At 40.5% G+C, this 72089-nt stretch overlaps 1 protein-coding gene across 1 annotated transcript; it reads left to right on the forward strand.

Annotated features, from left to right (window-relative positions):
* The first annotated feature begins 40038 nt into the window (after positions 1-40038).
* Positions 40039-42570, forward strand: LOC147605376 (leucine-rich repeat protein 2-like). The gene is made up of 7 exons (XM_086793003.1): positions 40039-40429; positions 40600-40732; positions 41318-41389; positions 41481-41624; positions 41908-41979; positions 42066-42137; positions 42236-42570. The coding sequence occupies exons 1-7, from the start codon at positions 40315-40317 to the stop codon at positions 42306-42308; spliced, it is 681 nt and encodes a 226-aa protein (XP_086649129.1). The 5' UTR covers positions 40039-40314; the 3' UTR covers positions 42309-42570.
* Positions 42571-72089: the final 29519 nt, after the last annotated feature.

Consider the following 72089-nt stretch of genomic DNA (forward strand, 5'->3'; position numbering starts at 1 on the left):
AGGTCCATATCTATTCATCTACCATTTCACACTATAGCTACATGATATTGGATTGGAGTTATACCTCTTGATGGTATGGGACATCAAGGTAGAGGTATGATGTATTTCATTATTATTCATGTGTGCATCCCTTGGGCTCGGGGGTGGTTGGGTGGTTGAGTTTATGTGCCTGATTTATGCATGTTTATGCTGCATAACAATTATCTAGAGAGATCTTAGGGTTTTAACATTGAGGAGCATCACCTTTCTAAAGGAACACCCGCCGATGATGTAGGAAGATTTTACAATGCAGGAGTCATACTTTCGGGTCTCCATCCTTCAGCCCTTCAGGGACGTAGGGAGGAGTTTGTATTTCTTTCAGTGTGAGTAGCTTTTATTGGCAGTGATAGGCTCAAGAGTCATAGTTCCAGGGGAAGCATAGTGGGTTACCATTTTGATTGGAGAGGATAGTGTTGGCTTCCTCAATGTATATGCCCCAAACTCCACAACAGGTAGAGCCCTCTTTTGGAGCACAATCCGGAAGGCCCTTCCCCAAGCTGACTATTGGTGCATGGGTGGTGACTTCAACATGATTGATGCATTAGAGGACAAACGTGGAGGAGGCACAGCCACAATCTCAGGAGAAAAGTACTCTGCCTGGGAGGAGATGATATTGGTACTTAGGGGATATGACCCTTGGCATCTTCCAGAGTTTGGGTGCAGCCCTAGGAGCCTTAGCTTCTCGTAATAGGATAGGAGAAGCACCAACCCCAACCTCTCTAGACTTGATAGGTTTTATCTTGATGAGTGGGCTTGAAACCATAAGGGAATGATTGGTATCTTGGCAGGAAATACTAGATGATTCCTCGATTATTCTATCCCTAGAGGACCCCTGAAGGCATGACAGGCATGCAAGCTCTAGGATTCTAGATAGCCTCATTTAGGACCCCGAGATCTAAAACAAAGGATAGAGAAGATATGGACAGGACTTGAATTTATCTCATGCTCTACTACATGCACATTGGATGTGGGCCTCTAAAGGAGATCAGTGTTTTCTTCCATGAAGCAGCCCAGAGAAGATTGAAGGGATTTCAAGAGTAGGAGAGGAGTCTAAGGAGGGGTCTAGCCTCTTTACAGTGGCTTCAAGAGAGTTCCCTAGATAGCCCATGGATTGAGAGTCAGCTTGTTGCTTAGATCCATAAAGGAGAGGAGGGTGGAGTATAGGTACCATACCAAAGATTCATTTTGGACTTAGGCTGGTGACAGAGTCATAGGGGATTTCTTTGAGATAGCCATCCCCCATAGGAGGAGAGATGGTACTCGTAGGTTGTGTGGCCAGGATGGAGCTATTGTTTCTAATCCCCCCGTGTGAGAGCCATCGCCCCTAGTTTCTTTTGATCTCTTCTCACTGGTGTCCCATGATCCCCACAGGTGATAGATGCATGCGAGAGGGCTTGGCGACACATGAGAGAGGTGGTTTCCTCCTCTCTTCTTCCTATTGACTTAATTAACTGGCGGAGAAGTTGGCAGAGGCATTGATGGCATTACCTAGGGGAAAATGCCCGAGGGTGGATGAGCTTCTAGTCTCTTTCTTTCTTAGTTCATCATCGAGACCTCATGGAAGGTAAATTTTAAGCTGCCTTTAATGATATTATGCTCATAGGTGCCTTGCTAGAGTGGCTTTAAAGGGATTTATACATTTGATTCCTAAGGAGGGTGGTGACAAGTTGGAGATCCGACAATGGAGACCCATCACTCTTCTACGGACCGCCATAAGATCTTGGCCAAGGCCATCAACATGAGACTTCATCCTTTCCTTTGTGATTTGATTCATTACACTCAGACTAGATTTGTCCCTACCCAATGAATCCTAAGTACGCAAAGATTGTACAAGAGGAAATTGAAAAGCTGGTAAAATGTGGATTCATATACCCAATTGAGCACTCAGAATGGGTTTCTCCGATAGTCATCGTGCCAAAGAAGAATGGGAAACTCAGAGTGTGCGTTGATCTCAAAAAGGTTAATGCAGCCACCAGAAGGGATCATTACCCCTTGCCATATTCTGAACATGTGCTTGAAAGAGTGGCAGGCAAGGAGGCATATAGCTTTTTAGATGGGTACTCGGGTTACAATCAGATCACAATTGCAGTTGAGGACCAGGCTAAAACAACATTTATCACGAAGTTTGGAGTGTTTGCCTTTCACGTCATGGCCTTTGGCTTGACCAATGCACCTGCAACATTCCAACGATTGATAAACACGGCCTTTAAGGAATATCTAAGGGACTTCTGTGAAGCTTTCTTAGACGATCTTTGTGTTCATTCCTCTTGGGATGAGCACTTGATGTGTTTACGAAAAATACTTGAAAGGTGTAGATTATATCGCATCTCCTTGAATCCTTTCAAATGCCAATTCTGGGTTAAACACGGAGTTATCTTAGGGCATATAGTGTCCAAAAATGGGATTTCCACTGACGAGAGTAAAATCAAGGTCATTCTAGAATTACCCCCACCCACCAACTATAAGGGAGTCCAACGCTTTATGGGCCACGTTGGTTATTATCGAAGGTTTATTCTCTTCTTCGCCGAGATAGCTCGACCATTGTATAAGCTTCTCATCGAGTTTATTTGGACCGAAGAATGTGACCGTGCCTATGAGCTATTAAAGAAGGCCTTGGCGAGTGCTCCAATCTTGAGAATGCCTAACTGGGATTTACTCTTCCATGTGCATATTGATGCATCAAACTTTGCTATTGGGTGTGTGTTAACTCAACCTGGAGAACACAAACTAGACTACCCCATTAGCTTTGCCAGTCGCCAGTTGAACGATGCTGAGATGAACTACACCACTACGGAGCGAGAAGGGTTGGCAATGATATATGCAGTAAGAAAATTTCGTTATTACCTCCTTGCCACCAAGTTTGTTTTCTATGTGGATCATCAAGCATTGTTGTATCTGGTAAACAAACCATGCTCCACAGGAAGAATCACACGATGGCTATTGATTCTTCTTAAGTTTGATTTCACTGTTGTTGTGAGACCTGGCAAAAAACATGTTATGGCTGATCATTTGTCTCGCATACCTAATGGTGAGGCTCCTACGGGGGTTGATGATGACTTATCGGACACTTCCCTGTTCATGGTGGAGACAATGCCTGAATGGAGTGAGAAGATTGTTAACTTTTTGGTTAATGGCTTCCCACCCAAGGAGCTTCGTAAAGATCTAGCTCAAAAGCTAATCAAAGAATGCGAACCCTATTGCCTGATAGCCGAGACTCTTTATAAAAGAGGAAAGGATGACGTTCTTAGGCGTTGTGCCCGAGAGGATGAGTATCTATACATTTTGCAAGAGGCACAGGTGGTCACTTCTCAGGAGACTTAACTGCGCGAAAGATCTTACAATCAGGGTATTGGTGGCCCACTATGTTCCAGGATGCATCACTCTTTGTGAAGGGTTGCGATGAATGCCAACGATATAAGAAACCCCAACGGAAAGATCAGATGCCCCTACATCCAATCAAAGTAAACCAACCATTTGAAAAGTGGGGTTTAGACTTTGTAGGTCCAATTAGCCCAGCGGCACGCAACACACAATCTCGCTATATTATTGTGGCCACTGACTATATGACCAAATGGGCTGAACGAAAGCGACACGTAAGGCAGATGCAAGGACAACAGCCAAGTTCCTCTTTGAAAATATAATCACACGATTCGGTTGTTCTTTTGAACTTGTGAGCGACAATGGGACGCATTTTATAAATGAATTGATTAAGGAGCTCACAACAAATTTCATGATATCCCATCATAAATCTACTCCTTACTATCCGCAAGCGAATGGCCAAGCCGAGAGTACCAACAAGACCTTAATCTCTGTTTTGACAAAGACAGTGGAAGCTCATCGCACGGATTGGGATCTAAAGCTTACGACAGCTTTATGGGCCTATCGTACTGCGTACAAAGTGGCTATTAATTGCACACCATTCAAAATGGTATATGGCCAAGAAGCAGTCATGCCGTGGGAATTTGTCATTCCTAGTCTTCGTGTTGCTACTCAAGAGGGTTGGGATGGTAATCCCTTAGTAGAGCGTCTATATATCCTTGAGCGGCTAAATGAAGAAAGACAATTGGCTGTATACAATGCCCTGTGGAGAAGGATAGGAGGAAAAAATGGTTTGATCGCCATCTAAAGGACAAGGACATCAAGGTTGGGGATAAAGTCCTAATGTATGGAGTGCGAAACGAAAAGAAGAAGCTCAAATATACTGGTAAGGGACCATATAGAGTATGTGAAATTACCCCGCAAGGTACCATCAGAGTGGAGACTCTCGACGGAGTTGAAACCATTGGATTCCTTAATGGGAGTAAATTCAAACGATACTATGACCCCAGGCTGAGCCAGGAGGAGTTACATGCAATCCATCAAAAGAAGGCAGCTAAAGAACAAGCTGAACTTAAAAAGATACAAGCGAGAGTCGAAGCCAAAGAACGTCAACAGCGTGCTAGGAGACAACGAGAAGCCAACTTGGGAATTACGCAAGTATTTTTTGAGGAAGCAGAAGAGGATGCACTGGAATCTGACACACCTCTAAGATACCCGATTGAGTTACGGAGTCCTTACGGAGAGGTGCTGTATAATGCATTATTGGATACAGGAGCTCAACACAATTTGCTATCATATGGCGTGTGGTGTCAACTGGGAAAACCACCTCTATCCAAGAGTTCTATCCAAGTTCAAGGAATCAACAAGAAGAAAACCCCTGTCTCAGGAATTCTGCACACTCCGGTTGCCTATGAACCATAATTCAAAGCTTTTTGGTTATGCCTGCTGGTACCATGGAAGGGACTGTAATCTTAGGGCGCAAATGGATGATGGCCACCAAGTGCAATATCGATTGGGCAACCAGACAAGTCACAACGCAAGAACCAACACTAGGTCTGACCGCTCAAAATCCCGCACCTAAGTCATCCACTCAAATATTAGATAATGAAAAATCACAAAGTCCAGTGGCAAAACCATCTTCGATTGTAGGCCACCCCTCTAACGCTTCAACGCCAAGAGTGGAAACAGGCAAGGTGGTCCCTAAAGCTTCGCTTACTATGCCAAAGAGTACATACAAATGGGTCCCTAAAGGTTCGTTAACAGCTACTTCCCCTGCTCAATCTCGTTCAGCCACCAAGAAGCCTCGTAAAAGGAAAGCAGCTACCCACCCGAGAAAGGGCAATGTAACATCGCGATGGATCCCTAAAAAATTATTAGTAGCCCAAGGGTACTACGAGGGAAATGACCGGATTTGGGTCCCTTAACATAAGCTGAATCCCTCTACATCACCTGTAAAACCTTGCAAACCAATTGTTGCCACCCCAACGATAATTCAAGATTGTGGTAAGGGAAAGGTAACAGAGTGCTCCACACCACTTCTTCCAGAGCTCGTTTGGATTCCCAAATGATATCGATCATTACCACCTAGCTCAGGAAGGGGGGAGCCACATGAAGCTTCTAGCTCCTCATGCCAGGCACACGCTGATATAGAAGTTTCTACATGCTCTACACCTACTCTTGTCAACACCCAACAAAAAACCGATGAGTCTACGTCTCCCCTTGTAATAGTATCATCGAAAACCATTTCCTCCATTCGTCAATGGGAGCGCGCACTACCATCTCTGCAATTGGATGTGGCCACAAGGGTCATAAAAAGCTATCTGCCCACATCACAACCTATGACCCGCTGGACAAATTGGTTCCAAGAGGCTGCAACATCATTGCAAATAATATGATCTACCCAAGGAAAGGGGGAGCATGTACTCACGCTCGACATTCTAATGCTTCCTCCTTATAACCTTCTCCCCTGACTATGTAATTGCCAAATTCAAGGGGATGTATATATATAGCTTCATACATTTAAAAAAAAAACAAAGAAAAGAAAAACAAAAAATAGTAAAAAGAGCAAGAGCACAAAAACAAGAGAAATATCCGTATACAATCAAGAACTAGATTGTCGTGTCATAAACCTACTGATGCTATATCTGTGTTTGCAGATATGGCAGATGCCCGATCATCATACACTTCATCCACTCCTACCTTTGGTGAGAGGTATCATCTGTACCTTTCTCAGATATTCCACATGTGCTATCCTGTAATTGAAACTGAATGGGATCATATAGATGTACTAGCCAGAGAGAAAAATATTGAGGAATTAGAATGGCTAATTCGCCTATTGACCATGACTGACCCCTACTCCGTAGGACATATCCCCGATAGCCCAATGCTTTCCTTTTCCACAAGATGACTATCCTCGCATGGTTACATTTTTTATGAGTTTATGTGGATGGGAAAATGAAAAGGAAATATCTGACAATGATGAATGGACGGATGAAACTCATGGCACTACTGAGGTTGACTTTATTTGTTTGGATGATGCGGATAGAGGCTTAGCCTTAGGGCTAGAGCCAGGACTTTACAACATCCTCTTACCGTATCCTCAGTAATAGTGTGGTGACTGGTAGGTAGGTTAGCGTTTTAAAGTTTTTTCTAGTTTAGATTCCTTAAACAAGTCTTGAAATTTTCACACTGATGTGCCTCTCGAGGTATAGTGCTTGTTAGTTGATTGTATAGGTTGAAAAGTTTGAGGTGGGTTCGCTTTCAAGTCCTGAGACTGCCGCAACGTTCATTAAAATATATCTACATCAAATTGCAAGCTGTCTCGTCAAATCAAGGAGATCTCCAATTACAGGTGTAATTCTTCCATACCCACTCTCTTTCGTTTTTACTGTTCAATCAATTGCATAAACTATAATGCATGACCACATGGAAATTGTCAATGTACTACTTAGTTTTTGAAGTTGCTTGCATGCTAGTGTAAATCATTAATGAGCTTAACTTTATTGGAAATATTCCTAGGCAGCATGACGTCTTTAGTTAACCTTGGAATACGATTGTCTTAGGTCTAGGGTCAAACCATCTTAATGTTTGACACCTGGCCATGTGTGTGTTGACCTCTAGGACATAGCTATTACCCCTTTGTCGAAAGGATGCAAGACAAATTATAGTTCAGGAGCGAAGATCAAAAGAAATAGATTATTAAAAAAAAAAGCCTACAATAAATGGCAATACAAGTCTATGATGTGCTTTAATGTTGGCCTATCGCCTTATTGATACTTGGTAGGCGAGGAGTATTCTACTCCAGACCGATGCCTTGGTTGGTAGGGGGTAGCCTTGCCTAAAGTGAGCTAATAGATTCCTGGATAATGCCTTGTGTTAAACATGGTACCAGGATCGATGTTAGTTTTGCCTTAGGAAGGTCGCCATTGTGTGTAAAAATTGTCACGTGCAAAAAAAAAAAAAAAAAAAGAAGGAAAAAGCTCCTGTAACTCTGATGTTTCTTGTGTCCCTAGACGCGTGGTATTAACTTGTTCTTAGAGTAGACACAGTGTGGTCATCTGTTTATTTATTAAGCTTGGTTATTTTCCTTGACTTAGGTCAGTTATAAACCTTGATTAACCTTTGACACCTTGCTAACTCTTGAATTCCTTTCAATAATTTTAAACTCCTATTATTTTGCTACACTAGCTCACTCATGTGACCCTTAAACTAAGTTCTCATAGCAACATCCATTGTGGTCTCACATGCTTGAATTTATACACTTTATATCTTTTGAATTCCAGCATACCTTCACTCTACTTCCCTGTTTTGCAGACGGTCTACCACAACAACCCTCTCGAGCTTACCATACCATAGCTTCCGAGGACGGAATCTACATCAGGAAGGGGGGCATGTTAACCCATGGGCGGACATGGCGACGTACTATATTTTACGTCATTAATTTAAATATTCTGAGTCATGGGCCGGGCTTGTCGGCACCATATGTTAAGGATGAAGGGATTGGGTGATCGCCGATGAGAGGCGCACCTTGGATATCAGTAGGATAAGGGTTAGGGTCGGCCGGCCATGTATAGGCGCCCAAGTGTGAACGGCCAAGTCACCTATATGAGTCAAATGTAACCCTAAAATCCTCATTCTCATGTGTTGTGAATACAAGAGTGCTCTTGCCTTATCTCCTTGGTTTCCTTCTCCTGCGTGTGTGTGAGAGAGAGAGAGAGTGAGTGAGAGAGCGATCGAGCACTGTGTAGCGGCACGGCGGTGCGGAGAGGCGGTAGAGCGGCGACGGCGGCTCCTCCTTCACGGCTGCGACGCGGGAATCCTTCAAGGCGGCAGTTAAGCGGTGAGTGACACACCTTTTGCATTCTGTTTTGAGCTTGCCTTCGTGGTTGTATGCTTGCAGCCATTCGTGGCTCGCATACGGTGTTCGGCAAGTCCCCAGCTACGACTTGTGCGGCAAAAGTGCATAATTCCAAACTTTTAAAAAAAAACAAAAAGCAAAAGACCAAGAAGATAACCATCGCTATGTAGATACTTGGTAGGCCCTTTGGACACCCATTGGGAGATGGTGCCTTGGGACCGCAGCCTAGGTTTTCATGGGGTGGGACCTTGTGTCTAAAAATGCTAAAAGGGCTATAAAAGCCAAAGAAAAATAAACAAAAAAAAAGTGAAAAAATATGGTTGACAATAAAACATTTCCCTACCACATAACAGCTTCACATATAGAAAGATATGTTACCTAGAAAATAATATAGAGAATAAGGTCATAATCGTAAGCATGCTCTTAAATCTTGTTTAAGTTTTGATAGATTAGTCATATTCCATAACCTAGCCCGAGCAACAACAATGATTCATTTTAGAAACAAACTTAAGAGATGAAGATCAGTTGTATTTGTGGCATGTGCATGTGCAATCATAATTGCTATGTTAATGTTCATGTTTATGTGGCTACTTCAATAACATTTCATTGTTGGTCTTCTTGTCTTGTAGATCTAATGAAGGCTAGTTAACACAACTTTCTCCATATGGCATCAACCTATATTTACCAAGATTTGAAGGATGGAATCTGTGTTAAGAAAGGGGGTATGTTAACCACCTTGGTTAACATGGTTTCGGACACCACGTGGCAATGACAAACATGCATTATGCTCATCTACATAAAGTTTGATTGTCTAATCCAATGTCACCCTGAACATCTGTCGATGGCCGCTGTCTATGGCCGCAAGAGCTTCCCAAGGATAAAGAATGAAGAATGTATTCTGAGAAGTGTATTTGTATATTATGTAAGGCAAATTATGAGCCAAGAATTGCATATTGCATTGGGCATCTTGAGTGGGCACACTTTGAGTGAGTGTGAATACTATTGCCTTGTATGTACATCAAATTTATATCATAATTGAGGACTCTCCCCATTTTACTCTATTAGTTGTGTTGAAGAGCCTTTTGTGATTAGCTAATTAGTAAGCTTGTAATTATCTAATTAGTGAGCGTGAGAGGTGAGGGAGAGTGATTACCTCAAGACTACCCTTTTACTGAGATGACGAGGAGAGGAGAAGGATGTTATGGCTCACCCTAACCCTCCTTGAAACATATCCAAAAAGAGATTACCTGGTGAACCACAAACTCTCGTGTTAAGGATCTTTCCAATGGCCGAGCTTGTAACCCTTGAGGTCTCCAAGCTCTACAACTCCTTGAGAAGCAATTCCATCGTGTCTCGCGAGCGTTATCACAACCTCGCATTGCACTACGGGTCCTCGTCCCTCCTCTCACCTCACTTCACTCACACACACTCACTAGCATGCATTAGGGAGAGAGATTAGCAAGAGCAAGACTCAATTGCACAATGGGAGAGTATGTTGTATTATGAGAGAAATTCACTTATATACATGGCCATAAGTGTTCACACCCACTTAAATTGTGGCCAGCTTGGCATTTTAGGCTCATAAGAGGCCTGATGCTATTACAATGACTACTCTCATAATATATCCATAAACTACATCACTTAGGACTTCATCCTAACTTGCTACCACATGCTCTTGAAGCGGGAATCACCATAAATACTCTGTCACACCATTACGGGCACCTCTCCTTCTGTTCTTGTAATTAATCCCCTCTCTGAAATAAAAGAAAGATCTTGTTTTACCCTATTTTGGCCTAGAGAGAGATAATCCAAAATTGAGATATCTTTCGATATAAAAATCCTCCTAGTGTTTGAAATGGTTTCCCCTGAAATAGAAGTTCAAAATAAATTCTCCAAAGTGCATTAGGAATCAATTAAAAATGATTTAAAAGACCTTAGCCTAAGGGTGAAGATTTTCTGAAAATTTTAGATTATGGTCTAATTAAGGTTTCTATGGGCCAATAAGATTAATCCAAGTGTTTGGATGAGATAAATCCAAAGAATAAAAGAAAATACCCAAAAATGAGTAAATGCTCACATAAGATGAAGAGTTGACTGGAGTACAAGGTTTATTAGTTAAAAACTATGAGATATTACTAAAAAAATGAGATATTTTAGAATAATGATACATTTTTGACACTTTGGTAAGGAGGGGGAGACTTTAAGGTAGGCACCTATTTCACACATGCGGATGAGTTTTTAAATCAAAACTTTGGTAAGGAGGGGGGAGACTTTAAGGTAGGCACCTATTTCACACATGCGGATGAGTTTTTAAATCAAAAAAATTACGATATTTTTATCTCTTCTCTCTCTTGGATCAAACTGGATCAAAATGAGAGCTAAACTGGTCCAAATCTTGTCCAAATCCAGCAAACCTGAAGCTGAAAAATTCTAGAACTTAGTTGGACTTAGTTATTGGCCTCCCTCACTTATAGATAGACCCTCATTCTTTTGTATTCTCATCTGTGAACTAGACCATGCCAGTATTACATTAAAATAAGCATATTTTCTATAATCCCTTAAAAATCCTCTACATTTTGGAGAGATTGGAGCTTTTCTCTCTCTTCAACCATCCTTGGAGTTTTCCTCTCAACACACTAACCAATTGATTGGTTGGGGGCTTCCTTCTATGATAAAGAAGCAAGCAAAATCAAGAGGTAAGATGTAATTTCATGGTTTTTCTCTACTATTCTCAATGTTTTCACTTCTCAACCCCTCTCAAGCTTGAGAAGTTTCTAATTAAGTGTTTATAATACAAATCAAGCTTTTCTTAAGAGTTATAATGAATAATTAAGAAAAGTTTATCTTTATTAATTTAGGATGTTCTTTATGTATATCTCTCTCTCCCCAAAAGAATGGTCATTCCTATGACCAATTCTCTATTCAAATGATGCTTCTCATTGATAAATTCTCAATTCAAAAATCAAACTCTATGCTAATCAAGCTAGAGGTTAAAGAAATGGTTTTTTAATGCTTATATGCTAATAGAATTATGATAAACTTATGATCTAATTTCATAAATTGGATTTAGGTCTAAATGATAGTTATTCTATCATAATAGTATTACAAAGTCTTATTCTTTCAAAATTTATTAAAAATTATCATTAATAGCAGTAGCAGCAGAGCGGAGCTATGGTAAAAATTTTAGAAATTAATAAAAAAATCATTTTTATGCATAATGTGAAAAGAGGACTTCCTACCATATTCTAGGATTGGTCATCCTATGCTAAAAAGAATGATTTTCATCACATTCATGGAAAACTAATTTTTAGTGTTTATGCATAAATAAGTAATTAAGAAAAAAGATAATTTTACTAATTTTATTTTTATGCAAAAAGAGGAATTTCCATGATAATGGAGATCCATGTAATTAAATGAAAAAAGAAAAAATTTGATATATTAAAATAATGAATATTTTTAGAAGAATTTTAGATAAATTTATTTTATGCATGAGAAATTTTAAATGATAAAAGAGGAATTCCCATGACATTTGGAATTCAATCATTTAAATAGTAAAATTGGAATTCTTGGCATATTTGAATTAATAGATATTTTTTATTTGAAGAGGAATTTTAGATCATTTTAATTTACGCATGAGAAAAATTTAAATGATAAAAGAGGAATTCCCATGACATTTGGAATTCAATCATTTATATGGTAAAAGTGGAATTCTTGGTAAAATTGGATTAATGGATATTTTATTAAAGAAAAGAGAATTTTAGATAAATTTATTTTATGATAAAAGAGGAATTCCCATGACATTTGGAATTCAATCATTTAAATGTAAAAATAGTAATTCCCATGATAATTGAGATCCAAGAAATTAAATGAAAAAAAAAGAATTTTTAGCATAATTCAAATTATGAGTAGTTATCAAAAGTGGAATTTTGAGCATTATTGGGGGAAATATGGGTAGAATTGATTTTTGTAAAGCCCATGAATCTCTTACTCAAAAAGAAGAATATTGAATATATTTCACTTGAGAAAATTGAGAAAGAATATGAAAATATCCGTTGAGAAAAAGAACCTTTACCTAGGCCTAGCGATTGGCAAAAATTTAGAAAAGTCCCATCGGTATCAAAAATAGAAAATGTTACTAAATGTGAATAGATGTGAATAAGATGTGAATGTAAAGTGAATAAGATGTGAATGCGATGTGATAAGATGTGAGTGGATGTGATAAGATGTGGTGTGATGTAAATGAATGTGGATGGGATGTGAGGTGATGTAAATGCGATGTGATAAGATATGGTGTGATGTAAATGAATGTGGATGGGATGTGAGGTGATGTAAATGGATGTGGATGGGATGTGAGGTGATGTAAATGGATGTGGATATGTGAATGAAGAGATGAGAATGAGATGTGAGGATATGTGAAAGGATGTGATGGGATGTAAATGGATGGGGATATGGATGTGATAAGATGTGGTGTGATGTATGTGGATGTGGATGTGATAAGATGTGATGTAATGTAAATGGATGTGGATGTGGATGAAATGTGATGTGATGTGAATATATGTAGATGTGAATGAAGGAGATGTGATGTGATGTGATGTGAAATAGATGTGATGTGGATGGATGTGATGTGATGTGAATCATATAATGTGATTGGATGAGAAGAATGAAGGACGATGGGAATACATATGACTGGATGAAGGACGATGGGATGTAATATAATGTGATTGGATGAGAATAGATGAAGGACGATGGGAATACATATGATTGGATGTGGATTAAGCAAAGTGAATTGATTTAGAAGAATGTGGAATAACGGAAAATGATGTGGAACGATGTGAAAAGATGAGAGTTCATTAGAAACTGTATTTATGACCTGTTTTTAAATGATTGTTTTATGTAAAGAATGCTGGGGAAGCATTTTGACCATCTTGTATGAGGTCGTGGAGACATAAGTGATAAAGTTGCAACAACTGACGGAGAGTCAACAGAGGACGTCTCACATAGCAAGGTCCTAGCTTTTGACTAGCCTCGGTTCAATTTAAATGGTGAGCTTCCAGTACAGTGGATGAGGGACCAAGGAAGCAGCCTATGAGTGAAGCACTAGGTGACTTGCAAAGGATCCTAGAGGGTGCTGACCATACAGTGCTCGGGCTCTGGGTCACCGAAGATACCCACACGTGCGTTGAGGAAGAAAATGAAACAAGGGGTTAGAGTTGTTTTCTGAACTCGGGCATGAATCTAGTTGACTGACCTTGCTGGTCCTCAAGGGATGAGTCCATGGCTCTTTTATATGGATTTGTTGGTTGATCTTGCTGATCTTCAACAGAGAGTCCATTTGGATTTTTATAAGTGAATATACTTCTAGGTACTATGAGCTAGGAACTATTGAGTGGACAGGCGGTGAGCGTTCTGGTTGCCAATGATGCCATAGGTACACCGATGAAAGAATGATTGAAAATTAGAATTCAACCGAATATTTTGGAGGATTATGATTAGTGATATTATGGTTTCATTAAAACATTGTTTTAAAGACAGCTGAATCTGTGGAACAGGCAATTTCATATTGGGGTGTGTAAGTGGTGTGACTATCTTGAAGTTTGCATGAAGCGCCGGCTAGGGGGCCTGGGAACTCTTTTCCTAAATGGATCCTATCACTACAGCGGTTGGGTGGTCGGCTAACCCATGGGACTGGATGGGGTCAGGCTGGATTGATGGATCCCTAAAATGAGACTCAATTCTGTTAGATGAAGTAAATCCCGGATAGTCCTTGCTCTATGGAAAAGAATCAACGGCGGCTGTGCCTCTTGACGAGGAAAAAAGCATTGGTCTCTACTATGATCCAAGTGCAAGTCCTTTCCTTGATCTGACCATGTGACTTACGGGTTCGGTCGGATCAGTTTGGTTAGTTAAGGCTCTTGACTACGTTAGAATAAAAATATCCTGGAGGAATCGCCTGTGCCTTTTGGGCGAAGGAAGTTTTTTCGGGTTCGGTTTTGGAAGAACCAAGGGATTAGTCTCTTGTCCGGATATCCATGGGCAAGGCCCCGAGTGAGAGGCTCTACCCTGTGCAAGAAGTGCTACTTCCGCTGCGAGCACCCCCAAATTCGTTGCGCGGAGGGGGCAGGGATCTTTCACTATTGCTTTCATACATTCATATCATGAATGTATGACCCTATGGATGTGGATGTGGATGTGGATGTGTATGTGATGAAAATGGATGTGAATGTGTATGTGAACAATGGATAATAATCATGGTAGCTCTTGTTAATCCTAGAATTGGATTAACATTCCTCCCTTCCTGATGATGATCGCGTCCACGTGATCGCGTTGAAGATCGTTGTGTGGGGATAATGAACAAGTTTTGCCGATGGCTTTGATGTTGAATGACGTTCAATGGTCTTTGTTCCTCCGAAAGGAATAAGAAAAGTTAGTTAATGAATGAAGAGGTTAGTGGTGTATGTTGAGATATCGAGCTCGTCTAGTGAGGCGATGGACACTGAGCCTGGGGATAGGCCCCACACTTACACCACTGGCATGGTTGGTGAGATCATGGGTGATATGCGGCCAGTGGGATGACAGGCTGTGTGACAGCCATTCTAGAGACTGGCATAGCTATAGCGCCAGCTCATTTAGTTGGGTTCACACTATAGAGAACCTGTGTATGTATTGGCTGAGTACCTTTCATATTATGTGTACTCTTATCTTGTATATGGTGTGTTAAGTGTTGAGTAAAGAAGAAGAAGATTTTCAGCCTCTCACCTTGTGTGTTCTCTATTAGGGTTTTGTGAGTGTGTGTGTGCTTGCAAGAGCTCAAGCTCTCTTCCCCCCTGCATCTTTTCATGGTATCAGAGCCTGGTTCGTGCTAAGGGCTGAGCTGCAAGCAAGAGAACCACAGGAAGCGGTATGAGAGTAAGAGCTTCAACTACTCTTCCCTATTTGTGTTGGTGACTACACCCTTGTCGGGAGCTCTACGGGAGGCACCGGCAAACGATCTCTGATTGAGGAGCTTTCTTCGCGGCGGGAGTAAAGCTATAGGGCAACTATTCTGTCCTATCGGACAAAATTTTCTGGGCCGAAAACGCGTTTCAGGGCACGTCTGGACCTCCGTTTTTCAGAAAGCAGGCGATTTCGAGCACTGCGGGTAAGTCATCGATTCTCTGCAGAACTCTGTTTTAAGAACTACATGAAGACAGATTGACTGTGCAAACACTGTGGGTGCTGCAAAGAGGTCAACAGTTGCCATTGGGTATATGTATGCGCATTGAAGTCACTGGTTGTGACATTTGAGAGTATTACAGTACCAGTCTGCAAAAAATACAGCAGTTTGTGCAGGACAAACCAAAGTGCTGGTTCTGGTAAAATTGTGTGTTTGGCAAGATGTCAAATGATGGAATAACCCAGATTGTGGCTGAGAAGCTTGATAAGAATAACTTCCATGCTTGGAGGTTCAGGTTGACGAATTTCCTGATGGGAAAGGGCTATTGGGACTACATAGAAGGTGAGCATGAAGAGGCACCAGAGATACCGGCCGACTGCTGATGTGAAAGAGTTTAAAGACTGGAACCAAGGAGCCAGGAAAGTTATGTATTGGCTCTCCATTAGTATACATGACACCATGATTGGGCACATTCAGGATGCCAAGTCCCCCAAGGAGGCGTGGGACACCTTGCTTAAACTCTATGAAGCAAATACCAAGGCACGCAAGATACAGTTGAAGAATGAACTTCATACTGTGGAGAAAAAGAGCATGTCTGTGAATGACTATGCATTGAAGATAAAGGGTATTGTGGAATCCCTTGCATCTATTAGTGTGTCAGTAGATGATAATGATAAGGTGGAAGTCTGTCTACGTGGTCTCGAGCCACAATACAAGGCGTTCAAGACGTCTATTCAGACTCGGGAAAACATTCCCAACTTTACAGATTTGGTGTCTATGCTGATTATAGAAGAGAAGAGCTTGGGTGACGACCAACAGTCTTCACAAAACAAAAACAGTTCAGAGAGCAACAGGCCTTCTACACAAGTTCAGGTAGAGGACGAGGAAGAGGAGGCCGTGGACGCGGTTAAGGAGGTGGCCGAACAGGTAATCAGAATTATGGCCAGCAGTAGCAACAACAATAGTCCCAAAATACACAACAACAACATCAACAACACACAGGTGGAAGAGGCAAATTCAGAGGCAAGGGGAGTCAAAGAGGCCGTGAAAATTGGCAAAGGCAGTATAATGATGCACGTGAATGCTATTATTTAAGTAAGCCTGGACATGTGCAGGTAGAATGTTATAAGAAGCAGGCTGACATGCAAAATGGGAAAGTGCAACAAAACAACTATGCATCCTCAAGCAAAAATAATGAGGATAATGAAAGGTTGTTTGTTATGCAGCATGTCGTGAATGCCATGTCTGAAAATGTTGAAGCAGCACAAAAAGATGATGTGTGGTATGTAGATTCAGGTGCTTCGAACCACATAACAAGTCATGGGGAGTGGTTCAAAGAGATGAAAAACCCGAAAAGACTAGGTTTTGTGGAAACAAGGGATGACACTGCTCATCCAATTGCCCATGTTGGGAGATGTGCCATTGTCTATGCAGGATGGCAAAGTGAAGTACCTTGCAGATGTACTTCACGTTCCAAACATAACAAAGAATCTGGTTTCAGTTGGCCAGATGATTGAGCAGGGTTTGCAGGTCCGGTTTAACCCTGATGGTTGTTATGTTGAAGACTTTAAAAACAAGTGCAGGTTGGTTGCAAAAGGCAACAGAGTGGGCAGAATGTTCACATTGAATGTAGACATGCCTGAAATGAGTGCTGCGATGTTTGCAACAAATGGTTCCGGAATTGTTGCAGACACAGACATTTGGCATAAAAGAATTGGACATGTGAATGTGCAGCGAATGAAGTGTATGCAGACTAAAGGAATTGTGACAGGGCTACCAAAGTTTAAAGTGGAAGGTATGCAGAGAAGAATATGTGAAGCATGCCAATTTGGAAAGCAAACAAAGCATGTATTTCCACGTAATAGATATGTGAGCAAAAATGCACTAGATGTTGTGCATTCAGATGTATGGGGCCCGACGAAGACCATGTCTATGGGAGGCTGCAGATATTATGTGACATTTATTGATGACCACACAAGGAAAGTGTGGGTATATTTCATGAAGGAGAAGAGTGAGGTGTTTACTCACTTTCAAAATTTTAGAGTTTTGGTTGAAAAGCAAACAGGGAAATATGTAAAGTGCCTAAGGTCAGATGGAGGGAAAAGCAAACAGGGAAATATGTAAAGTGCCTAAGGTCAGATGGAGGGGGAGAGTACTTGTTTTTGTTGAAGAGAGTACTTCTCCAATGAAAAGCAAACAGGGAAATATGTAAAGTGCCTAAGGTCAGATGGAGGGGGAGAGTACTTCTCCAATGAGTTCTCTGAATTTTCGAAGAAGAATGGTATTCGGAGACAGTTTACATGGAGATACACCCTGCAGCAAAATGGAGTTGCTGAGCGGAAAAACAGGCACATTGCTGAGATTGCGCGAGCATTGATGGAAGAGAAAAATATGCCGCATAGCTATTGGGCTGAGGCTGTTTCTACAGCAGTATACATCATGAACAGGACTCCAACTGCAGCCATACATGATGTAACTCCAGAGGAGAGGTTTACTGGCAAAAAACCTGATTTGTCTCATCTGAAAGTTTTTGGATGCATTGCATATGTGCATGTGCCAGATGAGCTGAGAACTAAGCTGGATCCAAAAGCTAAAAAATGTGTGTTTATTGGCTATTCCCTTGAGCAAAAGGGATACAGGTGTTATAACCCTGCTACACGTGAGTTGAGGGTAAGCAGGGATACAGGTGTTATAACCCTGCTACACGTGAGTTGAGGGTAAGCAGGGATGTTGTTTTTGATGAGATGAGCAGTTGGTATGCTACTGAAAAAGAACCTGTTGGGGCTGATGTGAGTGGAAGTGTGGTTGCACAGAATGCAGGTCAGCAATCACAGTCTTTGAGTGGACCAGGAGAGTCCTCATCTAGTGGGTCTGTTGATAGACCATGGAGTGGCAGGCTGCGTCATAATACCAGTCCTGCAAATGTGATTAGTACATCACGTAAAGGAAAAGAGAAAGTGGTTGAGCCCCTTGGTATGCCTGACATTTCTGCAGGGCATTCTCATGTTGATGGAGAGTCTAGTGGCTCAGATATGAGCCTTGATGAGGAGCTTGGGATCCCAGCTATGAGAACACCTGGTGTAAAAAAGGCTATGGTAGCCATGAATGAAAAGCTACGAAGATCTGGGAGAGTGAAAAATCCTGTGCAGAGATTTACCTATGATGGTTATGTGGCACATCACTATGCATATATGGCAAAGGTTGTGCAGGTTGTTGAGCCCACATGCATTGATGAGGTTGTTGGAAATGTGTGTTGGGAGAAAGCTATGGATGAGGAGATGAATGCACTATATGGAAATGAAACTTGGAACTTAGTGCAATTGCCTGAAGGCAAGAAAGCCATTGGATGCAAGTGGGTGTACAAAGTAAAACATAACAGTGATGGAAGCATAAACAGGTACAAGGCTAGATTGGTAGCCAAAGGATATGCGCAGACATATGGCATTGATTATGAGGAAACTTTCAGTCCAGTTGCCAAGATGGCAACAGTGAGAGTTGTGATAGCAGTGGCTACGTCAAAGCAATGGTCTTTACAAAAATGGATGTAAAGAATGCATTCTTACATGGGGATTTGCAAGAAGAGGTGTATATGTTGCAGCCACCTGGTTATGAGGATGTGGGTCACCCCGAGCATGTTTGCAGGTTGAAGAAAGCCTTGTATGGCTTAAAGCAAGCACCAAGAGCATGGTCTGACAAGATTTCTGAATATCTTGTCACTATTGGCTTTCATGTAGCCAATGCAAATTTCTCGCTGTATGTGAGACATGGTGATAGAGGGGTTGTGCTTGTTGTCATCTATGTAGATGACTTGATCATTAGGAGGACCATGATGCAGAGATCTTTGATGTAAAGATCTTGCTTAGATAGAAGTTTGAGATGAAGGATCTGGGGGAGCTCAGATATTTCTTGGGCATTGAGGTGATTAGGTCACCACATGGTATTGGATTACTGCAGAGACAGTATGGCTTAGACATGTTGTCTAAGTATGGTATGACAGGCTGTAAGCCTATCTCAGTGCCATTGGATCAGAATGGCAAGTTGAGTGCAGATTCAGGAGAGATTCTGGAGGATCCTACTATGTATAGACGCATAGTAGGAAGCTTGATATACATGACGATCACTAGACCAGATTTGAGCTATGCTGTTGGGTTGGTGAGTCAGTTATGCAGGTTCCACAGAAACCGCATTTGGATGCATTGAGACGCATACTGAGGTATGTGAGGTCTACTTTGCATTGTGGACTATTCTATGAGACTGGGACAGAGATATGTGTACATGGGTACACAGATGCTGATTGGGCTGGTAGTATCTCAGATAGAAGATCTACCAGTGGATTCATGTTTTCTTTGGGGAGTGTTGCTGTGACTTGGAGCAACAAAAAGCAGCCTACGGTTGCTCTATCCAGTACAGAGACTGAGTACAGAGGAGCTGCTATGGCAGCATGTGAGGTAGCTTGGTTGAGAAAGCTACTTGCAGATTTGGGTCTATCAGTGGATAGACAAGTTGTCATTTTCTGTGACAACATTAGCAGTATACAGTTGGCCAGGAATCCAGTCTTTCATGCTCGTACGAAGCATATAGAGGTCCACTACCACTTCGTCAGAGAGAAGGTCTTGGCAGGAGACCTTGACCTTGTTTATGTCAGCACAGAGGATCAGGTAGCTGACATCTTCACCAAAGCATTGGGTACAGAGAAGCTCCGCAGATTCAGGGCTTCACTTGGTGTACATGAGATGGAGTTGAGCTCGAGGGGGAGTGTTGAGATATCGAGCTCGTCTAGTGAGGTGGTGGACACTGATGACCCCCCTAGGGGATAGGCCCCACACTTACACCACTGGCATGGTTGGTGAGATCATGGGTAATATGCGGCCAGTGGGATGACAGGCTATGTGTGACAGTCATTCTAGAGACTGGCATAGCTATAGCGCCAGCTCATTTAGTTGGGTTCACACTATAGAGAACCTGTGTATGTATTAGTTGAGTACCTTTCATATTATGTGTACTCTTATCTTGTATATGGTGTGTTGAGTGTTGAGTGAAGAAGAAGAAGATTTTCAGCCTCTCACCTTGTGTGTTCTCTATTAGGGTTTGTGAGTGTGTGTGTGCTTGCAAGAGCTCAAGCTCTCTTCCCCCCTGCATCTTTTCAGTGTATTGGGAATTCCTAATGGGGTGGGGGGTTTTTACCGAATGATTGTATTTTTATATTTGTGTGAGCCCTTTTTTTTTCTCTCTTTTTTTGACTCACTTTGTTTTTGGAAATCATCGGCAAGGTTAGATGTGATTTTTGTTAGTGGGGACACTAAGAGATGTTAATAATGGGAGAAAAGAGAGAGAAGGATCCGGAGGAACATAGACTTAATCATCAGATCGAGATGGTGATTCTCAGTTTCTCATTTAATTCATTGAAGCGACATTCATCCTTTGAAGTAATTAGCTTGTGATGATGTCCCTTTGTGTGGCAGGATTCTTGTCAAATGTTGTTGAGTAGGACTTGATCCTGTCTTCTTCTGCCCATGTGCTTTTTTTGTTTTTATGCATATTTAAGTGCTCTCAGAAGTAGATTTTCATGAAGTACAAGAATTGAGTCATATATACTCTTATTGAACTACTCTGTGTTGAAGTAGCCACTTGTTGGTGAGGATTGAAAGAATTATGTCGGTTTACGAGGCTAATATAGAGATCTTCACTAGGGATTGAAAATCATTGAGTTGTGAAGATTGTGACGCCAAAAATGTTATGGCTCACCCTAGCCCTCCTTGAGACACATCCAAAAAGAGATTACCTGGTGAACCGCAACTGTCATGTTGAGGATCTTTCCAATGGCCGAGCTCGTAACCCTTGAGGTCTCCAAGCTCTACAACTCCTTGAGAAGCAATTCCACCATGTCTTCCGAGAGCATTGTCACACCGCCGTCGCATTGCACTATGGGTCCTCGTCCCTCCTCTCACCTCACTTCACTCACACACACTCACTAGCATGCATTAGGGAGAGAGATTAGCAAGAGCAAGACTCAATTACACAATGGGAGAGTATGTTGTATTATGAGAGAAATTCACTTATATACATGGCCATAAGTGTTCACACTCACTTAAACTATGGCCAACCAGGTATTTTAGGCTCATAAGAGACCTAATGCTATTACAATGACTACTCTCATAATATATCCATGAAGTACATCACTTAGGACTTCATCCTAACTTGCTACCACATGCTTTTGAAGCGGAAATCACCATAAATACTCTGTCACACCATTACGGGCGCCCGTCCAAGTTGTAGCTTTGGACACTATTGCTTTATATCATGAATGTATGACCCTTTGGTGTATCTATCGTCACTCCTTGATGTAAGATAATGGAGGTATCTCGTTTTAGTCCTAGAATTAGATTAACATTGCTCCCTTCTTGATGACAAGCGTGTCCGTGTGATCGCATTAAAGACTTTTGTGTGGGGAGAATGAACAAGCTTTGTTGATGGCTTTGATATTGAATGACGTTCAATGGTCTTTGTTCCTCCCCGGAAGGAATAAGAAAAGCTAGTTAATGAATGAAGAGGTTATTGGTGTATTTCCTAATGGGGTGGGGAATTTTTGCGAATGATTGTATTTTTATATTTGTGTGAGTCCTTATTTTCTCTCTTTTTTTTGGCTCACTTTGTTTTTGGCAATCATCGGCAAGGTTACATGTGATTTTTGTTAGTGGGGACACTAAGAGATGTTAATAATGGGAGAGAAGAGAGAGAAGGATCTGGAGGAATGTAGACTTAATCATCAGATCGAGATGGTGCTTCTCAGTTCCTCATTTGATTCATTGAAGCGACATTCATCCTTTGAAGTAATTGGTTTGTGATGATGTCCCTTTGTGTGGCAGGATTCTTGTCAAATGTTGTTGAGTAGGACCTGATCCTGTCTTCTTCTGTCCATGTGCTTTTTATGTTTTTATGTATATTTAAGTGCTCTTAGAAGTAGATTTTCATGAAGTACAAGAATTGAGTCATATAAACTCTTATTGAACTGCTTTGTGTTGAAGTAGCCACTTGTTGGTGAGGATTGAAAGAATTATGTCGGTTTGTGAGGCTAATATAGAGATCTTCATTAGGAATTGAAAGTCATTGATTTGTGAAGATTGTGACATTGTTTGGAGAGGTTTGTAATTTGAAGGAAAATTCCAGGCGATGGGTTGTACCATTGACCACGCTTTCGCCCACCATGACCCCCCCATCCAGAGATGTACCTACAAGTTGTCGATGGTGAGGCTTTGGTGCAAATGTTCTCCAGTGCATGAGTATGGATATGTACTCATGGAGTAGCTACTACATTAATTTAGCCAAAAGAATAGTAAGCAATAAGCTTAACAAATATATAGTGGCTATTGCATGATATGGCTTAATCCGTAATTGGGCTTAAATCGTGAACGTGCAAGTTCTTAAGCCGTGAGATGGAACTCCATGAATTTTATTTTATTTTATTTTTTATTTTATTTTATGGGTCATCTAGGTCATGGTTTGCAAACAACAGCTTCTTGTGCGCTCATTTCTCACTTTGAGAGGGGTGACAAGAGCATTGTTATTTTGTTCTTGATGTTCTCCTAAGTCTCCGTGTATGGCTTCTTGAATTTGTTGCTGAAATGATGTCGAGGAAGTGGGGAAGACTTGTTTGCTTGAACAGACAAGCTCTTGTGTTGGTACTGAATGCACATGAGTGGTTGAATGATTTTCTTGCTTTTTCTTGGGCCTCCATTCTTGTCAAACTTTAGGTGAAGTTGTTGGGGTTGAAGTCAGTGGTGAGGTTTTCTTCACATTGTTCGATTTTGGCAACGATATGATGGAATTACCAATTAAGTATCCTTGTTGTTTAAGTACTTGCACAGGCACCCATCTTTGACGAACACTGTAATTTGGTGGCTGATGTGCTTGGTGTTGAGGCTCTTTTTTTTCAAGCTTAGGGGACTTTGTAATGCACTTGGGGACCCAAGCTTTGGTATTTCTTTGGTAGTACCCTTGTGCTTGGAGCAGTGTTTGTGGTACCCACACTTGTTGCATTGGTGGAGTTCTTTGAGGAACTCGCATAGGCTTTTGTGGACGGTGTTGTGGAGTATGTCTCTTCTTCTTCCTTGGCCTCTGAGTGCTGCATTGAGGAAGAGGTTTTGATTGTCGAGGCACCCAACTTTTATTGGCACCTTCATAGTAGCCTTGAGCTACAAGTAGTTGCTTCTCCACCCATATTTTGATACTATTAAGATATCGTGATTATGGGAGTCTTGGTGGAGTTTTCTTTTGATGTGGAAGGTTTGGGGTCCTCCTTGACTTTGGCTAGTGCTGAGGCTGCAGGTTTGAGACTCATGGTCATTGTTGATGATGATGAGGTTAGAGTCTCTTGTGGAGTGGCTATCGATGATGAGGCCTTTGAGCATGTGGTTGTCTCCTTTGATGAGGTTTGTCGATGAAGATGCATAGGATCTAGGGCCTTTCCTTTGAGTTTCTTGTTAGAGATAGACGGTTTGTTGGCTCTGGAAACTTCTTCAGGAATAGCTGCTGATTGTGAGGTTTTGACATTGAACTTCGTAGGTGAGGATGGGGTTGAAGGAGTAGAGGCTTTATCGGAGTTGGTTGTTGATGCAGGTCATTGTGTAGAGGGGCTTTTGTGGAAGAGACTTGTATCCTTTTGAGTTCAGCATCATAGATATCCATTAAAGTTGGATCCTCTTCCTGGCAGTATGGTATTGTTAACTTTTTGTCATTGACCATCATGATGACTCTATAAAACACCTATAAGAGTGAATTTTTAAAAAAAAAGATGGATGCTTGAGTCGGGCTAGTGTTGAGAAAAAAACTAAGTCATGCATGAAGGGAATTTGTAAGAAGCTTCCTGGTTATGAAATTTGTGGAGTTAAAGATTAATAGCAGAGGGTTGGTCATTTCAATCTTTTTAGTTTTATCTTGAGAGTCAATTCATAGCTACATTGACGAGAGAACACAAAGAAGGTTGTTTGCTTCCAGAGCTGTTTTTTAAGAATATCATTTTACCTTTGTGTGAACTCAGTTTGCACTGAGACGTAGGAATGCTGAAGGTCATTGTGGGTTTTTTTTCCCTATGTTATTAATGTCTTGATGTTCAACTAGCTGGCCGTGTGAAGAGCACAAGGTGCCCATCTCAGAGTTTTTTTTATATTATTCTGTTTGGAAGCTTATTTAGTCTATGTGGAAGACGATTGTGCATATAGAAGTCTTTGGGAGACTTAGTGGAGAGGGTGGCCGTTTTATTGAGGATTTGGAATTTATAGCTTTAATGAAAGATAGGGACACTCCAGAAGTTCTACATATTTTGTCTTATTGTATTAAAGGAGAGGCAAAAAAACATGGTTGCAAGTCTTTATTCAAAATTTCCAAAGTTCTCATATTCCTCCTTGTGAATCTGAATACAAAGAAGTGAAAGATACTTTTTTTTCACAATATTCTAGGGAAAGGAATCCTAATGGAATTTGGAGAGAACTTTGTAATTATCAGCAGAGGTGGATCAATATATGATTCGGTTTGCCGAATTATGGAACAATTGGAGAGCTACCTTGCATCCTGAAGTTCCACCCAAAATGATAAAGAAAGAGAGATTCGTGGCTCGACTTAATCCAGATCTCATATTGAAAGTAAAATTGAAGAATCCTCTCCATTTTGATGAAGTTGTTCGGTTTGCTCGAGAGAAATAATGGAAAATGAAGAGACTTGGACAATTAAGGTTGTAGTAGGAAGATTCAACAAAGAGGCTGTCACCAATGAAGTCATTCCTACTGCCCAAGAAGAACTAGCTCCTCTTCAGTTAAAGTGGAGGGATGATTCCTTGAAAGAGGAATTACATGAAAATAAAAAATATGAGTCTTAACATGGTTGGTGGTGCAAGTAGAGGACAAGGAAGGGGACCAATTGGTGGTAGAGGAGTTGGCTCTCAAATCAAATCAAAACGGGCAAGCTACATGGCAAGGAGGAGGAGTCATGGAGTATATTCGATGAGTGTAAAATGCTTTAATTGTGGAGAATGGGGACATTACAGTACCTACTCTGATAAACCTCATCGCATGGGAGGAGATATGTTTCCTTTTCCTCAGAACATAAACAATAGAGCAAATGATTTTGGTGTAGAGATCCAAGATGTTCCTCAACCCAACAAAAATGGTGCTACTATTGATGAGAAGGGGAAAGGTAAAGCAGTAAGTCTTATTGGTGTGGAAGAGGAACTAGAAGTGATTCCTGTTAGTAGCAAGAGATTTCAGAATAGTCAAAGAAGAAAGTGTGGAAACCAAGAAGACGATTCAAAGTGATAGACTTGCCTTTGGGGAAGGAACATGAAGATTATGATTTGGTAAAAGATATGGCTCAATGAAAAGCTGATATTACTTTTGGAAAAATGGTGGATATGTGCCCAAAGATGAAGAGGGAATGGAAACGAGCAGTGAATCCCAACAAAAAAGTTGTTCTAGAACCATTAAAGGGAGTAATGTTTGTAGAAGAACTACCAAATATATGTCCATCTGTTGAAGCTTGACATCAAGGAGTAGGGTTTAGAGAAGCTTACATCGATGGGAGAGCTCAAATTTGTGTGATCACCCAATCTTGTATGGATACGACCCTCATCGGCATCTCCTCATACACAACCACCACCCCCACCAGCCCCCTCAAGCACCTCCACACATCCACTTTTTGGTGCCTCAACTTCTTCTCCCTCCCTTCACTTTCCCACTCCACCCCCATCACCCACACCCCCCTCGCCACCTTCACTATCCCTTCACTTAGGTATGCACTCAACATTCCTCCACCTCTGCTAGACCCCCACCGTTCCTCGACACAAGCCCCTCCCACCCCTAGTTTGAGATGGGACTTCGTCTGCACATACTCTATCTACTAAAGATAGCATTTTTTTTACGAGTTTCGAGGACGGGCCTGCAATCGAGAGGGAGGTATGTTAACCACTCTGGTTAACATAGAGTAGTTAACATGACCTTTCACACGCAGCTACCACATTACTCTTGTAATCCATCTTTTTTTCTAACCGAGCTAAGCGCCAATTGTAAATGAGACAAGGGATGACCGAGCTTAGGACTTGTGTAATGCTGGTCATAAGGAATTGATGTACATAGAGCTAGTTAAACTAGGAAGACTAGTTTTGGGCCCTCATTTGTAATTGGGCAACCGGCCATTGTAAAAAGTGAGCTCATGTATATAAGACCTTTTATGGAATATGAAAAGGGACAATCCCATTTGTCTCAATTGAGTTTTGCTTTCTCTCTCTCACTCTCTCTTGAGTTTATGGTAGTTTGCTTGCTTGTGATGCTTGGTGTATGTGAATAGGAATGGTGTTGCTCTCCCTTATCTCCTTCACTCCTTTCTCATTGCTCTCCACCTTGTCTTGTTCACATACGATTGGCATGATGTAGAGGTTGAGTTCTCCATAGCTCCTACCCTCTTGCTCCTACCTAGCTTTCTTGGATCTCTCTTTGGGTGACACAAAGATAGTGTAGAGTGAGCCCCTAGTGGCCTCACATCAGGGAGTTAACCCTAATCGGGTTGGCCAAGTGCAAGTCACCGGATTCGACCCTTGCAAGCACTCTCTTCTTCTTCTCTCTTGTGTTTGTGAGGTAGAATGTTAAACCATTAACAACACTGCTCTCGTAAATTTCATGGAAAATTGGAATTATACCAAACCAAGAAGCAATGAGAATATTACCACAAAAGTTTGCCCGTGTGTAGCTCCACACACCTAGGAAACTTGCATTGTGTATTTGCGACCACACACGCCCCATTGCACAGCATAAAATTTGCAAGGTTAATCATGCGTGTGAAGATGCATATGCCAATCGTCATAGTTCTCTTGCCACAAGGGACTAATTTATTTTTTAAATTCTTTTTTTTCTTAAAAAGAAATTCAAAAAAATAAAATCCTCAGTGTGCCCTTCAAGCATGGGAACTACCTTTTAAAAAATAAAATCCTCAGTGTGGGTGTGCCCTTCAAGCATGGGAACTACCTTTTAAAAAATAAAAAAAATTGAATCAAATGTAAAGGGAACACATTCCCTTATCTGCAATCCATGCCAACGAAGGGATATGGGTTGGGAATTGCCTCTCAAGCGAATGGTCATTCTAGCTCAACTCCACACCATCCGTACCACCAACAAATAGATGCACCAAAAATTCTACTGCCCTTGGCCTCTCCAAAAAAAAAAGTGCCACGTTTCTTCCAATAGCAATGAACCTTTAGACCAAAATTCTGCTATTCCATCCTAACAATACAGCTAACCAACAGAGAGAGAGAGAGACCTCAATTGCTCTATTTTTAAATAGCTTTTCTCTGCGCACACACACACAAGCAATAGTGTGTGCTTCCCAAACTTTTAATTAAAGCTTACAAAACAAAATAGCATTGATTTTACACCTTACACACATAAGCAGTGATGCAAACACTATTCTTTTTTTGTTATTCTTTAAACCAAAAAGAACTCTTCTTCTTCTTCAATATCATGCACAAAGAGATATTACCTTCATAGTCGTGTAAAACGCAAAAAAAAAACAAGAGACCTTGAACCATTCAAGAAAGTATAAGGTAAGGTAAGGCTTATCTCTTTCAAAGCCTGGTCACACACGAAGAAGCAAGAGAGGGACGACAGATCAAAGCGCTGCTCTGATACGAATGTTACATCACCATAGTCGCCACCATATCTAAGGAGGGCTCCAACACCACCCAACCATAGAGGAATGTGGATAAGTATCCACATTTCCAGGATTATATAGTGGCCTGTCTGCCCACACTAACCCAACCCCTCAACCTCGAACACTCTCACCACCCTGCACTTCGGTTTGTGGACTCCATGTCCGGTCGAGCTTTGCCATCGTACGGGCGACTCACACATGTCGTTGTTATGGGCTACCACACCTCGAAGAAGGAACTCAATGCATTCACCTGTGGAAGAAGTAATAGAACACAACTGTTGTAGGGCACTTTACCAATGCTTTGAGCTCATGTCCCTTGAGGTCTCCAAGCTCACCTGAGAAGCTCCAATCCTCCAAGCTCCACCTCTACGCTGTCACCGTAGAGTCGCTCACACCACCACACAAGGCAATCACTCTCTCTCACTTCTCCACACAAGCATACAAGTATAGAGAAGGCACATGTGCTAGAGTACTCTCTCTCAATCTCTCTCAAGACACAAGGAAGAACTCTCTCTCTCTCAAGACACAAGGAAGAACTCTCATAGCACAAAGGGGGATTGTTTCCATTCATTATGAGAAAATGCCTTATATACAATTGGCCCTTATTCACACTTGGGAGCCCAAAACTTACTAACTAAGGCCTTAGGTGGCCAATATCTCATAATGTACAACTTTTATAGTGCCTTTGCATGACACTTATTAATTTCCTCAAATGGAGGAGCATAGATGTTAATCCAAAATGGGATTCTGTCCTCCTCAGAACCTGTCATCGAGGTCTAAAGACCTGGTTGTCAAACTCGGAACGATAGAAGTTCTAGCATGATTGAAGCCTTTTGAGGGTTCTTCTGAATGCAAAGTGTGATCTCCAAAACCTGGTGTCAACCATATCTTTGAATGTTACATGCATGTATGTGGGTAGACACCTTAGGTGATGATAATATAACATCATGCCTCTATCACTAGGTCCTTGCTTCATGTCGATTTGTAGGCTGATTAGCATCATATCCATCATATCTTTCTTTAGGTTGATCTATGAGAACCACGATCAATTTCAAAAATCGAACAGTGGAACAATTGCTGGGTTCGGAATGCAGTGCCAAACATGTATCCAAGTCAGTAATTGCTTCCTTTGCTCTCCTATATCTGTAAATGTTGCTAGCAATAATAAAGGAAACTTGTAGCAGACATGTGAATCCCTCTGCTTTGCCTCTTGGAAATCTAATGGTGTCCACCTTCTTTTGACTGGCATATACAAAGGGTCCACTCTCTATGTTGGCGGCACACACATATACTGATGACTATATTCTGGAATGGTCAGTTAGTCTTTCCTCCATGCTAGCTAAATTCCAAAGGGTCCACTCTCTATGTTGGCGGCACACACATATACTGTTGACTATATTCTAGAATGGTTAGATAGTCTTTCCTCCATGCTAGCTATATTCCAAAATCTTCCAGTTTGGGGTTGGCATCATCTGTGACAATGGCTGTATATCCCCCTCGTGTATGGACTAGATTTGCCGTTCTCCATCGGCGAAAGCATTAACTAATCATGAATGTAACAATTTTGATATAATGTGTCCTCTCCAGCCAAGGGCAATAACTCTTCTAATTTTGGCTTTGGTGCTCAGAGAGGGTATGGTACATATGGTTGCTTCATTGGAGTAACATCAAAATAGGCCTCTGGTGGCAGGATCCGCCAAGTAGATTCAAAAGTTGTTACTTACATTAACACTTTGAACATTAACTTTGTCTTGAGTAGAGGATTTCTTGCTCTTATTAATCCCTGGTATTCTGCAGTAGTAGCAGACAAATACTCAAGAATAGTATTATCAATAAATGGCTCAAGATTATATTGGGGTTAAGTGTGACGAACCTCTTGAGTTGGCCATGGTGGAGACGGGTTGGGTGCTAGCAACTTCTCAGGGGCAAGAGTGTTAGTGGGAAAATCTAAGGGTGGAGCAAGAAGTCTAGAAAATATACAATCGGCCTAAGATTTGTTAGTAGGAGGAGCACTTACGTATGGATTAAGAAATTTATTGGCGACATTTGAAAATACAACGTAAGTTGGATCAGGTGATGAACTTGATGCTTCTTCTTGACCCTCTCTCTGGAACTATGGGGTGGCTGGCTGAGTTTGTTGCGCTTCATAAATTCTTGTAGCTCAGTGATATCCTCTGGAGATATGTTAGGATATTCAATATGTATTTTATCAAAATTATAAAGTATGATAGTCAGCATGGCTTCTAGATGTTTGTGGATATTTTGATATAGTTTAAGAATGCCAAAAGGATGATATAATGTAGACTCACAGAGATTTAAATGTTGGTGAGTATTATATACTTCTAACCACCCATGGTTTATGATCCACTGGTAACTACAAGCTACAACCTCGTAATTGGCCGGTGTATCAGGAATATCATTTGGAACAAACAGGTCTAATTTGTTGACACTGTTGTCCAGGATGTCTGAGTTTTGTAACACCCGACACCAACTACGAAGGTTGATCACAATGGGGTGTAATGGACATAAGAAAATATCCTTAGGATCAGTCAGTACTATGTCCCCCGAAAAATCCCCATGATTATAGTAGGGTCAGCATCACGTTCTATATTTTGTTTAATAAGTGTTAATTCTCCTAGGCTCAAATCATTAGATAGATTGATATCATATTGTAGTAAAGAGAGTGTTAGTGTAGACAAAAAGAGAGTCAAAGTTTGAGGAGGGGCCCGAGGAGTTATTGGCAAAATGAACCTATCTTCGAGGCTCGATCAAGGAGTAGCCGCAACTCATCGGTAGGTTCTTGTCTTTGGATGCGTTCCTGGATTGCTAGCTGGCGCTCCAATTCCTGTATCCAAGAATCCTTGGTGGTGAGAAGATCTGATATGCTGGTTTCTATCACACTTATTGCGGCATCCAATTCTTCAAAGCGTCTTATTGCTCCGCAGCTTCCATTCCTTGAGCCTCTACAATCTTTTGAAGCCTTTCAGCGGCGGCCAAGGCTTGATTGGCTTGGAGTTCCTGGGTAATCTGCAGCATTTCCTCTTTGTGCATGTCCATTAACTTCTACATTTCCAAGTTTTGGTGTTGATGGTCTCATTTAGTGCTCGTACTTTTTCTGCATTTGCTTTATTGATTTGTTCTCTTTCTTGTTGTAATTGGAGCACTCTTTGATCAGCACCCTTAAGGGTTGCGGATATTGATTTCAGGCTGCCTTGTAGTTCCTTTTTCTTATCTTAGAAGGTATTCTGGAACTCCTGTAGAGCTGTTGAGCGTGGATGTTTTCTTATTCCTTTATGTGCCACTTCTCTTTGAATTTGTTCCTTTGCCTATTCCGGTTGTGCTTTCAAGTCTATATTTTCCTTGATTCTTTGTACCAAGGTTTGGCTGAGAACAAGATTATTACTTTTGAGTTTTTGGTATCTCACTTCCTGCTCCTCCGCAGCCTTTAAGCTTTTTAGGATCACATCTCTATGTGTTGCTTCTGCTGTTGTTAAATGCTCTTGGAGTGTTTAAACTTGATTGGTTGCATCCTGGACTTGTTTCCATAGTATTGTAATTCTCTCATAGAGCATATGAGTGGTCTCAGGAGATGGCATTGCCACACCCTCTACTCTTGTTCCCAAAGAGATGCACTTGTTTCCACTGCTCCTTCCAATCCAGGTTGTGGAAACTGTAAGAGACGATCCAGGCCTTCCATAGTCTCATGAAGGAATTTATCGTAATCCATGTTATGAAGGAAAGACGTCTCCTTTGTCACTTTCTTGTATCCAATCGTTCTTCGCGGAGTAGGGATGTGGCGTCTTCGTGGCTTTAGTGCTCTTCTTCTGGTAATTTTTCCTATTAAGTCTCCTTATGCAACTCCGCAGGAGCAGGTGTATCTAACATTGTTGAATTCCAAAGAGGGGAAAGGTTTTTAAAAATCAATTGTGTCGGACTTGGAGGTGGTGGGGTTTGTTGATGTGTCTCTGCTGCCATCCCCTCCAGAGGTGCTAATAAGCTGTAACTTGTTGCTTCTCGCTGCCTTGTACTTCTTGGTAAGATGATATCAAATATAACCTTACACACACTTTTTTTTTTAAAGAGAAGAAGAAGAAGAAGAGAAAACAATGAGGCATGTCACATGCTCTCACCAGTCATCTAGTTGACCTTCTTCTCATTCTTACAAATTTCGACCTCAGCTACCTCTGATCCGGAACCCGAGGAAACTCCAGTAGTGACACAAGCCAGTGCAACTAGATCACCATTTAGCAAAAAAAAAAAAAGATCCACAAGGGGCTCGAAATTGAGCTATTTGGGTCAGTATGCACATGAGTACCATGGCTCCATCATAAGCAAGGAAGTCCAAACTTCTTATGGAAAGATAGCTCTACAATACCACAACCCTGAGTGCTTGCAGATCTTGGAGGATGCAGAAGTCAAGGACAAACTAGAGAAAGTTGGCCTAGGGTGGATGGCATAATGTCTCCCCCCTGAACCATTGATACAGAATTGTTTGCGGAGTACCTCAAGTCGTACGACAAGGCCACTTAAGAGGGGAAAGGTGACTAAAGAAGATGGAACCATAGAACATGTTTTAATCTCATAAGATTTGATACTACAAGAGGCCCTACAGTTACCACCATCTCTTAAGATACACTCTCATAATTATGAAAAGATGCCCCTACAAGCCATGCTGAAGAAAAGTTCTTACAACTCCAATGGGGCTGACTATGACAACATCAAAGATGAGGTGACAGAAATGACCTGCAGAGCCATGTCCCTCATAATGCAAGTAAAGCCATTGGACAGGTACAACAGGGTTCCCCTTAACAGGATAGCCAAAGTACATGAAGAACGAGAAGATGACTGGGCATATTATATCCATAGAGAAATGGAGAATTATCTAAAGGCACACTAATCAAAGGTATGTAATCTATACTTGATGATAAAGGTGCTGAATCATATAGCACAGTGACCCCTTCCAGATCCAAAACAAGAAGAACAGATGCAATTGGCAATACAGATAGCACCACCACCAATTACCTCTGAAGAAATGCAAGAAGGACAAGCCTTATTAATGGACACAAAGGAATTCATGAAGGAGCTCAAGAAAGGCAGAAGGAAGAAAACCGAAAGGAAGATGAGGGGAATAATGCCTGATGTTGTAGAGGAAACACAGAGAATAGAGGCCGAGAAGTGTGTTAGTGGTGTGAGAAATTAAGGAGGTATGAATTTCTAGGCAAGAAGGTGTACATCGTGAAAGTGCAGGTTTATGTACCGTGAGATGACAGGGTACGAAACTCGTGAGATGGGTAGGCTAAAACCGTGAAACAGTCTTTCCGTGAGATAGGTTAGAGCCGTGAGACAGGCTAAAACCATGATGTGGGTTAAAAACGTGAGATGGTTTAACCCGTAAATTAGTTTTTCCGTGAGATGGTCTAAAACCGTGAAAGTGCAAGGTGCAATCCCGTGAAACTATCTTCCGTGAAAATGCAAGGTATAATCCCATGAAACAATATTTCCGTGAAACAGTTTTCCGTGAAAGTGCAGGGTGCAAACCCTTATGCAATTAAATAAACTCCTGTACTTGTATGAATTTCCTTCACGCAATTTCGATTATGTTCAAGAAGACAAGAACCAAAAAATTGGAAAGAAAACACAAAGACAAGGCACAAAGCTCCCACCTAAACTCAGATATGTCGATTGTGCAGGCAGATGATCAGTCAAAAATCAAAGGCGGGGAGATGCAAGCTTGGGGATCTCACATGATGGAGAATGAAGAACGTAGAATGCACGAAAAGGGAAGAAATTTGATTTTATGACGCGGTCATTGGACTGGGTGGCTGCCTTAATGAAGTATGCCACGTGGTCTCTCATGATTGGTCAAAGAAAAAGTGATCATTTCACGATGTGAACTGTTTGGACTATTTCACGACGTTGAACTATTTGGAACCAGTTCATGGCGTGAACTGTTTGGACTGTTTCATGATGTGAACTATTTGGAACCATTTCACGACGTGAAATTTTTTGTATAGAGTGTGTGCAAGGTTGATACCCTACATTCCTTTCATGCATTCAAAATTTGATTGGATGAAGTGAATGATCATTTTTTATTTTAACCCATTTTTACCTTATATCCATTTTTAAGTAATGGATACCTTTGTACTTAGATTTGTTTATTGCCATCATGGGAACCAAGGTGGTACTTTGGCACTTCTGGGCATTTGTTGTTGCAATCATTTTAACTCCATGTGAGAGTGCTTGATCTTTCCCTCCATCCAACTGAAGAGTGCTTCTATTGAATCCTGTTGATTGGGATTTGTATCCGTGTCCATTTGTTGCACCTTTTCCTTTTTCTTCTCAATAACATTACCCAGCTCCTCTATTGTGGTGGGTATAAGTGGCGGGATATTTAGTTCATCCTATTGAATTGGCTTCTTTCTCCACACTAATGTTTGTGCATTCCTAGCATTTGTTTTAGCTGGGATTTGGCTTCGATTGCTCTTACTGTCCCTTTCTTTGTTTTTGAAGGTATTTGCGCGACAGGCTTTGGGTGGGATTTGGGCACCCATATTGTTGTATTGCCTTGGTAATACCCTTGTGCCACAAGCAATTCCTTTCGAATCCATTGCTTGTGAGTACCTTGTGGAGTGCGGTTTCGTTTGGAATACTGCCGGCTAACATTTGAAGGCCATCTCTATCCCTTGTCTGTACTTTAAACTTTTTTCCCTGATTCCTTATTTACTCCCTTCGCATCATTGTATAGCTGGTTTCCAAGTTGACCCTTTGGCACCCACTGCTGAGTACCTGGTGACTTTGGCTATTTTTGTGTCTGGATTGTGGGGTTGATGTCTTCTCTGGTACGTGAGCTACTATTACCGTGCTTGGTGTTTCCATATCCTCAATCATAGCTTGCTTCCCTTTGTTTATTGGGCTCTATAAGGGCATGGAAATGACATTTTTGCCCTCGTTTAGTTGTGATGTTCTCTTTTCCCATTTGATATTACAATTACTAGCGCAAATCCAAGATCGTCCCAAGATCATTTATTCCTCCATAGATCCTGCAAGCATAACAAACACCCTCCCAACCAAGGGATTATTTCTGATGGAAACATTAACACTTAGAAATCCCTCAGCTTTCATAGTTGATAAGTGCACACTTCGTACATCACCTCATTAATGAAGTGTGAACAACGATCACTGAGACTAATTCTAATGGGTAGCCAAATCTCAAAATGATTTGTTCATATAAGAATTGAGTAAGAACTTAGTTGTTGTTCATACATCAACTTGCTTAGAGGCTCTAGCCTCTGCCCATTTCGTGAAATAGTCTGTGTGGCACAATCACATATCAGGCTTGTGAGATGCACATGTAGACTAATAGGTCCAACAAAATCAATTTCTCATTTCTCAAAAGGTTGTAGTACAATAATAGGGGTAAGTGGCATCATGTCCCTTAGTTGCGAAATAGCAAATCGCTGACACTCTTCACACCTTTTAACAAACTCTATGGTGTCCCCAAACAACATAGGCCACCATAGTCATGCTTGAAGCACCTTGCGAGCTATAATTTTCCCAGTAAAATATCCTCCAGCTATCCCTGAGTGTGCTTCATCTAATATTGTGACAAATTCATCTTCCCACACACATCTTCTTAAGACATTGTCCTTACCTAGCTTGTATAGTTCTCCATCAATTAATTGATAAGGTGCAGCCGGCTTAACAAGCCAACGCATATTTATCTTTGTTCAAGGGTCATAAGCTAGATAATATGATATTTATTCGCTCTATTTGGGCACCATGTCTAGTTTGAACAAACAAGCATCACCAATTTCCAGTTTCCCATTTGGAATTCTTGATATATGATCGGCCAACACATGCTATGTTTCCTTTCTTACCGTGACCGTGAAGTCAAATTCCAATGGTAATAACAACCAGCGTGTGATTCTTCCCATGGTGCAAGGCTTGTTCACCAAGTATAATAAAGCCTGATGGTCCACAAAGAATACAAATTTGTTGGCCAATAAGTAATGTCGATACTTCTTGATAGCATAAACCATGGCCAACCCTTCTCGTTCTGTGGTAGTATAATTCACCTTTGCATCATTCAATTGGTGAACTAACGAAGCAGACTGGGTAGTCCAATTTGAACTCACCAAGCTGTGCCAATACGCATCCAATAGCAAAGTTCGAGGAATCAATGTGCACATGAAATATAAGGTCCCAATTAGGTGGTCTCAAAATTGGCGCACTAGCCAGTGTTTACTTCAATCTATCATATGCTTCATGGCATTCTTCAGTCCATTCAAAGACAATGAGTAGCTTATATAATAGTATGGCAATTTCAGCATAAAATATTATGAAGCGGCGCGATAATACCCAACGTGGCCCATAAATCTCTGCACACCTTTATAATTAGTAGGTGGGGGCAATTCCAAGAACAACCTGAGTTTACTGCATGAGTGGATATATCGTTATTAGAGATAATGTATCCCAATATCACACCGTGTTTGACCCAAATTTGGCACTTTAAAGGATTTAAGGATATACGATACAATCGACATCGCTCAAACACTTTTCACAAGCAAGCCAAATGGTCTCTCCATCGAGAGTGTGCACACAGATTATCAATGAATACCTCCAACCACTTTTGCAAGTAGTCTTTGAAGGCTGTGCTGGAATGTTGCTGGGGCATTGGTGAGACCGAAGGGCATGACTTTATAAGAAAATGTCCCCCACATTGTATTGAAGGCTATCTTATGTTAGTCTTTGGGTGCTATAGATACCTGATTGTAGCCTAAAAATCCTTCTAAGAAGCTGTAAGCTTCTTCACCAGCTACTCTCTCCAAAACATGTTTCGTATAAGGCAATGGTTGGGTAATGGTCCTTCCTAGTAGCTGCGTTGACCTTTTTGAGATGATACAGACCCTAAGTTTCCCATTCTTCTTTGGTACTATTATTTACGATTGGTGACAACCAATCCGTATGTTCTATCTCATAGATGAAATCCACAGCAATAGTTTATCAATTTCCTCTTTTACAATTACCGCATATTTAGGATTCATCTAGTATGATTTTTGCCTGGTTGATCTTGATCCGTCCATGATTGGAATCGTGTGTTGCACCACTTTAGGTGGTACACCTTTCATCTCTCTATAGTTCCAGGCGAAACAAGCCTTAAACTCCTTAAGGAGAGCAACAAGCTCCTTTTCTTCAGCCGGAGTCAAGTCTTTAGCGATATAAACAGGTTTGGTTTCCTCCCCCCTAGTTCTACAATATCAATTTCCTTGACTTCAGCTGGGCCATCATATGATGTGGATAACCCATCTTCCTTATAGTAAATATGGATCAAACATGAGCATAACTCTTTACAATGTTTGATAAAAATAAAAATTTAAACCAAGGATCTTGAAATTAATTGGCTACCTATGTAATACTGTATTTTAAATTGATTTCATTTGCCAGATGTATAACTAAGGCTAGGAAAATTCTTAGCCAATTTAAATATAATATATTGCCCCTTTTTTTCTAGTGTTGATCAACTCTTAGTATTTTTGTGTGTGCGATTAAATGTCCTAAGGTTATTTGTAAATGGTCAAAGCCACATGGCACCACATAAAGGAGAAAACATGGGTGTGTAGGTGGTAAGAGTTTTAATCAAGATGGGTGGTGTAAGAAAGGACAATCTAGAAAAAATCATGCAAAGACTTTACATGAAGAAAAGTCCTCTAGACTTGTGGACAAGACTTTGGAGATATGAGAAAGTACTTGGACTCACAATTAGTGAAGGAATTTGTAATGAAATAGAGATGATTTAAGACTCTATTCTTATTTTTTTTCATTTTCAAGCTAATATCATTAACTAACGAGTTTATTTTGAATCTCCCTAACTCCTAAAGTCTAAAGATGATATAAGAGCTTAGGTTAATATATTTGATTAGATTTATTTTCCATAAAATTAAAGCTACATCAATAACTAGCCCTATAGATTGCAACTCTCTATATATTGTAATCAAAGGAGAGAGAGAGAGAGAGAGAGAGAAAATCTACAAACAAATTTTCTCAAAATGAAATTTGATAAATAAACATCTTTCCTCACGAACTGTAAAAAGCTGATTTGAAAGTCAATAAAGTTTCCCTGATAAAATTCTTTTACTATACATTTTACCTTTAAATATACTTATTTGATTTTTCTCCAAGCAAAAAGCTAAGACTATAGTGAACCCACAAACGTTTCTCTATAAGGACCCACTCACACAAAGGGTAGGTGTTCAAGTGCTATAGCAACCAATTGCACTTTTGAATCTTTGTTGATGTGGCTTCATCTCCTATTCATAGCCTACAACTATAGCTTTGCACTTGCACAAACAATTCACACACTTATCCTTAAAGGTTTTTCTTTCAAACACTCATGTGTGTGAGGGGAAAATTTGTAACTGACACTTATGAAATTCATAACTAGATGGCCTCGTGTGAAGAGGCTATATGTGGAACCCTTTGAGTATGCCAAATGAAGTTTGTATCTTGTAACCAAGCCTTTGTTCCATGGTACAAATTGGAGTGAGTGGCAAATTTTATTTGAGGTGGAAGTTGATGTTGTTATGGTCATTGAAAATAATGTTTTTAAATTGAAATTGAAGTTGAAAGATAAAATTTCCTATGAACGACAAATTTTGATTGAAATGTAAATATGGGTGTCTTGGAAGGATAGATAATAGATTTTGTTAAAAAGCTAGTGCTAATATCAAAAGGTGAAATTTTCAATTCAAATTTGAGGGCTCTGGAGCAATTTATTAGGAGATTGGTTGAAATTTTAAAACTATCAATTGATGCAAAGGAATTTAGTCAATAGTAATAATAACATAAACAGTGTAAATTTGACAAATTGTATGCCTTTTCCTTTCATGCGGAGTGAAACCTCAAGAGCATGTGTAGTAAGAGAGTATGTTAACCTTAAGAAAACTTCTTGGATACCATGGTTTCAACCATTGGGAGAAGGCATGAACCCAAGGATGAATTTTGATGAGTTGGGTGTTTAGCTTTCAAAATGACGGGTTTAGTAAAAAGAGTACTCTTTTTTTTTAACATTGTAATTTATTTTTTGATAGTCACCAAAATAACTGGCTGTAATTATGCCCGAAATGCCCTGCAACTTGCCAGTGTGCGCGGTGCCATGTGATGCCGTTCAGAAAGTTTTTTGTTTTGTCTATCGAGCTGGGATCTGAAGTGAGCAAGCTCGTTATGGGACTCGAACAGAGAAACGCTTTTGTCATTAGCTTCATCGTCTCCAGTCTCAGACACGGTTTTGCTACTTCCTTAGGGCCGTTCAAAAAGCAACCTTGCATGAATGGTCAAGTTCTGTCACCCCATGATTTTGGTCCATGATGCCCACGATAATGGATTCACATGGGCATGGGCGCAGTGTCAAAAAGCAACCTTGCATGCCCATGATAATTGATTCACATGGGCATGGGGGGTCATAGGCTTTGTCGGGTCAAAGATGAACGTTGTGGGGGGCAAGGACTTCCGAGGCCACTTCTTGTGGAGGCTCATATATATGCCCAATTTTCCACAATCGATGAATTTTATGCTTGTGGACTAGTTGTGGTGGTGAGAATCTCAGAGTGCAGAGAGAGAATGCGCGTGCCTTGAGAGAGAGGGAGAATGGGTGTGTGTGCGCGTGACAGTGTGTGTGCGTGACAGAGAGGGGAGAGAGAGAGAGAGGTAGATACCCTTTTTGACTGACTTTGGTTTGTGGGTTACTCTTCGCACGGTTGGATCACAACCTGCATGAGAGAGAGAGAGGGAGAGAGGTGCCTGAGTGGTGGGTGGGTGTGTGTGTGTGTGTGAGAGAGAGAGAGAGAGAGAGAGAGAGAGAGAGAGGCCCTTTTTGACTGGCTTTGGTTTGTGGGTCTTCGCACGGCTGGATGATTGATGGCGGTACAAGAGCATGTTTTTGTGCCCCTTGCAAGTTGAGCGGAAAACTGGTGGTCGCCTAGGTATGTGCAATCGCCCCTTTCCCTTGATCTGAGTGCATGTTTTTCAAATCGCCCACGACTTCCAAGCGTTTCATAAGCTGTTTGGGTGTTTCCTTGTTGCTTCTTGTTGTTGTTGTTGGGGTGCTGTGCGGGTTGTTCCTACAGCTTTCTCCTCAGGGACCTCTCTTCACTCTCTTTCTGCCTTGACCTAACAGCAGGCAGCAATTGTGGGTAGTTGAGCAGAGAAGCCACTAAGCAAGCACCTCGCAAGGGCTTTAAAGGGTCCTCCCTGCACAACTATGGAGTCTGAGACATCATCCCTGCCTATGGATCCCAACAGAGGTCTCCTCTCCATGCTGCTGCTTCTGCTTCTGCTTGGTGTTGCATTTCCCTTTGTTTCATGCAATTCTGAAGGTACCCACTCTCTATTTCTCACTGATCTTGCTTCGTTGAGGTTAATCATCACAAATTCCACTGCTTTTTAGCCATTTTGTGGATCCAAATCATAGTTCTTTTGAGTTTTCCTCTCCCCTTTATGGTTTGAGGGCAAGGCTTCCAGTAGTCACACGTGGCCTTATGTGCAGGTGATGCCTTACATATCCTCAGGCAAAGTTTGTCAGACCCCGGTAACGTGCTGCAAAGTTGGGATCCCACTCTTGTGAATCCTTGCACGTGGTTTCATGTCACTTGCAACCAAGACAATGCAGTGACTAGAATGTAAGGAGCCGTGCACGTGCGCGTGTGAGAGAGAGAGAGAGAGAGAGAGAGAGAGAGGTAAACATGCACTATCAATGTGTATACGTGTATATTTTTATAACCCCCATAAATTTAAGTGCATATGTAGAATGTTTTTCACAGAAGTGGAAGGTCTGGCAAACTTATGTGCATATCTGCAGAGAGACAGGGTTTATAAATGTATTGGGATTTACAATTACAAGGTAGTCTTGTGAATGCCTGTGCTGTGTCTGCATACATATATATACAAACATGCACTATCAATGTGTATACATGTATATTTTTAAGAGAGAGAGAGAGAGAGGTAAACATGCACTATCAATGTGTATACATGTATATTTTTATAACCCCCATAAATTTAAGTGCATATGTAGAATGTTTTTCACAGAAGTGGAAGGTCTGGCAAACTTATGTGCATATCTGCAGAGAGACAGGGTTTATAAATGTATTGGGATTTACAACATACGTACATACACGTGTGTTGTGAATTGTGTGTGTGTGTGTGTGAGAGAGAGAGAGATAGAGAGAGGTCTTGTTTGTTTAGTAAGTGATCGTGTGGTCATGCAGAGACCTTGGCAACTCAAATCTCGCGGGGCCTCTTGTTGCAGAACTAGGGAACTTGAAGCATTTACAATACCTGTGAGCATCTTGTGCAAAGAAGTTGTTTGTCGTTTAATTGACTGTCACATGGGGATAGTGCCTGATAGAACTGTGCTTTGAATGCCAACAGAGAGCTTTACAAGAACAAGCTCACGGGAAAGATCCCTGCGGAGCTGGGGAAGCTTAAAAATCTTGTTAGCCTTGATCTTTACAACAACAACCTTACAGGATCAATCCCGGATTCTCTTGGAAACCTGAAATCTCTTACATTTCTGTAAGTTCCATTTGTCTTGGGGTAGTGTTTTTATGTTCAAGAGTCTTTACTTTGCTCTCTGTAATGTGTGGCTAGTTAGCTGCATCTCCTAGGAAGGTTGCCACACACACACCATGTGTATGTGTATGTATATGTGAGTATGTACATGTATGTGTGTGAGTGTAGAGATTCATATCAGGGTCTAGCATCATTCTTGTGAGAAGATGTATTGGCCTTGCCCACTGCTTGCTGGATTTGACTTATTGCCTATGTTTTCTGCTCGTATTTGCCATGTGTTTTAAAGCCGCCTGAACAACAACCGTCTGACGGGGCATATACCTCGTGAGCTTACCAACATTAGCAGTCTCAAAGTCATGTATGCTTTTTGACCTGTCAAATATCTTAATGGTGTCTGTTTATGATGCATATGACAGCGCTTAACCGTCTACTACCATTTTGCAGAGATGTCTCCTCCAATGATCTTTGTGGAACTATACCCATTTCAGGATCTTTTGAGCATATTCCTTTGAAAAGGTGAATTTCCTTCTTTGTCTTCTTGCAATGACCTTAGTGGACACATTTTGCGGATTGAGGTTCTGACTTTTTTTGTTGTTTTTTTTTTTAACCTCCAGTTTTGAGAACAATTCTCGTTTGAATGGTCCAGAGCTACTTGGATCAGTTCCATACGACTTGGGTTGCTCTTAAAGATCATGGCAGAAGTCTCTGCATGGCCTTTTAGTTGGTATACGTAGTATGGTGATGCAATATAGAATAGTATTTTTTGCTTCAAAGATGCTGAAACAGTTCATCAATGGGGTTGGCTAGTTCCCCATGAAGAAAATTGTGTCGTCGGTCCTTTGTACATACTGTTATGGCCACCTAATAGGCTCATACAAATGAAGATGGCAGAAGGCTTGTCATGGAGATTTTAATGCTCAATATGGTCATCTTTTTCACCAGGCTATTAGTTGTCTTCTCCCGTCTTTCTGCTTTACTTTATGAACCAGTTCTTCAATCACAAAAATGTTCAAGCTTTAATGACATGCAAGGCTGGTGTGTTTCTTGGTGGGGGATGCCTATGCCAGAAGTAAACAGGCTATTAGCAGGTCAAGTTCTGCCTATGCTAGCAGTAATCAGGTTATTAGCAGGTCAAGTTCTTAAAAGCTGGTGGGTGATTACACGTACCTGTGCCATAAGTTTCATATCTATTCAGCTTGATTAACTATTACTGCAAGGACCTTTTGAGTTTGTTCAATGCACTTGGGCTTCAAGGTATTTGTGATTATGGCCAAAGATATGGTGAGTAGAGTCTTTAGTATTGTAATTTAAAGAAAGAGAACAAATTAAGTCAATTAAGTGGCATGTAGAGGTCGCAAATCGATTTTGGATGCTACGAAGAGAACAAGGTTTAGTCAAAGTGCCCATTGATGCTTTGTAGTGGCCTCCACATGATTTTTGCAATCCTCTTGTGCTGCTATTGTAGCTACCTAGCACCACAAAAAATTGACAATGGTCGAGTTATTTGTGCAGCACCCTTTTTTTGAGTCAAAGGGTCAAGCAATGTACTTGTGACCTTGTGTCATGGTAAATGGGCTATAAAGGGGTATATGGAAATTGCAATCCCCAAATCATGGACAAAAAGTAAAGGGGGTATGTGGACATTGCAACCCCCAAATCATGGACATTAAAAAAAATAAGTTAGGTGCACATTTTGGCCGATGGGAACATGTCATCTTATAGAGTTTAATGGGGTATATGGACACTGCAACCCCCAAATCATGGACATTTAGAAAAAAAAGTTTGGTGCACTTTTCGGTCGATGGGAACATGTCATCTTGCATTATGTGAACCTTTACAGTGAAAACATTTCAATGTGGATGGGCAATGCCCTTGAAGTGGGGTCGTTTAGTAATTGCCCCTGATTTCACAACCATTGCCCTCATCGTTGACACCCCTTGGAGATCATGAAGATAGTTGTTTTGTGAGCAATCCTTGGATTGAAAACAAATGATTAGGGTGGGGAGATTGGTAGATGCATGGAAATTAAGGTTAGATGGGCTTGCCAATCATGCAGATTAGCAAGAGGTAGTTGGCTTGGTTGATGCACAACATTGATTGAAGGTTAGGCACTCTAGTAAATCCTTATATTGAAAATGCTTGGTAGACCATGGAAATCTAGCACAAGACGTTCACATGCATCAACCCTAATTGTAAAAGGCTTTAAAAAATATGGACACACCAAGATAGGAGTTGATGTAAACATTCTCTTAAGTTCTTTAAAGCTCTTATTTGCAATTGCATCCCAAAAGAATGCTTCTCTCTTGAGCATATACGGCAAAGGTGCGGCTAGTCAGGACTTGTTGTGATGTTGCAAGTTGATAAAGAAAGAGAGATGCAAATGGCATACCTTTCTAGGCAGACTAGATTATTAAATTGCACTTGTTAATCCTTTCTACCAACATATTGCCCCAATAAACAAAGCAAGCTTGTTTATCCTTATCAATACGTAGAGTTTATGTTCCATAATGAATCCTCGATTGAAGAATGCGTTTATTCCTTAGCATCATCTTGATAGTGTTAGTATAGTATGTGAATTGGATGAAATCAATTTGTGGGTACAATTCAGATCGCAGAACTAGAGCGTCAATCTAAGAAGGTTTAATGTCCTCCAAGCGGGCCTTTTCGAGATGCAAAACCCTAGAGGTGCTTCCTTGTAGGCATCGTCTACAGGTAGATAAAAGCACCTATGGGAGGTGAAAAACGGTAACTACGGGAGGATCATAGGCCTAAGGCTAGTCAGGAAAAAAGAAGAAGCCATTGGTTAAAAACTTTAGTCAAAAAAGCCAAGCATGTTTAGGGATATGGGACTCATTATTATGAACATGCATACAAAATGACGTAGAAATGTCACCAAAATTTAAAGATGCATCATAGTTGACACATTCTTTCACAAGTGTTAAGCCGTTTATGGGTTAACAACTGCCAATGTTGACAACCAAAGATGGAGTAAGGTAGGACAAATAAACATAATGAAGATTCAAGATATAAAGTGATATATATTGTGAGATTAAGCATTGTACAAGAAATATGCCACTTATGATCCACGAGCACCAGGTCACAAGCCACACTTTAAGAGTGTGTAATAAGACCTTGTACATAAGTCAACTTTTCTCATAATGTGAACACACTCTCCCATTGTGTAATTGAGTCTCTCACTTGCCTAAATCTCTTGCTAATCTTCTTCTTGGTTGCATATGCTAGTTAGCTTATGTGGGAGTGTGTGAGGTGAGACGAGAGACAAGGACCTAGTTAGCTTGTGTGAGGGAGTGTGTGAGGTGAGATGAGAGACAAGGACCTATAGTCCAATGTGGCGGTGTGACAATGCTCGGGGGAGAGAAGTGACGGAAGTGCCTTCCTTCTTGGAGTAGGTGAAACTATTGGAGCATGGCTTGAGCTCTCAAATGAAGGATGTAGTCCCCTTGACACTAAGCATGAGGTAAGAGTGAAGAAGGTATTCAACCGCCCTATGTTTGGGCATGTGGTATTTCTACATGATCGGAAAAAGAAAAGTTCAATATCTCTACGAGGAAAATTCAAGAAGCTGTTTCTAAGGTATTGTGGGCCATATATGTTGCACTAAGAAGGTTGAGGATCAAGCTCATGAACTTTTGCTTCCACCACTTTTGAAGATTCATAATGTTTTTCATGTGAGTTTACTAAAGAAGTATATTCTAGACCCTAGTTATAGTCTTGATGATGAGTAGATAATTCTTCCAACTTAAAATCAGATAGAGCTTGAATCTGAACATATTCTGGAAGTTCAAGAGAAGCCTCTTCGAAACAAGATTATGAGACAAAGCTTAAACTAAAACATATTATGGAAGTTCGAGAGAGAAGCCTCTTAGAAATAAGATTATACGAGAATATCTTATAAAGTACAAAATTTTAGTTAGTAGAAAGATATTGTCTGCCCTAGCTTGGACATATTTGTTGATGATCCTTAAGTGTTCTTCTCTAATCATGATCATCTATCCTTTGGCCTTGGCTTGGCTTTTAGCAATTATGTCCACTTCTTCTTGTAGCCTCTTGTTTGCTTGTTCTTTGGACTAGGGCGTCTTTTAGGACAGTCATCTCTTGTTTTCTATCTTCATCTGCCCTGTGGACTTTTTCTAAGTGTGCCTTCTCATTTCCTCCACCTGGTCCTCTTCTGTCCTTCTTCTTATTAGCTCCTCCTGGAGGCGGTGCCTATTAACTTCTTAGTTCCTGAATGGCGGCCTCCTTCTACCCGACTTCTATTTGCAGCGTGGTTATTTCTTTGGCCCCATTCATCATGCACCTCTACAGATAATTTAAGCTCCCTTGTACCCACTGCATGTCAATGCTTTCCAGAAAGATGGCAGAACTAGGTTTAGAGGCCTCTGTCTGTGTTTGCTCTAGGTGGATGGGCCCTGCCATCATGATGCCCTTCTGTTCTTGTTGAGGTTCCTAGGTGGTGGTCTCCTGTTGTATCTACAGGCATTATGCTGAGATGGCTTCCTATTGCTGCTCCTCAAGCTTTTGCAAAAGGATAGACTTTCCGATTTTGGCAAAGTCCTCCGTGAGATCTCTCTTTTCTTCAGCTCCTGTCTTTCCCTTCTTCTTTTCACCAAACTCAAATTCCCTCTTCCTTCTGGGCAGTGTCTATGTCCCAAGCTCCCCTCTTCTTGGGGCTTTGCAACAGCTCCATCCATGTTTTCCCCATCCTTCTGGCCTGCTTCCTCATTGTCGCTCTTTTCTTCTTGCCCAGTTCTTGCCTGTGCTTTAAACAGTGCTATTATGTAGGGGTTGATCTTCGTCTTAGTATTTGGGCAGTTGACCGTTCCAATATGGTCCTTTATGTTGTTGTACAAAACTTCTGCCCATGCCAACTTTTTCCTTGCTTCTGTAGCTTTAACAAGTCCATATGCCTTTCTTGACATGAAGTACAACTTGTGGTGGGTGAAATTGATCATCTCCACCACAAAGCGTGTACAATTTTGCATGTCCTCATCAGGCGTCCCGGTGATTTTGAACTCTTTTGCTCTTCCTTCCGGGGGACCAAACTCCTTCACAAGGTCATCCTTGTCTGCTGCCTTGACCTCACCCTCACCTTCCACCGAAAGCCTGAGTACCTCCGCCACGTAGAGGGGATCAAAGGTCCGCTTCTCTCCCGATGGGAGTGTGATTGTATTGGTCTTCTGCAGCTCCTCTAGCTGCTCCACCACTTTGTAGTTCTGTTGGAGCTCTTCCCTTGGTAGCTTTGCAAACTCTTTGAGGCCCATCCTATCCAACCACTGCGCGTCCACCTCCTTGTATACTATGGATGACAAAGGCTCAAACTCCACCACCATCTCTTTTTCTTTAAGAACATTGTGATGGCTTGGGAGGAGAAGGCATGAGCAGGGTTTGAGAGCAGGAAAAGGGTCAAGAGCGCGAGGTCAGCTTTTCGAGAGTAGATTTGGAAATTAGGCGTTCTACGGAGAGGCATTCAGCAATTGCCATGAGGTGCACCCTTCCCAAAGGTGGCCATAATTACATCATCTTCCCATGATTGCCCTAGATCTCCCTCCTTTTTCGACCATCTATCCCTTTTGCACTCTTTTCGAGGTCATTAATGGCCTTTACACATACATGCTCCCATTTTTGTGGTGGCAACCTCGACTTTCTTGTTTGCACCACGCTGCTGCCACCTGGCTCCTTGGTATCTGTACACTCCGGTATCATATTTGCATTTTTAAAATCTCCAAAATCTTATCCTTCTTCCTGATCTTAACTGGAGGCAGATCCTGGTACATTATTGTTAATCCCATTTTGGATTAACAAATATGCTCCTCCATTTGAGGACATTAATAAGTGTCATGCAAAGGTACTATAAAAGTTATACATTATGAGATATTGGCTACCCAAGGCCTTAGTTAAGTAAGTTTTGGGCGCCCAAGTGTGAATAAGGGCCAATTGTATATAAGGCATTTTCTCATAATGAATGGATACAATCCCCCTTTGTACTATTGAGAGCTCTTGTTTGTGTCTTCTTGAGAGAGAGATTGAGAGAGAGCATTCTAGCACTTGTGCCTCTTCTATACTTGTATGTTGCATGCTTTTGTGAAGAGTGAGAGAGAGTGATTGCCTTATGTGATGGTGCGAGCGACTCTATGGTGACAGTGTGGAGGTGGAGTTGGAGGATTGGAGCTTCTTAAGTGAGCTTGGAGGCCTCAAGGGACACAAGTTCGAAGCATTGGTAATTGCCCTATGATAGTTATGTTCTATTTCTCTTCCCTTAGGTGAATGCATTGAGTTCCGTCATGGAGGTGTGGTAGCCCATAACATTTTTGGCACCGCTGCCAGGGAAACACCTTTGTTTCTTCCATCCTCTTTGAGTTTTAGCTCCCATTACATAAGATTCATCATTGCCTTTGCATTCTGGTAGTGCATTGTGTAGGAAATGAATGGATATGATTTGAGTGAAAGTGAAAGATCGTGAGAAATTGGTTGTATTTGTTGTGTATTTGTGTGGTGGAGTGAGGGACTGGAATCGTCAACGTGAATGAGTAGGGTGGTGCCCTATTTTTCTTTCTTTTTAAAAATTTATAAAAATTACAAAAATAAGAAGCCATTGATTGTGCCTTGAGCTTGTATTACATTCCTTAGGCATGGCACAATCATTTTGGAAGCAGCTGGGTAAGGGTTTTGCACCCAAAACTGCCTCAGTCGGTGTGGGAAGTTCCCACGTGAAACTATAGGAAAATAGTTCACGACGTGAACCGTTCTCTACAACTTCACAATGTGAAACGCTCTCAGCATCAATGCCGCAACTTCACGGGATTACCTTGCCAAAAATAGGTAGCCTTATCCTGACACCTCTAACACCATGGGGTCTGACAAAAATTTTAAACATGTGAAAGTGCAAAAAAATCGTTCAACGTTAACTATTTCAGAGCACTTCACGGCATGAAACATTTTCATTTCACAATGTGAACCATTTTAGAACCCTTCACGACGTGAACCATTTTTAGTTCACGACGTGAACAAATTGCTTTTCACAACGTAAAACTTTTTCACTTCACGGCATGAATTGTTTCTGCAATTTCGCGCCTTAATCAAATCCAACTCATGAACCTGGTATTATCGAATTAAGGCTAAGGAAGTCTGAAAATCACAACAAGGTAACATGGAATTCCGAGTCCAAAGCAAAAAATTTAAACATGTAAAAGTGCATAAAATCATTCACAACATATGAACTGTTTTCTGACACTTCACGCCATGAACTATTCTCTACAATCTCACGGCCTCTGAAACGAGTCAACAGAATTTAACCAAAATTTAATTGAGACTGCAAAATAGCTTATCAAATCATATTCACATGCACTTGAGGTGTGGAAAGATCATCAGAGAACGACCTCACTCCTGAGACGATAGTGCATCAAATCACCCAGGATCTTTCTTTCAAAAGAGTGTGGGTTCAGGCCACTCAGTAAGCACTCAATTGAGTGTCTTAAGGAATCTGACCATCGTCAAAACTAGTAGTGAAGAATCCATGGAAGAAGGGCTGCAATACTCTAGGTTTGGGGAAGAGGAGAAACCACGCTCCCCTACTAGATCCAACGGTATCATTGATTTAGTCGGGAGATTTTTTTGTCTCCAAACCAGCAATGATGAAGAAGCCTAATCTGTGAGCATGGGTCCGTCAACTAGCACTAGACTTGGTCCAAGACAAGAAGTACATACCCAAACTTTGAATGCAAGGCTATCAAACACTGGCACCCCCCGAATGAGAAGAGACATGGAAAGGGCAGCCACCAGGGCTGGTCAAGTATTCTTCCCAACCTCAGAGGAAGTGGAATTAGATCTAAAAAGAATTGAGGTAGAACGGCAACTATACGAGAATTAAGCTTAAGGAAAAAAGATCTCGATACTCGAAGGGCTAGAGCCAAACAAAAGGAGACGGGAAGTGTAGACTTACTTCAATCACGGGGTAAATAGCCGACAATAGTCATAGAGGCAGAAGTGAGGGTAATCTACCCAGAGAAGCGGGTGAAGTGAAAGATTGCCTGTACACCAAAAAGGACATCGAGCAGATGATCAATCATCCCATGTTCCTATAGGACATGGAACTCTTAATTTTTCAAAGGCGTACAGAGGTAGCTAATGATGAGCCATTCCATAATGAAGTAGCCGGACCATCCCATAGACCGGAAATGCCTAGAAGAGCCAACATAGGAAGAGGACGAGGTCTAGGTAGGGGGGAGAAGTTCCTCAAAGACCAAAGACCAAGGGTGGATACAACCATAGATCTTAATGTAGCCACAAGGACAAATCTGTTGAATATGGCTGCGAAAATGGGCTAAGGAATGGTCAAAGAACTAGGCACTGCTCTAGAATCCTGACCCTCCCAAATGAAGCCACACATCATTTCAAAGCTCGTTTAGAAATTCTCTGGGGATGAGGATCCTATTCAACATGTAGAGATCTTTGAGTCCTATTCTCACTGACCCTAGAAGGAAAAGCACATCAATGGTTCCAAACCCTCAAACCCGAGAGGGGATGAGGTTAATTTCACACAGCTCAAGAATGTGTTTGTGCCCAGCTTTGCCATAAGTGGTGACAGATGGAGCCTTGTGGCACAACTGCACAACATCAAACGAAAGGAAATAGAGTCAATGCAAGACTATGTGTATCAGCTGCTGCTGCTGCTAAAGCACTTAAATTCAAGGTGAAAACTACGGGAAATGCTAATTGATGATTAGTTATTTCCTTGCTTCTGGAGAGAAGTTAGAGACCACAAGATGCATGATTATCTGGTATTAGCCCGACTGGCTACTCTAGATGCATGTTGTAAATTGGCAATTGAATATGAAGATAGTATGCTCGAATTGCCACAACCAGAAGATGTCCAAATATCTTCGGTAGCAACAACGAATTCATGTGTTTCGAGTCACCAAGAGATTGGAACTTAGCGCAAGAAAGTCGAAAACATGACTGTGGACAAAACTCAGTAATGCAATTCTGGAAAAATTATGGAGGGAAGAGAAACATATGGGCATGGGCATACCCATATTTACCCCTGTAGAGAATTGGTGTGGCACTCTATGTGTAGATTGAATCACACTACCATCGAATGCCCACACTTAAGATCAAGGCCACTACTCTATTGTGCACACACTGTGTAAAATTAGGGAATCATGACAACTCCATGTGCAGATATCCAAGGTTCCAAACAGTTGCACAACTGTTGGCACCTAAAGCTCCATTGGCCTTACCAGCACCACCTATGCAAATCATTGCAGCTGTAGGACAACCAAACTCTTCCTATTTACCTAGGGGATGTTTCGGGTAGAGGACACTTCACCTTTGCCGCCACCTGCTCTACCACCACAACCACCACAGGCTAAAATCAACCAAGTATTGATTGAAGAGCCATTAGAAGATATGGATATGGTGTGTGAACTAGAACTCAGTGGAGAGTACTATGAGAAAGATGTGGAGATCGCACTAGAATTCTATGTCCTACAGAATAACATGCCAATACCTGTGTTTTAAACCATGGTACAATGGAAGGGCAAGGACATAAAGTCAAACATGAGGAGAGGACCGCTTCTACAATGGTGGACTGCATCGAATCACTGAGTGTCCAAACAAGAATGTGGTTAATCACCAACCCCAACAATTGACTGCTCCACCCAATGACATGCCAGTACTTACTTGTACTAAATGTGGCATTAATCATTTAATCAAGGATTGTCCATACCACGCGAGTGGTTCGACTTCCACTTATAACCAAGACACCGTCCAAACCATTAGTGTGCAGCCTAGAAATATCACGCCACTCAATGTCTTGACACGAGCCTAGGCCCAATTGGGGGACAAGGGGAAGAACCCAGTAGATGCAACCACATCCAGAAGAACTGGCTGAAGAAGGAGAGTGAAAAAAGTGGGTAAGGGGACACCAGGGTCACAATTCAAGATGGATTCAAAGAAGATACGATCGACCGGATCCACCCAATCAAGGGAAGAAGGGGATCAAGCGATCAAAGAAAAAGAGGCTGACCTAGAGATGCAAGGGGAAAGACCATCAACCCCTAAAAGAGCGAATACCCAAATGCCGAAGAGGAGATAAGGAAGCTCGAAGAAGCCAAGGCCCTAGTAGAAGAGTGCCAACAACTTCACTAAGCTAAGTTAAGGGCTAACTGGGTCAGGGACACAATGTATCCAAGAAACAAACCAACAAGTGTGCAAGAGAATTGGACATACCTACTCCAATTGTAGAAGAGACGGAAGAGGGATCTCAAGGAAACACAATGTCAAGAATGTTTGAGGAAGATGCATAGGATGAGTTTATCCATTCATTCCCTAGGGATGGATATGAGACACACACATGGAAGGAACCCTCAATTGCGAGAGAACCCAAAGACATAGGCAGCCTCGCGGTTGTACGGTCCACTTTTGTGCAAATGCCATTGGGACAACTGCTACGTAGTTCACCAACATTATGGGGGGGCAGACATAAAGGAATGGGTAGAAGGCAGACTAAGGCCAACTGACACTACATAGGATGTTATGTCACCTCTGGCAGAAAGAACCTTAAAACACACAAGAGAAGGAACAACCAGAGTCGTCAAGATATCGGTTAATCAATTAGGGAGTTATTACGAAAGTGATGACACTAATGCTACAATCCCAATTCATCATAAACGGGTACCAGGCACTGGCTATTCCTGGATGGTGGGGTGGGGGTTAGCATCATCACAAAACGGTGTTGGAAAAACTAGGGAAAACCCGATCTAAAAAGAGCAAATCTTATCGTTAAAATGGCAAACGAAACATCTTCAAGGCCCATTGGGCTTTTAGAGAATGTGAGACTCAAACTCTTTACGTTTCGCTACCATCATAAATTTGTAGTAATGGACTTTCTGCGCCAACCAGACTCATATGACATAATATTGGGGAGACCCTTCATGAGGGAATCCAAATTGGTGCACGATTGGGCATTAGATCATGTGTATGTGCGTAGGGATTCACAAATTTTAAAGATAGATCTAAGAACGTGGAGAGTACACCCCATGGAAGGGCAACTATTCGGTAATGATTCGGTCACAATTGAGCAGACCACATCTGTACAAATATTCCAGCCCACGGTGGAAATTTCCAAAGAGGAAGAGAAAATGGAAATTTATGCATCACTTCCTCCTCCTGATTTCAGTGAAAACTGGATGCATGTGCTAGCTACCATAGATGTGATGCAACCCAAAGGAACCCAATATATGGAATCTGGAACTGTTCCCACTACCTCTGTCTGTATGGTCAATTAGCATGTGAGTTCAAATTGGACTATCCAGTCTGCTTTGCTAGTCGTCAATTGAATGATACAGAGGTGAATTACACTACCACAGAGCAAGAAGGGTTGGCCATGGTTTATGCAGTCAAGAAGTATCGACATTACCTATTGGCTAACAAATTCATGTTCTTGGACCATCAGGCCTTATTATATTTGGTGAACAAGCCTTGCACCATGGGAAGAATCACACATTGGTTGCTATTACTATTGTAATTTGACTTTACAGTTACAGTGAGAAAGGGGACACAGCATGTGTTGGTCGATCATATGTCAAGAATTCCAAATGGGCAACTAGCCTGGTGTTGATGATGACCTCTCTGATGCTTGTTTGTTCAAACTGGACATGGTGCCCGAATGGAGCGAGGAGATATCCGATTATCTAGGTTATGGTTTTCCGTAAGGAAGACCCTTGAACAAAGATAAAATACGACAGCTTATCAAGCTTGTTGCACCTTATCAATTAATTGCGGGAGAACTATTTAAGCTATAGGTAAGGACAATGTCCTAAGAAGATGAGTTCGTCACACGATACTCGATGAAGCACATTCAAGGATATCTGGAGGACCTTTTTCTGGAGAGATTACGGCTTGAAAAAGGTACTTCAAGCAGGACTATGGTGGCCTACGTTGTTCGGGGACACCATAGAATTTGTCAAAAGGTGCAAGGAATGTCAGTGATTTGCAATCCTGCAACAAAGAGACATGATGCCACTCACCCTTGACAACCTTTCAAGAAATGGGAGATTGATTTTGTTGGACCTGTTATAGTCTAGCGACGCATCCATCAACAAGCCCAATATGTAATCGTGGCCATGAACTATTTCACAAAATGGGCAGAAGCCAGAGCCTCTAAGCAAGCTGATGCACAAACAACAACAAAATTCTTATATAAGCAAATTATCTCGAGATTCGGCTGCCCATTAGAGTTAGTCAATGATCGCAGTTCACATTTCATTAATGAGGTGATTGAGCACTTACTTGTTGGATTCGTAGTAGTCCACTAGAGGTCATCACCTTATTATCCACAGGCTAATGGTCAAGCAGAGATGGTCAAGCAGAGAGTACAAACAAGATTTTGTTTACTATCTTGACAAAAACATTGGTGGAAGCAAGTCGAATGGATTGGGAGCATAAGCTACCAGCAGCCTTATGGGCATACCGAACATCATATAAGGTAGCGACGGGATACACGCCCTTCTGTCTAACTTATGGTGTTGAGGCAGTAATGCCTATGGAATACTAGTTCCAAGCTTAAGGATTGCAGTGCAAGAACGTCTAACGAAAAATGCATTAGTTGAAAGGCTAATCGATTTAGAGAAGCTTGATGAGACTAGACATCGCATGGACTTACGGTAAAAAAACTACAAAGAAAACATTAGTTCGACAATAACTTAAAACAAAAAGAACTGGAAACGAGGACCTTGTCCTCATGTATGGTGTAGGGAGCACCAGAAAAAGAAACTCAAGTACAGAGGCCTAGGACCCTTCCGAGTGTCTGAGATCACACCTCAGGGGTCAGTTAGAATTGAGACAATAATTGAGGGTGTATAGATAGAGGGTTACATCAATGGTAGCAAACTTAAAAAATATTTTGGACCACTGACCCAAGAGATGCTCTTTCAAGAACATCTTTTAAAACAACAAAAGGAGCTCGCAAAAGAAAAAATCTAGCAAGCTCAAGAAGAGGCTAAGGCAAGGTAGGCCAAAGCCAAAGAGATACTTGAGAAGATAATGTTGCACGTGAACATGGCTTCACTAACTCTCCTAGACGAAGAGGAACTAAACATTGAGCTAGCACGACTCAGGGTGGAACTCTCTACGGCTAAATGTCATGCAATGAGTATTGCATTGATATAGATACGAGATCAAGTCATAACCTGATCTCATATGAGACATGGGAGTAGCCTTAGTAGATAACAACACCTTGAAACCACCAACACATAAGTATGCAGTGTCCACTTGACAACCACGAAAGCTAAGGGATTTTTAAGTGTTAATGTTTCCATGAGAAATAATTCCTTGGTTGGGAAGGTGTTTGTCATGCCTGCAGGTTCCATGGAGGAGGAAATGATCCTAGGACGATCCTAGATTTGTGCGCCAGCAACTGTAATATCCAATGGGAGAAGAGGACAACACTGCTAGACAAGGGCAACAATGTCATTTCTATACCCTTATGGAGCCCGATAAACACAGGAAAGCAGACTGTGATTGAGGATATAGAAACACCAAGCACGGTGACATCAACTCATGAAGCAAAAAAGGCATCAAGTCTGCAATCCCTACGCAAAAAGCAGCCCAAGTCACTGGGTACACAATAGTGGGTGCCTAAGGGTCAACTTGGAAACCAACTCTACAAGGAAGATGAGGGTGTCAATAAGGAATCAACAAGAAGGGTTCAAAAGAGAGACAAGGGATAGAAATGGTCTTCATAGGTAAGTTGGCGGTACTCCAAACAAAACAACACTCCACAAAGCATTTGTTGTAAGCAATGGGTCTGAAAGGACTTGCTAATGGCACAAGGTTACTACCAAGGCAATACAACAATATGGGTGCCAAAACTCCACCCATTAGTGGCCATTGTTGCAAACACCTTCGAATACGAAGGAAAGGGTAGTAAAGGCATTCATGTAAGATTCCTCCCTCTAGTTTTTGAGGTGTGCAGGTGTAAAAACCTCCCCTTCTGATCTTATAATTATTCCCCTCTCTGAAATAAAAGAAAGATCATGTTTTACCCTGTTTTGGCCTAGAGAGAGAAAATGTCTAGAGGGAGGTAATTCAAAATTGAGATATTTTTGGATATAAAAATCCTGCTAGTGTCTAAAATGGTTTCCTATGAAATAGATATTCAAAAAGATATTTCCAATGTGCAATTGGAATAAATTGAAATCAGGTAAAAAGGACCTTAGCCTAAGGGTCTAGATTTTTTGAAATTTTTAAATTATGGTTTCTATGGACTAATTAGATTAATCCAAATGTAGGGAGGATAATAAAAGGAAATCCCCCAAAAATGAGTAAATACTTACATAAGATGAAGAGTTGACTAAGAACAAGGTTATTAGTTAAAAAAGAAGAGATACTTAGAAGAAATGATGCATTTTTGACACCTCAGTGTGGGGGAATTTCCCTCATGAAGGAGGCACCTATTTCACATGTGTGGTTGAGTTTTAAACTCACAAATAATGAGATATTTTCATCTCTCCTCTCTCCTGCTTCAACTAGATCTAAAAAATAAGCTAAACTGACCTAAAAATGGTCAAAAATTGACCAAACTGATCTGGAAATTTCTAGAATCAGTTTGCTTGGTTAGAGGCTCACTTATAAATGAAGCCTCCCCCTTTGTAAATGGGTTAATAGTGTTTTATGCACTGTTACTCTACTCCTTTCGAGAGCCAAAAACAGTGAATTTATTGATAATTCATTAGTTTTTGACCATTTCCTCTTCAAAAGAATTGGTGGCCACTCTTGTTGCAAACAAGGGTAGATCCCTCAAACCATCAAGCCAAAGGAAAGCTCACAAAAATTCATGTAGGCTAGAAATCCTACTTTTTCTTTATTCCATTTAATGGTTTTCTAATTTTTATTTTCTTTAAAATGAAAAATGATGCTATGCCTTGTTGGAAAGGCTTTCCCCCTCTCTTCATTCTTGAATTCAGCCTTTCTTTATCCTAGATGTGTAATCAAATTGTTAGAATTAATCTTTTCATATTGTTTCTCTTTAAAAAGTGGAATTTGATTAGTTTAGAATGCTTTAAACCATTTGGGATAATTTCTAAGTAACTTGAAAAATGGTCAGCCATACAAAGGAGGTTATGATAAAATTTTCTTAAATCTTGTGAAATAAGTTTTATCTTTTATTATTCAAAAAGAGTAATCCCCACCGCTTGTGTATTCTAAAAGTGTTATTTTTATTCTATGCATAGAAAAATACATATTAGAAATATTTTTATAATAAAAGTGTTATTTTCATTAGAATTAATCTTTATGCATAGAAAGATTCATATTGGGAATATTTTGATTATAAGAGTGTTACTTTCATCAAAATTGATTTTTATGCATAAATAGATGCATAAAAGATTTTTTTAATTATAAAAGTGTTACCTTCATTAAAATTTAATTTATGCATAAAAGAATTTTTTAAAATATAAAAGCGCTACTTTCATCAGATTTTGATTTTATGCATAGAAAGATGCATAAAGAAATTTATTTTTATTTCTTATGCATAGAAAGATGCATAAAAGATTTATTTTTATCTCAAAAGTGTTTGTGATAAGGATTTAAATGATACGATCTGAGTGAATTATTATCTGATGATGAGTTTTATATAAGGGATCTTTATCCTAGGATTTTGTTCGGTTCACCAAACTATAAGGAACCCCAGAATCAGTTGGATCTTAAGGAAAAGAGTTCTCCTCTAATTTTGCGAGATGAGGACATCTCGTGTTTTTTAAGGATGTAAGATTCCTCCCTCCGATTTTTGAGGTGTGCAGGTGTAAAAACGTCGCCTTCTGATCTTATAAAAATTCCCCTCTGTGAAATAAAAGAAAGATCCTGTTTTGGCCTAGAGAGAGAAAATGTCTAGAGGGAGGTAATTCAAAATTGAGATATTTTTGGATATAAAAATCCTCCTAGTGTCTAAAATGGTTTCCCCTAAAACAGATATTCAAAAAGAAATTTTCAATGTGCAATTGGAATAAATTGAAATCAGGTAAAAAGGACCTTTGCTTAAGAGTCTAGATTTTTTGAAATTTTTGAATTAAGGTTTCTATGGACCAATTAGATTAATCCAAATGTAGGGAGGAGATAAATTGAATAACAAAAGGAAATCCCCCCATAAATGAGTAAATACTCAGATAAGATAAAGAGTTGACTAAGGACAAGGTTATAAGTTAAAAAAGAAGAGATACTTAGAAGAAATGATGCATTTTTGACACCTCAGTGTGGGGGAATTCCCCTCATGAAGGGGGCGCCTATTTCACATGTGTGGTTGAGTTTTAAACTCACAAATAATGAGATATTTTCATCTCTCCTCTCTCCTGCTTCAACTAGATCCAAAAAGTAAGCTAAACTGACCTAAAAATGATAAAAAAATTGACCAAACTGATCTGGAAAATTCAAGAATCAGTTTTCTTGGTTAGAGGCTCACTTATAAATGAAGCCTCCCCCTTTGTAAATGGTTAATAGTGTTGTATGCACTGTTACTCTACTCCTTTCCAGAGCCAAAACCAGTGAATTTATTGATAATTCATTAGTTTTTTATTTCCTCTTCAAAAGAATTGGTGGCCACTCTTGTTGCAAACAAGGGTAGATCCCTCAAACCATCAAGCCAAAGGAAAGCTCACAAAAATTCATGTAGGATAGAAATCCTACTTTTTCTTTATTCCATTTAATGGTTTTCTAATTTTTGTTTTCTTTAAAATGAAAAATGATGCTATGCCTTGTTGGAAAGGCTTTCCCCCTCTCTTCATTCTTGAATTCAGCCTTTCTTTATCTTAGATGTGTAATCAAATTGTTAGAATTAATCTTTTCATATTGTTTCTCTTTAAAAAGTGGAATTTGATTAGTTTAGAATGCTTTAAACCATTTGGGATAATTTCTAAGTAACTTGAAAAATGGTCAGCTATACAAAGGAGGTTATGGCAAAATTTTCTTAAATTTTGTGAAATAAGTTTTATCTTTTATTATTCAAAAAGAGTAACCCCATCTCTTGTGTACTCTAAAATTGTTATTTTTATTCTATGCATGGAAAAATGCATATTAGAAATATTTTTATAATAAAAGTGTTATTTTCATTAGAATTAATCTTTATGCATAGAAAGATGCATATTGGAAATATTTTGATTATAAAAGTGTTACTCTCATCAAAATTGATTTTTTATGCATAAATAGATGCATAAAAGAATTTTTTTATTATAAAAGTGTTACTTTCATTAAAATTGAATTTATGCATAAAAGATTTTTTTTATAAAAGCGTTACTTTCATCAAATTTTGATTTTATGCATAGAAAGATGCATAAAGAAATTTATTTTCATTTCAAAAGAGTTATTCTCATCAATTTTGATTTTATGCATAGCAAGATGCATAAAGAATTTTATTTTTATTTCAAAAGAGTTATTCTCATCAATTTTAATTTTATGCATAGAAAGATGCATAAAGAAATTTATTTTTATTTCAAAAGAATTATTCTCATCAATTTTGATTTTATGCATAGAAAGATGCATAAAGAAATTTATTTTTATTTCAAAAGAGTTATTCTCATTAAAATTTAATTTATGCATAGAAAGATGCATAAAAGATTTATTTTTATTTCGAAAGTGTTATTCTCCTTAAAGTTGAATTTATGCATAAACGGATTTTCATAAAAGTGTTATTTCCCACTGAAGTTGTTCTTATGCATAAATAGATGCGTAAAAAATCTTTATGTCAAAAATAAGAATTCTCTTACATTCTATAAATAGATGTGATAAGATGTGATATGAATCAGATAGATAAGAATGAATAGAGGATGGATGTGATGAGAATAGAAGTGATGAGAATGAGAGGTAAATAGATATGATGAGATGTGATGCGAATCAGATAGATGGGAATGAATGGATGGATGGATGTGATGAGAATAGAAGTGATGAGAATGAGAGGTAAATAGATGTGATGAGATGGGATGCGAATCGGATAGATGGGAATGAATGGATGGATGGATGTGATGAGAATAGAAGTGATGAGAATGAGAGGTAAATAGATGTGATGAGATGGGATGCGAATCAGATAGATAGGAAAGAATGAATGGATGGATGTGATGAGAATAGAGGTGATGAGAATGAGAGGTAAATAGATGTGATGAGATGGGATGCGAATCAGATAGATGGGAATGAATGGATGGATGGATGCGATGAGAATAGGAGTGACGAGAATGTGATGTGAATAGATGTGATGAGATGTAATGCGAATCAGATAGATGGGAAAGAATGGAAGGATGGATATGATGAGAATAAAAGGTAAATAGATGTGATGATATGTGATGTGAATCAGATAAATGTGAATGAATAGATGAGATGTGATGTCATGTGAATCAGGATGTAATTGAATGATATAGGATGTGTATGAATGTGATAACATGTGATGTCATGTGAATGAATAGATGAGATGTGATGTCATGTGAATCAGGATGTAAATGAATGATATAGAATGTGATGTCATGTGAATCAGGATGTAAATGAATGATATAGGATGTGAATGAATGTGATAACATGTGAATCGGGATGTGAATGAACGATAAGGGACGTGAATGAATGTGATAACATGTGAATCGGGATGTGAATGAACGATAAGGGACGTGAATGAATGTGTTAGCATGTGAATCGAGATGTGAATGAATGAGATGTGATGTGAAATGGATGTGATAAGATGCGATGTAAACTGGATAGATGTTAATGTATGTGAAGTGATGAGATGTATGGGTAGATGCAAATAGATGTGATCTGATGAGGATAAATGAGAAAATAAGTGATGAGTTAGAAAAAGATGTGATTATATGAGAATGGGAATACTTATGAAATGAATGTGGATTGATGTGTGGGTAATGTAGATTGATGTGGATGGATAAGTGGATAATGTGGATTGATGTGGCTGATGTGGATGGATGATGTGGATTGATGTGTGGGTAATGTGGATTGATATGGATGGATGAGTGGATTGATGTGGATGATGTGGATGGATGTATGGATGATGTGGGGATTGATGTGTGGGTAATGTGGATTGATGTGGATGGATGAGTGGATAATGTGGATTGATGTGGATGATGTGGATGGATGTATGCATGATATGGATTGATGTGTGGGTAATGTGGATTGACGTGAATGGATGTATAGATGATGTGGATTGGTGTGTGGATAATGTATATTGATGTGGATGGATGTATGGATTGATGTGGATGGATGTATGGATGATGTGGATTGACGTGTGGATTGATGTGGATGGATGTATGGAAGATGTGGATGGATGTGTGGATAATGTGGATTGATGTGGATGGATGTGTGGATGATGCGATTGGATGTGATTTGATGTGGGAATGATATGATGTGATAGGGATCGATGAAGAAAAAAAAATTTGTGAGAAGATGAGAAAAGATGGGGACTAATGTGAAAGGATGTGGAGCAATAACAAAAAATGGAAATATTGTTGGAACTGTATTTGTATGTGAAATCTATTTTTAAATGACTGTTTTATGTCAAGAATGTTGGGGAAGCATTTTGACCATCTTGTGAATGAGGTCGTGGAGACCTATCTGTTAAAGTTGCAACTGCTGTGAGACGGAGAGTCAACGGAGGACGTCTCGCATAGCAAGGTCGGCCGAGGTCTTGACCAGCCTCGGGCGGTTTGATTTAAATAGTGAGCTTCTAGTACAGTAAGTGGATGAGGGACCAAGGAAACGGCCTATGAGTGAAGCGCTAGGTGACCTACAAAAGATCCTAGAGGGTGCAGACCATATGGTGCTCGGGCTCTGGGTCGCCGAAGATACCCACAATCAAGCAGTCTCACACAGAGTTAAAACGCCTGCAACAACACGTACCCAGAAGGACCAAAGTACCACCTTGGTTTCCATGGCAATAAAAAGATGAAGGTATCCATTAGTTACAAAATGGATATAAGGTAAAATTGGGTATCATTCACTTCTTTAGATGCATGTTTGAGTGTCTGAGCATGAAGAGAAATGTAGGGTATCAATCTTGCACACACATGATCCAAAAAGGTCAACGCCGTGAACTGATCCAAAATGTTTCACGCAATGAACTGGTACAAAAAGATTCACGCCGTGAACTGATCTTAATAGGTTCATGCTGTGAACTGGTACGAAACGGTTCATGCCATGAACTCGTCCAAAATGCTTCACGTCGTGAAACGATTACTTTTTCTAAACCAATTGTAGAAGACACGTGGCATTCTTCATTAAGGCAGCTGCCCAGTTCGATGGCTGCGCAATAAAATTGAAATTCTTTCCTTTTTTTCATCATTTTGCAATCACCAGTCATCATGTGCACAATGCATCAATCAAGCCTTCCTTGCATCGCCTTCCTCCTTACTTCTTCGAGTTCAATCAACACATACAGGTTGAGGTGGGAGCTTGGGACCTTCTTTGTGTTTTCTTTTCTTTCATGTATTCAAACATTGATCGTAATCAATTGAATGCCTTGGACAAACAATGTCTTTGCATTTTGAACAAATGTCTTTGATTGTCAATCAATGTCATCATCATTAATTGCCTTGTGACCATCCTTGCACAAAACCCCACTCTGCGGTCCGATCAAATAGTGCATTCATCAAATTTATAAAAAATGAAACCTACAAACTCACGGCTACGGCCAAAAACCTACAACCTCACAGAAATCCAACTCATGGATTTCTGTCTCACGGAAATTCAACTCACGGATTTCCACCTCACGGGTAGAAATCCAACTCACGGATTTCCACCTCATGGAAATCCAACTCACGGATTTCCACCTCATGGAAATCCAACTCATGGATTTTCATCTCATGGAAATCCAACTCACACGAAAATAACTCTCACAGAAATCCAACTCACGGAAATCCAACTCACAGAACTAACTCTCATAGGTTTACCCCGTTTCACGGGATTACCCCTCATGGCCTGCACTTTCATGGCTTTAACACCCACACTTTCATGGTACTTAATTTGACCCTGTCATATCACAACAACTATACCCTGTTAATTGCTCACACCACTAACACACTTCCCATCACAATTAACCTTCTTACCATTTTTATAAAAAAAACAACAACAAGGTGGGGTACATGACCCACCAATCTATGGACTGATCTTTTTTCCATGTACAGATGTCGACCTCAGACCCAGAAGACGTAGAGACCCCCGCGGTGACACAAGCCAATACAACGGGATCCTCGGTGAGCCAAAAGAAAAGACCAACACGGGGCCCGAAGATGAACTACCTGGATACATATGCCTAGGCTTTCCATGGTGCCATCATCAGCAACCAGATCCACATGGCACATGGAAAGGTGGCCTTGCAGTATCACAACCCAAAGTGCCTTCATATTTTGGAAGAGGTAAAAGTTAAAGACAAGCTGGAGAAGGGGCCTTGGGAGGATGGCAGAGGTTCTCCCCCATAACATAGACACAGACCTTTGTGCAGAATATATAGAGACATACGGCAAAGCCACCAATAGGGGGACAGTGACAAAAGCAGATGGCACCACGAAGAAATTCTTGATCACTGAAGAATTAATACGTGAGGCTCTACAGCTCCCACCACCAGTAAAAATCTATACACATGCCTTTGACAAGATGCCCCTAGATGCCATGTTGAAGAAGAGCTCCTACAACTCTAATGGAGCTGAATACGAGAATATCAGGGATGAAGTCACAGAAAAGGCATGCAAGGCTATGTCACTAATCATGCAAGTGAAGCCAGTGGACAGGTGCAACAGGGTTCCACTGAACTAAATAGCAAAGGTGCATGAAGAAAAGGAGGAGGATTAGGCCTATTACATCCACAAGGAGATGGAGAACTACCTTAAGGCCCATCAGTCAAAGATTTGCAACCCATACCTGATGACACAAGTACTGAACCATATGGCTGAGAGGCCTCTCCCAGAACCAGAACTAGAACCAAAAGAGAAAATGCAATTGGCACTCCTCACAGAGCAACCAGCGCTGACTGCTGCAAAAATGCAAGAAGGACAAACTGCACTCATGGAGAGATAATGAAGGAGATCAAGAGAGGAAGGAAAAATAAGATTGAAAGAAAGATGAGAGGCTTCATACTAGATGTGGCTGAAGAAACACAGAGAATTGAGGCAGAATTTGCACAAGAAATCAAGTCATACCAGGAAGTACTAGGGCAACAAGAAGCCAATGTCAGAGCAAGGCCACACAAGAAGAGAGGATGAAAGCACAAAAAATGACTCCTCCTCAAAGCCCAGCTTAATTAATCTTCAAAAACGTGTGTCCCCTGAAGAATTATACTATGTCAGACACACTTGCGGGGCTGTAGCCAGAGCCTGAAGTAGGAAGTAGTGCCAGCGGAAGAACCCCAAGGACTTGAGGAAGCTACATTGCTCCCAGGGCAAGTCACAGAAGAACCATTGGATGCAGGTAAAAGGCCAAGGACTGAAGATACACCAAGTCCTAGCAAAAGGAGACGTCTAGAGGATGAGGAGGTGATACCAAAGACTTCATTCTTACATAATCTGGATTATGACAAATTCTTTCAAGAAACCATGGAAGGACTGGATGAGCTCCTGAATCTGTGTGAGATCCCTGCCCTCTTTGTGCATCGAACTCTAGAGTGCTGGCAGCGAAAGTAGCAACCTCACGTGCAGGGCAGAGCTTTTCACTCGGGGCCTCGCCCAGGAATGTCCGGACAAGAGACTAATCCCTCAATTCTCCCAAAATCGAACCCGAAAAAAACTTCCCTCGCCCAGAAAGCATAGGCGATTCCTCCAGGAAAATCTTCTAACGTAGTCAAGGGCCTTATCTATCCTTTGTATTCCGACCGAACCCGCAGGTCCGATGGCCGAATCAAAGGAGGAACTTGCACTTGGTTCATAGAGACCAACGCTTTTTTCCCCCATCAAAAGAGGCACAACCGTTGATTCTTTTCCATAGAACAAGGATTATCCTGTGACTTACATCAACTATCGTAACTTGAACAAAATTGAATTTTATTATAGGAATCCATCGATCCAGCCTAACCCCATCTAATCACATGGGTTAGCCAACTGCCCAACCACTGTATTGATAGGATCCATTATAAAATTTGGTTATGTTTTGTCTCGGGTTCCAGGGAAAAGAGTTCCCAAGCCCCCTAGCCGCCGGTACTCATGGCAAAAATTAAAAAGACACATCACTTATGCACCCAATATGAAATTACCTTTTCTTAGATTCAACTATTTTCAAAACAGCATAGTAATAAAACCTCAGTATTCCATTTCCAGGGTCCAATTCCAACTTTTCCACTTTCCAATGATAAAATCCAAATTCCAGTTATTCCTTCCTCGGCATACCTATGGCATCATCGGCAACCAGAACGTTCACCACCTGGTCAGTTCCTCTAGGCTCACCTAGTACTTCACTCAGGGGCCTTTTCAATAGTTCCTAGCCCATAGTACCTAGGAATATAATCAAGATTTTTCCATAAAATCTATATTCCATTCATTCCTTCCTCAACGTACCTATGGCATCATTGGCAACCAATACGCTCACCACCTACTCACTCAGGGGCCTTTTCAATAGTTCCTAGCCCATAGTACCTCTAGGAGTATAATCTCATAAAATCCATATGGACTCTCCATTGAAGATCTGCTAGATCAACCAACAAGATCCATTTAAAAGAGCTATGAACTCATCCGTTGAAGACCAGCAAAGCCAATCAACTAGATCCATGCTCGTGTTTAGAAAACAACTCCAACTCATTTTCTTCCTCGACGCGCGCGTGGGTATCCTGGGTGACCCAGAGCCCGAGCATCGTATGGTCAGTGAACTTTCTAAGTCTCGGCCATTACTTGGCTTAGTCAAAGGTAACTTTTTCTCGAGTCAATTCAGTTAAGTCTAAATTTCTATTCACTTTTGGATTCTCGATCCTTTCAAGAATTTCAGATTCCCTTTCCAATGAATCTAGGAATAAGTCAAGTCACAAATATTTACGTTCATCCAACTACGCATGTTTCTGGTCGTTTTTTTGGGAAATCCTTTTCTCGTTCAGAATGTACCCAAGATTTTATTTTTCGAGAATCTGGACGTATACTTCATAATTCCAAAAGTTAAATATGTTCATGATTCCTCTTTCTGATTAAGATTTATCTATGTTTTCTCAATACCTTCCTATGAATATTTTCACATTCTTTTCTCAAATTTTTCAAAATAAAATATGCTCAATATTCCTCTTTTTGAATAAAAGATCTATGCATACATCCTTATGGGATTTACAAAATTAATTATACCCATAATTCCTCTTTCAGCATAAAACATTTATACACACATACTAATTCATTTTTATCTAAATGAATTATATTCATAATCCTTTCCATAATTCTCATAAATTGAATGAATCTAGAAAATTTGTGCATAACCTTCTTTATTTTTTTTGGTAAATGAATAATGCTCAAAACTCCACTTTTAGCATAAAATTTATCATGCGTAAATTCATTTTCTAATGATATAAATTTTGCCATAGCTTCCCCATATTTTCTATGAAATGATAATGCTCAAAATTACACTTTTAATATAAAAATTATTTATGCATAAATTCAAATTCATTTTCTAAAATTTTTGCCATAACTTTCTCATATTTTCTATGAAATGAGAATACTCAAAAATTCACTTTTAGAATAAAATTTATTATGCATAAACCTTCATTTTCTAATGATAAAATTTTACAATAACTTTCCCACATTTTCTATGAAATGAGAATGCCCAAAATTACACTTTTAGCATAATATTTGATTTATGAATAAACCTTCATTTTCTAATAAAATTTTGCCATAGCTTTCCCGCATTTACTATAAAATGAGAATGCTTAAAATTCCACTTTTAATATAAAAATTAGTTTATGCATGAACCTAAGCATAACATAAACAACATAAATCAAAAAAGGCATGGTTTTAAGAGGAAACCCATAAAATAAAATGCTTCCCAAGCATGAGGGAGGTTAGGAAGAAGATTAACATAAAAAAGAGAGCATAAACTTCATTGTTTAGGCTTACCCTTGGTTTGCTTGATTCTTTACCTTAAAAAAGTTGTGTAGCCCTCAAGAAAGAGGCTTGGCCACCAAGGGAAAAGGGTAATCTTCAAGAGAAGAAGAGGTTTAGTGAAGCACCAAAAGGCTTCACAATGGCGAGGTAAGGAAGAGGGATAAAAGAATTACACTAAATTGAAAATAACACTAGCATAGAATTACTATAAGATGAAAATACAAAGGAATGGGGGTCTATTTATAGGTGAGGGAGGCCACCAACCAAGCCCAACTAGGATCTAGAGGCTTCCAACTTCAGTTTGATCCAATTTGGACAAGTTTTAGACTAGTTTTGCCCACTTTTTGATCTAGTTTGGAAGAGGAGAGATGAGAGATAAAATATCTAGCCACTTCATGATATTTTTGAATAAAAAAATACCTCCTTGATGTGATTTCTAGGCGCCTCCTTGATGAGGGTTTTTCCCTCTCTTGAGGTGTCACAAAGCCTCCCAAAAGTCTCCTAAAATATCTGAAAACTCATAATTAAGGAACCTTCACCTCATGTGAGCCTTTCTTTATTATTTTCGTGTGGAAAATTCTAAAATTTCTCCTTTTTTTATTTTTATTTTCCAACCTTAATGAATAAGGATATCACATTTTTAAATTCAAAATAATTTAATAAGGCTTAGAACTTTGAACTAGGGGACTCCTTGGTTCACCCACCGTCCAAATCTAATGCAACTTAGGAATTTCTGATTAAAATTCTGTTTCAGGGGATCACTTCCTATTGGTTGGAAGAAAATACTTATCCAAAAATATTTCAAAATTGTATTATCTCTCTCTAGAATATTTTCTCTCTCTAGGCCAAAAACAAGGGAAAACAAGATCTTTTTCCATTCTGAAAGGGGGGATGATTTCAAAAGACTGAAGGGGAGGTTCTTACATCTTTACATCATCAAAAGATGGAGGGAGGAATCTTATAATCTGCCACATGCAAGACTGGAAAGACTGGAAGGGACAATGAGCAGAAGTGCTTCACTGTGGGAGCAGGAACAACGGGTACGGCGGTGCCATCTCCTCATGACCCATATGCTTCATGATTGCAATGCCACACTCTAGAAGCAGGTTCAAGAGGCAAACAACCAAGTGTAGACCTTGCAAGAACACCTAACAGCACTGGCAGAGGCCACCCATAGGGATGTGATCTTGAAGAGTTTAAAGGCAACTAAGGAGCAGGAAGCCAGGCACCAAGCGCTGGAAAACAATAATTTGGTTCTTTGCCAAACTATTGTGCAAAGAATTAAAGAGAATACAGATTTAAAAGCACAGCTGGAGTAGGCTAAAGAATAACTTCAGAAGGAAGTCACCCATAACCAAGAGCAAGCAGCTACCCATGCCTACTAGCAGGTACAGGAGCTCAAGAACACTTCCCTAGCCAAGGAAGAAGAGCTACAAGGCCAGATCCAAGCACTACACTTAACTCTGAAGGAAGCAAAAAATAGAATGACCCAATTGCAATAAGAAAGAGAAAAAAACAACAAAGCCAATGCGAAGAAGATTAGAGCACTTAATGACACCATAAGCACCAACCAGCTAGAGATGCAGAGAATGATGATTGCACACCGAGAAGCAATAGCACAAGTCACCTAAAAGCTACAAGACAGTCAAAAATTGGCTGCAGTTCAAAGGATCACTGAGGCTCAGGAAAGAGAGGCTACCGCCAGACGAGCACAAGAAGAAGCAACAAGGCACTTCGAGGAGCTGGATGCTACCAGGATGGTCAGATAAATAGATATATCAAACCTTTTCAGCACCAAGGACTCCCGTGTCCAAGAATTGAAACATCAACTGGCCATCCAAGAACGAAGTCAATAACAAGAACCAACAAATGAGATGCGCCTACTCCTTGAGCAAGCCTCGGAGATAGGTAAGTTGCTAGTAACTCCTCGGGCCCCTCCTCAAACTCTTACTCTCTTTTTGTCTACCCTAACCCTCTGATTGCTTCAATATGATATAAACCTGTCTGAGGACCTAAGCCTAGGAGAACTAACACTCATTAAGTAGAATACCGAATGTGATGATGATCCCACTATCATTATGGGAATTTTTCAGGGGCTCAGGATATTTACTTTTATCCCTTGCACCCAATTGTGCTAAACCTTTGTAGTTGGTGTCGGGTGCTCCTCTAGAACTTTGAAATCCTAGACAATAGCGTCAACAAATTATACCTATTTGTTCCAAATGATATTCCTGACACACCAGCCAACTACGAGGTTGTAGCCCAGAGTTACCAATGGATCATAAGCCATGGGTGGCTAGAGTTATACAATACTCACCATCACTTAAACCTATGTGAATCCTCTTTATATCACCCTTTTGGTATTCTAAAACTCTATCATGACAGCTACAAGCATCTAGAAGCAATGTTAACAAACATCCTTTACACTTTTGATAAAACACATATTGAATATCCTAACATAATCCTTGAGGATATAATTGAGCTCTAAGACTTTATGAAACTACACAAACCTAGCCACCCACCACCAAGTTCTGGCCATGGTCAGGAAGAGACTTCAAGTTCATCATCTAACCCTACTTACCCCGTGTATTCTAATGTCGCTATTAAATTACTTAATCCGTATCCTAATGCTTTGCGTACTGATGACAAGTCTCAAGCAAATTGCATTTTTTCTACTCTCCCTTCTCAACTTTTAGAATTTCCCACTAACACTCTTGCGCCCGAGGAGGTACCGGCACCTTCTAACCCGTCTCCCCCACGACAAACTCAGGAGGTACATCACACTCTCCCACAAACACCATTGAATCTTTTACTAATGATGATACTATTCTGGAGTCCTTGTCTGGTGTAGAGTATGAAGGATTCATAAGAGCTTGGAATCCACTACTAAAGCCAAAACTTATGTTCAAGGTGTTAATGCAAATAACACCATTTGAACCAACTCGGTAGATTTTACGAGAGGCATACTCAAATGTCACACCAACAAAGCAACCTTATGTACCATACCCTCTCTGAGCACCTCATCCGGAATTAGAAGAACTGCTACCTTTGGCTAGAGAGGGCACTTTATGGTCTAACGTGGCATGGCACACAAAGTTAGCAAATCCACAATTGGCCGATCTATTGGAAATCAGAATGGTGACATTTATGATCAATTATTTCTTCCGCATGTGGAGGAAGGCTCACCCAGTCCACACAAGAGGAGGGTATAAAACAATTGTCACATATGATGCAAACCCCAAGCTAGAAGATTTCGGCATATAGCTAGACTGGAGAAAGGAGCTCCTCACAATCCCATAATACAACCATAAATATATGTGTGTGCCACCAACTCAACGAGTGGATCCCTTGTACATGCCACTAAAGAGAAGATGGACACCTTTGGAGTTTCAAGAAGCCAAGCAGCAGGATTCACATGTCTGTTATAACTTCCCCATCTTCATGCCAGCCACATTTATAGACATAAGAGAACAAAGGAAGCAAATGCTAAATTGGATATAGGCATGGCGCCGTATCCTGGACTTGGTAATAGTGGCCAACGGTTCGATTCTTAAAATTGTTCGTGATCCTAATCGATCAACCCAAGGAACGCTATGATGGGTATGATGCTGAGCAACTACAGTTTGACATGAATCAAGGACCCTCCGACAGAGGCATGATGTTGTATTATCATCACCTAAGGTTTCTTCCTACCTATATGCATATCACATTTGAAGGCATGGTCGACACCGGGTTCTGGAGATCACACTCGGCATTCCGAAGAACCCTAAAAAAACTTCAATCACGCCGTAACTTCTACCGTCACAAGTTTGGCGACCAAATCTTTTGACCTCGATAATAAACAGATTTAAAGGACAGAACCTACATCAGGTAGGGGGGATGTTAATCCCATTTTGGATTAACAAATATGCTCCTCCATTTGAGGACATTAATAAGTGTCATGCAAAGGCACTATAAAAGTTATACATTATGAGATATTGGTCACCCAAGGCCTTAGTTAAGTAAGTTTTGGGTGCCCAAGTGTGAATAAGGGCCAATTGTATATATAAGGCATTTTCTCATAATGAATGGATACAATCCCTCTTTGTGCTATTGAGAGCTCTTGTTTGTGTCTTGAGACAGATTGAGAGAAAGAGCATTCTAGCACTTGTGCCTCTTCTATACTTGTATGTTGCATGCTTGTGTTGAAGAGTGAGAGAGAGTGATTGCCTTATGTGATGGTGCGAGTGACTCTACAATGACAATGTGGAGATGGAGCTTGGAGGAATGGAGCTTCTCAAGTAAGCTTGGAGGCCTCAAGGGACACAAGTTTGAAGCATTGGTAAGTGCCCTACGATAGTTGTGTTCTATTGCTCTTCCCTTAGGTGAATGCATTGAGTTCCCTCTTGGAGGTGTGGTAGCCCATAATATTAATCACCTTTGGATTTGGATTCTAATTCTCTTCTAGATAATTTCTCCCTTCTTCTAGAATCTTTTAATAGTAGGGCTTCAGCCTGTATCCATTTACCAACTTCTTGAGTTTTTCACCATCCAGACTTGCCTACTCAAAAGTTCCTATTCCCAGCTTCTCGACGATTCTGTATGGGCCCATCCATATCATTTTCAATTTTTCTTGGGCGGGGTCCCATTCACAACAGTACTGCATCTCCTTCATCAAAGATCTTGAACCTTGTGTTCCTGTCTACCTGTAGCTTCCTTCTTTTCTTACAATATCTGCTATCCAAGCATTGTGCAATCTTCTCTCATCAAGTTTTAGGAGCTATTTAATCCTATGCATCTGTGATTCTTCCAGAGAAAGCCTTTCAGCCCACTACTATCCTAATACTCTATGTCAGGAACTCCATGGGTACCACTGCTTCCAATCCATACACCATATTGAATGGTGTAAGTCTTGTTGCATAAGTCTTGTTGCATTTATATAAGATGTCCAGAATGCCCATAATGGTGGTGAGTGTAGTTTCGTGTCATCCCAATCATTCCTGTTCTCATTCACTATCAGGATTCCCTTGAGGATTTTGTTGGTAGACATTGCTTTCCCATTGGCTTGTGGGTAGTATACTGTTGACTTCTTGTGTATTATCATGTGCTGCTCCATCAATTTCTTGATCACGTCATTGATAAAATGGGTTCCTTGATCACTGAGTATCTTTATAGGTCATCCAAATCTTGTCATTATGGTTTCATAAAGAAATTTTGATGCCTTGCAGTCTCTAAGGGCCTTGGCCTCTACCCATTTCATGAAATAATTAGTGGTGGCCACCAAAATGTATTTGTTTCCTATCCTATGAGCAGCTAGTTTGAATGGGCCCACAAAGTCCAAACCCCATTTTTGGAATGGCTCGAGCGACATGACTGGATTATGGGGCATTCTGTTTGCATCGCTAGGTTGCCCTATCCTCTGGCACATGTCACA

The sequence above is a fragment of the Cibotium barometz genome, chromosome 59 (assembly GCF_041138505.1).
Source record: "Cibotium barometz isolate CiBa-2024 chromosome 59, ASM4113850v1, whole genome shotgun sequence".
NCBI lineage: Eukaryota > Viridiplantae > Streptophyta > Polypodiopsida > Cyatheales > Cibotiaceae > Cibotium > Cibotium barometz.

Excerpts from the sequence above, each read along its gene's own strand:
- LOC147605376 (XM_086793003.1), top strand. The coding sequence starts at position 40,315 with ATGGAGTCTGAGACATCATCCCTGCCTATGGATCCCAACAGAGGTCTC. Across the intron at positions 41,390-41,480 it reads TTGAAGCATTTACAATACCT|AGAGCTTTACAAGAACAAGC; the intron begins GTGAGCATCTTG and ends GAATGCCAACAG. Across the intron at positions 41,980-42,065 it reads ATTAGCAGTCTCAAAGTCAT|AGATGTCTCCTCCAATGATC; the intron begins GTATGCTTTTTG and ends ACCATTTTGCAG.